Raw genomic sequence first — 72089 nt, 5'->3', positions numbered from 1 at the left:
GCTGGTGACGGGTAGCCGTTTGATACTGATTTGGGGTCATTGCCTGTGAATACCACACAACATGGTCTTGACCGTATGGGCGGCAAACAAGACGGTTTGTTAGGATCTCATAAGGGGATGAAATACTGGATGTCAGCTGAGTGGGGTCTAAGGTATTGTGTGACAATGCCAACTGTGTGCGGTGGCATAATATGAAGACCAGGATGTGATGGAGAACTCTTGGTATTGCTCTGGGGTTTGAGGCTAGTAGCCTGACATAGAACCTCTAGGCTGCACGGTAGGCCTTCAGGGTGTTGTGAGATAGTGAAAGATTAATAAGGCAGGTAGCGTCGTGAAAGTGTTTGAATCCGAGGTTAGCTATGACCAGTGTGGGATAAGAGACATGGTCGGGTCGGTTCCAGGTTCCTGCAAAATAACGAAGCAAAGTTAACGGGTAGTGCGTCGGCCAGATTATTGCTTTTGTCTGGGATGTGGATGCATAGGACGTTAGATTGGTGCTGTGGGGATAGTGGCACCAGCCTGCGCAGGAAGGCCACGATGGCAGGCTACTAGGACCTCCTTTATTCATAATACTGGCTGTGGCTTGGTTGTCTGTGGCGAACGTCACTGTTTGTCCTGCCCAGTTGTTGCACCAGACTTGAGCTGCTGCGACAATGGGGTAGAGGTCGAACAAAGAGGAGGACTAACTGAACCCAGGAATCAAGAGGATTTCTGACGGCCATGGCCCTATGAACCCAATTTGGCCAAAATTGAGGCGAGGACCTGTGGAGGCTGCGGTGACCATGACTACCTGAGATGAAGAGAGATGCTGAGGGAATACACATTGGCATGCCATTCCAATTTGTGAGAAATTCGACTCCCATGGGCAGATCTGCTATAGCTGGCACATCTTAATTTAAGGATTTAGTCAGGGTCTTTGCCTGGAAGAGAAACACTAAAATATGGGAGGTAAAAGATCCCCTTGAGTCTGGCTGCTGCCTTGGCTGAAAATGAGCGGTGATAGTCAAAGGATGGGCACCCTGCGTACTTGTGACCTGCTGCATGCAGATACGGGTCCAATTCTACCCTCCTGTTGGGGTTGCTCTGCCTAGCATGTCTCTGGCTGTCCCCAAGGCCAGCACAAACTCTGACAGTGAGCTTGCGATTAAGTAAAGGGTCTCTGGCCTTCAGGATGACGGAGACATCTCCCCGCGAATATGATTTGTTCTAGGCCAAGTTGTGTACTGCTATGAGGAGGGATGCTAAGTTAACGTCGTTGTCATCCAAGATGTCCTCCTAGATGCCCTGCTAGGACAAGGTGTGCAGGGAAGATGATGGTGCAGAAGTTGGGTGTATCTGTAAGTGAAGGTACGGGAATGACAGTGGTGACTGGAGCTGGTAGGGGCACCGCTGGGCGTACCTCCAGGGCTGTCACTCTGCTTGGACTTCGGTGACTGCTGTTGACAGTGTGGTTACCCAGGAGTGCAGCTGAGTAGTCGCAAAGAAGATAGACTGAAGTGGTGCCTGGAAGGGCTGCCACTGGTGGTGGAAACAGTAGCCTAAAGGCTTGGTTTCCTGGCTGCAGTAGGGTAGGATTTACTCCTGCGACACCGTTCTGCTGAGTTTATTTTATTTATTTTTTTCTATTTTTTTTTGTGTATTTTTTTTTATTGGTCCAAGCTCTTGTGAGACTGTAAACCCGCCGCTTGCTGAGCCCGTAAAGGGTGATGGCAGGGCTGAGGCAAAGTCCTCACTGTCTGCCTGTGACATGGCGTCAACTAAAAGCAAGGGGGGGGGGTGCGTATGTTTGAGGTAAGTTGCAAAGGTAGGAGGGGATAGTTGCGTTGGGTAGATAAGATGAAAGGCGGAAGGAAACAAGAAGAATAGGACAAGGAACGACAGCCATAGTGACAGTTGGTTTGCGCTCGAGCGCTGTTGAGTGTGACTTTAGAAAACTAAAAAGAATGCGTGACAACCGAGGTGAGCCAGGAGGTGACTGGCTAGGTAACCGATAGCTCGGGTGTCAGTCTGTGCTCGGCACAGACTAATGAACCAGAGCGCCCCAGGGCGGACTGGGGTGGGTAGCTGAAGTCTGGTATACTAAGTAGGAATGTTGCGATCTGTAGTTAATTGACGTGGGTTCGGTCTACTAATGCTTGCACTGCCAGCAAGTATGGAGATTAGGCGACCTTGTCTGCGTATTGAAGGCTTGTGCTTCGAAAACAGAGTGAAGTGCACAGAAGTATGTGACAGTTGCTAACGCCTCAGGAGCAGGTCAAATTCTGTATGTGAAGTAAAAATATGTAGTGAAAGAGTGTTTAAGAGAAAGGGGGTATCCCCTTGAACTAAACACCTGACTTTATGCCCTAGTTGTGAAGTCGACTGGTTGGGGTCGAGAACTGAGTTGACTGGGAGCCTGTAGTAAGGTGACATGAGAATTTAGTTTTGACAAGGGGGATTGCAAAGAGCTCTTTGGGGCAAAGCTGGCCCCCTGGTGAAGATGCAAGCCCTCGACAATGTGTTTTTTTTTTTTTTGTTTTTTTTTTGGGAGATACTGTCCAAACCTGGTGCAGGGTGGACTAACTGGTGTTCTAACTGGCCTAAAAAGGGGAAAGCGACAGAGAAAACGATGAGCAGCCGTGTTGCTACAGGAGACGATGAGTGGCAGTTTGAGCCACTTGCTGAAATGCTTGCAGCGATTGCAAGGAAGCGGCCTTATTTGAATTATGAGGTGAGAATGAATGAATGGATGAATGAGGTGAGCAGCTGTGTTGCTACTGAAGATGAGTGGCCGTATTAAGCTATTGCAGAGATGCTTGCAGCGATTTGCAAGAAAGCAGCTTTATTTGAATCTATAAATTAAATTATAAGTGTGTAGGAATGAGGAGAGCAGCCGTGTTGCTACTGGAGATGAGTGGGGGTATTTGAGCCATTGCATTGATGCTTGCAGCGATTGCAAGGAGCTTTGTTGAAAGGCGAAAGAAAAGGTTTATAGAGGAAATGTGATTATGTAGGAATGACCGTGCGCAACACTGAGCAAATTGGTGGAGAGAATTGTGTATGATCATGTATGGATAGACTGAGAAAGTCAAACGTAAGTACTGCTGAATTTGTACAGTCGATGTGACTAGTTTGAACTGGGTTATAGCTATGGAATAGTCTGCGAAAGATTTGACTAATTTGAGTCGGAGATGCAACAGGATTCGGCTTGGTTGTTAGAGTTGCGTTTGGCAAGGACTGGAATCGTTGCGCCGATGCTGCGACTAGACTCGAATCCTCCGTAGATGCGACTGAGAGGCTCATATATGGGATCCGACCGTATCGCTGAGGATATGGCTGGGTTCGGATTGATTGAATTGTGATGGTGGTTGAAGGGGCTGGTGATTGCCAATGATCCGAAACATAGAAGCGAAGTTGCGACTAGATTCGAATCGGCCATAGATGTGAGGTGACTGCGGGGCTCGTATGACAGATCTGACCGTATTGCCGATGATATGGCTGGGTTCGAATCAACTAAATGGTGATGGCGGTTGAAGGGGCTTTGTGATTGTCAAGGATCCAAAACATAGAAGCGAAGTTGCGCCTAGATTCGAATCGGCCGTAGACGCGGGGTGAGTAAGGGGCTTGAGTGTCGGATTTGACCGCATCGCCGTGAAGTGAACGGCTCGAGTAAACGCGCGTTGGGTAGAAAGCATGAAATACATGAAAGATGACATAGAAAGACTTACGGTGGCGTAAGTGCGACTTTTTGCAAAACGAACATGATAACGAACATGATAACGTAACTACTAGAGTTTAGAGGAGCGGTAACAGCAAAGTCCTACCTGCAACAGCGAGTGTGTAGCGGTCCGAGCATGGGACAATCGATGAAGATATACGACGGATCTCGAAGGTACAACTACGTGGACACGCAATGAGTTGGCAGAGTCAGCCTGTGCAATGCATTTGACACGAATCAGCTTAAAAAAAATGTATGAGATGAATCTGATATAAATTGGCAGTAAGGAGTATCTGATACGAATTGGTTGTAGAGTGTATGCCATTCCTTATGCCTCATACACACGAGCGGATTGTATGGCGTACTTAGTCAGTCGAAACACATTTCAGCGGACAATCCGCTCGTGTGTGGGCTTCAGCGGACTTTTTCAGCGTGCAGTCCGGAGTACTAAGAATTTCGTTTTTTTCTAAATTCTGTCCGTCGTACTTTGGTTTCAGCAGACAATACGGTCGTCAGTATGCTAGTTCGACGGACTAAGAATGGCGCATGCCCAGAAAGGATTTACACGGCGGAAGGTTGCTTTGCTGTGTCTTGGACTTCCTATTTCTAGTCCCGTCGTACGTGCTGTACACGTCATCGCTCAAGCTTTCGACGGACTGTTTGTGTATCCGTGTGTGGTCAAGTTCGTTCAGTGGAAACTACGACGGATTGTCCGTCGGATTGTATGACAGACTAAGTACGCCATACAATCCGCTTGTGCGCATTACTGTGAAACCAAACACCTATCAACCACCCATCCCCCCAGGCTAGTCAAGTGCAGGAAAGACATCAGGTGGGTTTAATTACACCCCAATCAGCCACAGAAACCCATACAAACAATACCTGTTTATCTCAAAAAAGGATGAGAACAGTGAATCTTATAACTAGTGAAGCCTATGGCGAGTGATATTGGAGAACGACCGACAGCGACTCGGAGGCTTGGATCTATGAATGAATCGTATGTTTGGTAGAAGGAATTTACGAATGTACTATGCCTGTGCCGAAAGATGTCGGGACATGAGTGTCAACAACTCAGAGGTAGGTTTTGCGAAAGGGGTGCAGGATAGTAAGCATGATAAGCCGCAATTTTGCACACGATATGAAAAGATTCGGATACTACTTATCTGCGACCATGAGCGGGAACCGCCGACGAAGACCACGAATGAAGAAGCCGAAGTGCACCTGCGATTGGACGCACAGATAGTCGACCGTGAGGGAGCTGAGAAGAGTCAACCCCTTGATGTGCAGTACCTTGCACTGGAACCGACACAGACCGTTGTGGGTGGTCTGATTATATACCCTCCAGGCTCCTCCCATAATTACGGGCCACCATACTGGCCCTCTTATATATATATATATATATATATATATGTGTATGTATATATATTATTTTATTCTAATCTGTTCTATTGCTTTGTATAACATCTTCCAAAATTCAAATTTCATATAGAATGAATTTGAATAGAAAATATTAGAAAAGAATAGCATAGAAAAACAATAGTGCAGAATGAAAAAAAAAATAATAAAAAAAAAAATATATATATATATTAGGGATACACCGATATCACTTTTTCGACACAGAGTACGAGTACCGATACTTGACATCATGTACTCGCCGATACCAATTACCGATACCTGATTTTGGTCATGTGTCCATTTTTTTTTAAAATAATAAAAAATTACACATTTTCACCATAATATGAGGAATTGAAACGCAGTCAAAAGACATATGAAAGAAAACATGTTTATTTGCTGGTCACAAAGCTGTTAAAGCGCAAATTGCACAGAACATGTTATATAAAAAAAATAATGTCAGGGCGTGGTCTCGGCATGGAACTGTCCCTATTCTACTCTAGCCAAGCCTATATCTGACTGCAGGCCATTGCTAGTGTACGTTTTCAAATACACTTTCAGGCAGGCAGGCAAGTGATTCCAATAATCCGCAGTGCATTAAATATATATACAGTCTCTAACATATATATATATATATATATATATATATATATATATATATATATATATATATATATATATCCACTGCATTCCAGTCTAGCCAAGCCCATATCTGACTGTAGGCCATTGCTTATGTACGTTTTCAAATACTTTTTCAAATACACTTTCAGGCAGGCAAGTGATTCAGTGATCTGCAGTGCATAAAATATATATACTGTCTCATACATATTGTCAGGTCACCTAGAGCCCAGGTAATAGATGCACACCGTAGGGCTTAGGAGTGCAAAGCAAGGTTGTGGACCCTACGGCTGACTGCTGCAGACAGGGGGACAGATCCCACTAGGGTTAGAGCGTAAGATTCCCTGGGGTACGGAGTCTAATGCCGCGTACACACGTAGCTGACTATCCGATGGACTTAGTCTGGCGGACTTCCCGCCAGACTGTCCGTCTGACTTTTTGAACGAGCTACTTGCCCACACACGGCACTTTTTCAGTGGACTAATACAGCGTACTAAATCCGCCGTACTATCTGCCCTAATTTTGAAATTTTGAGCGGGTCTCCAGGTAGGCGGGGCCCGCGAAGGAGACATTGCTTGCCCTGCCACCTGGTATGGACTTAAAGGGGAACTCCAACGCCGAAAAAAACGGTGCGGGGGTCCCCCCAGGTCCACATCAGACCCTTGTCCGAGCACGCTACCCAGCCGGCCAGGAAAGGGGGGGGGGCGAGTGAGCGCCCCCCCCCCTCCTGAGCCATACCAGGCCACGTGCCCTCAACATGTGGGGTGCCTTGGGGAAGGGGGGACCGCGCGGCCCCCCCACCCCAAAGCACCTTGTCCCCATGTTGATGAGGACAAGGGCCTCTTCCCGACAACCCTGGCCGTTGGTTGTCGGGGTCTGCGGGTGGGGGGCTTATCGCAATCCGGGAGGGGACCCCCGGATACCAGCCCCCCACCCTATGTGAATGAGTATGGGGTACAATGTACCCCTACCCATTCACCTGTAAAATAAAGTACAAAAAAAACACAACACACAAGATAAAATAGTTTATTGCACAGCTCCGGGGGTCTTCCGTCTTTGGGTGTCTTCTTGTCGAACTCCTCCGCTATCTTCTTCTAGCTCTTTTGCTAGCGGAGGAGCCCAGCTTTCTTCCTCGCCGGGGCCTCTTCTTCTGACTTCGGGGGTCTTGTCCCCCTCTTCGGTTCTTCTGTCGCCGCCGCCTTCCGTTCTTCTTCTTCTCCTCCTTCTTCTCCTGGAGATGTTGACTCGACACTCTCTCCGGCCGCAATGCCAGGGACGCGCTGCGCTGCGACTTATATAGGGACAAGGGGCGGGGTCATCGGTTGATGTCACATGGGTTGATGTCACATGGTGACCCCGCCCCCTTACGATGTCACAGCCCCCGATGCTGGGACTGTCGCCATGTGACATCAACCCATGTGACATCAACCCATGTGACATCAACCGATGACCCCGCCCCTTGTCCCTATATAAGTCGCCGCTTAGTGCGTCCATGGCATTGCGGCCGGAGAGAGCGTCGAGTCAACATCTCCAGGAGAAGAAGGAGAAGAAGAAGAAGAACGGAAGGCGGCGGCGACAGAAGACTGGGCCACCACCTGTAAAAGAGCTATAAAAAGGCGCGGTGGCCCAGCAGAAGAACCGAAGAGGGGGACAAGACCCACGAAGTCAGAAGAAGAGGCCGCGGCGAGGAGAAAGCCGAGCTCCTCCGCTAGCAAAAGAGCTAGAAGAAGATAGCGGAGGAGTCCGGCGAGAAGACCCCCGAAGACGGAAGACCCCGGAGCTGTGCAATAAACTATGTTATCTTGTGTGTTGTGTTTTTTTTTGTACTTTATTTTACAGGTGAATTGGTAGGGATACATTGTACCCCATACTCATTCACATGGGGTGAGGGCCGTTATTCGGGGGCCCCCTTATTAAAGGGGGCTCCCGGATTCCGATAAGCCCCCGCCCGCAGACCCCGACAACCAATGGTCAGGGTTGTCGGGAAGAGGCCCTTGTCCTCATCAACATGGGGACAAGGTGCTTTGGGGTGGGGGGGCCGCGTGGCCCCCCTTCCCCAAGGCACCCCCCATGTTGAGGGCACGCGGCCTGGTACGGCTCAGGAGGGGGAGCCGCTCGCTCGCCCCCCTTTCCTGGCTGGCCGGGTAGCGTGCCCGGACAAGGGTCTGATGTGGACCTGGGGGGGACCCCACGCCGATTTTTTTCAGTGTTGGGGTTCCCCTTTAAGTCCATACCAGGTGGCGGGGCTCCTTCGTGGGCCCCGCCTACCTGGAGACCCGCTCGAATGAGCAGACTTTTCTCCAGGCAGGAAAAAGTCCGTTAATTTCAAAAGTACGGCCGACTGGCATACACACATGGCCGGATTGTCCGCCGAAATGCGAGTCCGGCGGGAAGATTGGAGTGCAAAACGACTTTCTAAGTCCGCCGTACTTTCGGGTCAAAAAAGTATGCCGGAGGCTACACACGGGGGGATTGTCCAGCGGACTTGAGTTTGCCGGACTTTTCCACCCGATTGTTTGATCGTGTGTACGCGGCATATGAGCCAGCAGGTGTTCACCAGCGCCTCTGGTGGTGAGGATGGACTTGGCTGCAACTGGCTCCAGGTCGCGACCCCCAGGGTCCCCCAGCTCACACCCACAGTAGGCAACAGGAGGATAGGGATGGTGAGGGACAAAGCCAAGGTCGGGGCCACAAGCAGACAAGAATAGTCGAGTACACACCAAAAGGTCAGGATCACAGGCAAACAGGGATAGTCAAGACACACCAAAGTCGGTAATGGAAAACAGTAGCAGAGCACACGGCAGGAAACAGGAAGCTAACACACAAAGGTTGATCAGCAGGATTGGCTAGCAGTGCACAGGTTAATATAGAGTTGTCTGATAGGAGCTAGGGTGGAGCCATGCCAGAGGATGGATTATAAAAGCAGTCAGGTGAGGGTCGGTTGGTCTCTAGAAATGAACACATGGAGACAGATAAGCAGATGAACTCTATTGCATAACCATGACAGTACCCCCCTCTTACGAGGCCTCCCCCTTCCCCTCCTGGGACCAGGTTTAGAGGGGAACTTCAAATGAAACTTCCTCAACAGACGAGGTGCAAAGACCTCGGAAGCCGAAATCCACGACCTCTCCACAGGACCAAAACCTTTCCAGTGCATGAGGTACTGGAGAATGCCTCTACAGAGTCGGGGATCCAAAATTTGGCTAACCTCGTACCCCTGATCATCCTCAGAGACCAGTGCTATGGTAGAGAGAGGACGAGAGAACTTATTGAGGACTAAAGGCTTCAGAAGGGCAACATGGAAGGAGTTAGATATTTTGAGGCTTTTGGGAATCTGGAGCTTGAAACAAACTGGATTCAGTTTAGAAATTATGGTGTACGGACCAATGAATCTTGGAGCAAATTTGAGGGAAGGAACCCGGAGTTTGATGTTCCTGGTGGAGAGCCAGACTTTGTCTCCTGTCTGAAGAGAAGGTGGCTTACGCCTGCGACGGTCAGCAAAACTCTTGAATTTGTTGGCAGCTTTCTAGAGGGAATCATGAACGTCAGCCCACATGCAATTGAATGATTCCTGAACAGTAGCCAAAGCTGGAATGTCAGAAGAACAAGTCATACGAAGAGGAAGCTGAGGATGTCTTCCAAAAACAGTGACAAAGGGTGTTTTCTGAGAACTGACGTTAACATGAATATTGTGGGAGAACTCAGCCCACGGTAATAGTGATGCCCAATCATCATAATGGGAAGAGACCAAGGTACGGAGAAAGACCTCTAACTCCTGATTAACTCTCTCAGTCTGGCCATTGGATTGGGGATGATAAGAAGAGGTAAAATCCAAGGTAATGTCGAGGGATTTGCAAAAGGCTCCCCAAAAACGAGAAGTAAACTGCACACCCCTGTCCGAAACGACATGAGAAGGAACACCATGAAGGCGTAAAATCTCTCGTACAAAAATGGGAACCAAGGCAGGGGCAGAAGGGAGACCAGGAAGAGGAACAAAATGAGCCATCTTGGAGAACCGATTGATTACTACCCAAATGCCCATATTATTCTCCGACAGTGGAAGATCAGTGATAAAATCCATGGCGATATGAGACCAGGGCTCCTTAGGAATGGGCAAGGGCATGAGAAGACTAGCAGGGGCTTGAGTGGAAGATTTAGACTGAGCACAGACGTGACAAGCCTTAACATAGTCTTTAACATCCGAGCGGAGATTAGGCCACCAATAGTGACGACTGATGAGCAGAAAGGATCGGAGGAACCCAGCATGACCTGCCACCTTGGAATCGGAATCATGTCGACTCCCCAACGAAGGATCTTAGTTCTTAGCTCCGTGGGAACAAAGGTCTTACCAGGAGGAAATTTAGATTCCAGGGTGGTAGAATGGGCAACAATGCATGAGGTAGGAATGATCGGCTCAGGATCAGGGTTGAATTCCGCGTCCAAAGTGTCAAATGACCTAGAGAGCGCATCAGCTCGACCATTGCAGGAATCAGGTTTGTGCGTAATCGTGAATTTAAAACGGGAAAAGAAGAGACTCCACCTGGCCTGTCTGGGGTTCAGACGTTTAGCATTCTGTAGGTACAGTAGATTCTTATGATCAGTAAAGATCGTTATGGAGTGAGGGGAACCTTCCAAGAGATGACGCCACTCCTCCAACGTCAATTTAATTGCGAGAAGTTCCCGATCACTAATGGCATAATTTCTCTCTGCCTGAGAATTTTTTTTGGAGAAGAACGCACATGGTTGACGTTTCTTCTCAAAGTCCTGAAGAAGCACAGCTTCCACCCCCATCGAAGAAGCGTCTACTTCAATAAAAAATGGGTCCTCAGGATTTGGTCTCCTCAAGAGAGGTCCAGAGACAAAGGCCTGTTTCAGATCGTGAAACGCAGAGACAGCCTTGGGAGGGCAGTCTTTGGCATTCGCAACCTTCTTGGTCAAAGCGATAATGGGCGCGGCAATGGAAGAGTAATTCCTTATGAACTGCCTATAATAATTTGTGAAGTCAAGAAAACGCTGTGTGGCCTTGAGGCTAGCGGGAAGGGGCCAGTTGGTAATGGCTGAGACCTTCCCAGGATCCATGCGAAGACCCGCACTAGAAACAAAACATCCCAGAAACAGGACCTCGGAACATTCAAAGGAACATTTCTCCGTCTTGGCATAGAGATTGTTCTCTCTAAGGCGCTGAAGTACGGTGCGTACATGGTTTCTGTGAGCAGGCAGATCTTCGGAAAAGATGAGAATATCATCCAGATAGATGACAACAAACTGGTACAGTAGGTCCCTGAATATTTCATTGACGAAGTTCTGGAACACAGCTGGAGCATTGCACAAACCAAAAGGCATAACCAGGTATTCGTAATGCCCGTCCCTAGTGTTAAACGCGGTCTTCCATTCGTCACCTTCCCGTATTCTAATGAGATTGTATGCACCTCTGAGATCCAACTTAGTGAAAATGGAAGCCCCCTTCAACCTGTCGAACAGCTCAGATATTAGAGGTAAGGGGTATCAGTTTTTAATAGTCACTGCGTTTAAACCTCTATAGTCGATGCAGGGTCTGAGGATACCATCCTTTTTGGCAACGAAAAAGAACCCTGCTCCTGCAGGCGATGAGGATTTCCGGATGAAACCTCTCTCCAGATTCTCGGCGACATGCTCAGACATGGCCTGGGTCTCTGGAATGGACAGAGGGTAGGTACGACCCCTGGGCAGGGTTGCTCCAGGGACAAGGTCAATAGCACAGTCAAAAGATCTATGGGGAGGAAGCACCTCAGCAGACTTCTTACAGAACACATCCCGGAAATCGCTGTATGCCACGGGAAGATCAGATGATACGGATGTGGTAGCAATGGGAAGTTTCCCCTTGGGGCTCACCTTGAGAAGACAGGACGAGAAACACGAAGGGCCCCAAGCCAGGATCCGCCCAGAGACCCAGTCCACATGTGGCGAGTGAAGCTGTAGCCAAGTAAGACCCAATACAATGGGGGTAGAGGCCTTGGGAAGGATGAGGAAGGAGATCCACTCCTGGTGGAGTATCCCTACCGACATCCTAATAGGTAGCGTCTGGAAATGGATAGGACCCCCTGGGAGCACAGTGCCATTAATTGCCGAGACTACCAGTGGCGTAGCGAGGGCAGAAAGGGTAAGCTTCATAGAAGAAGCAGTTCTCCAGTCCATAAAATTGCCGGCAGTTCCGGAGTCCAGATATGCTAGGACCGATTGGGGAGAAGTGCCTACATGTAGCAACACCGGAAGAAGAAAACGAGAATGTGATGTTTCTGGGTCCAATACTCCACCTTCCAAATGTATTACCAGAGCGTTTCCCGGACGAAGCGAGCAGCAGTCACGAAAATGACCCTTGCCACCACAATAAAGACACAAGCCCAGAGTTTTGCGTCTAGCACGTTCCTCGGGGGTTAGTCTCATCCGGCCCAGCTGCATGGGTTCCTCAGCAGACAGAGGATGCTCCACAAGGCGACGGGAAAAAAGTTCAGACTGACTAGAACCTAGGGGGTGCTGGCATCTTTTTTCTAAGGACCTCTCCTGAAAACGAATGTCAATCTGATTGCATAAGGAAATTACATCGTCCAGACCGGCGGGGATAGCTCTTCCTGCTAATTCGTCCTTTACTCGGTCAGAGAGGCCATGTAAAAAGGTTGCAACCAGGGCCTCATTGTTCCAGCTCAATTCCGCTGTAAGGATACGGAACTGAAGTGCATATCGTCCCACAGAACAAGATTATTGACGAAGGCGTAAAAGGGCACTAGCCGCAGAAGAAACCCGAGCTGGCTCCTCAAAGATATTACGAAAGAGCTTCAAGAAGTTGGACAGGCTGGAAACCACCGGATCATTTTTATCCCACAGGGGAGCAGCCCAGGCTAAAGCTTCACCAGAGAGGAGGGAAATGATATAGGCCACCTTTGCCCGATCCGACAGAAAGTTTTGAGGCTGGAGCTCAAAATGAATGGTGCATTGGCTGAGGAAGCCCCTGCAGGCCTTGGAGTCCCCAGAGAAACGGGACGGAGCTGGCAGTAATAATGAATGCGTGGATGCGACTGGTGCGATAGGTGCAGTCGCAGACTGTACTTGAGGCTGCAGGTTCAGGGTTCCCAAGGAAGTCTGTAGCTGCTCAAAATGGGAAGCCAGATCTTGAAGGAATTGCATCACCTGAGTCTGATTAGATTCCTGGGTCTCGAGTCTCCGCACTATGCCCTGCAACGGATCGACTGCAGGGAGCGGCACGTCAGCCGGGTCCATGGCTGATCAAACTGTCAGGTCACCTAGAGCCCAGGTGACAGATGCACACCGTAGGGATCAGGAGAGGAAAGCACGGAGACGAAGGGACGTAGGTGCAGGGCTGGCATGACAGATGCACAGGAAAAAACCCCTATAGGGTTAATAAGAAAGAAGAGAAGCGAAGGAGGGGGCGGAGCTGGAAGCCGAAAAGAGGGGCGGGGCGGTATTTAAGGGAGGGGAGGAGTCAAGAACGGCAAGCGTGGGTCACAGCAGCTGGAAGTTGCTGGACGCGCTGCCGGATTGATCGTTCAGCTGGGCCGGTGTGGTTACACGGGCGGGAGCGGTGAGCTGTGCGGCAGGGTCGGACTATCGAGCGGAAGGTTTTGGTTGCGGTGCTCGGGGACGTGGGGTACTGTTTTTTAGCGGCATGGCGGACATTGCTGAGCTGTTGGAGAGGCTGCGTGCGGCGGCCGCCATGAGGGGGACAGACTGGCTCCAATCCCAGGTCACTGCCATCACGCGGGAGGCGGCGGGGGGGCCTGCTGCGGGGGGGATTCCACGCCACGTGCTCGGCGGTTCAGGCCACCGGAGCGCTTCTCGCTTGGGCCATCTACCAGAGCCCTGCGCCAGCCTAGGAGCCCAATAGCGGACCCGCCGCCCCCCCCAGCTAAACGGTCTTCTGCAGGGGCAAGGGGGGGTCCGGGCGGAATCCTCTTCTTGGGCAGGGCTCGGGGAGTGTGGGTTTGCGGACTGGGGACGCCCCCTCCCCACCGGCACGGGCAGACGGAGGAAGGAGAACGGTTCCCCCGGCCGCAGCAGTGTTGTCGCAGCAGGGGGAGACCCGTCGCAGGAGGAGACCCGTCACAGGAGGGGCAGCGTCACGCCTGCGCGGGAGCTACCAGACGCTGCTGGGAAGGCCGGTTAGGGCAGGAAGTGGAGCCGCACCTGAACACAGAGGAAGGCCTGCGGGGCCCGCTCGGGGACGTGGTGCGGGTGCCTTGCACAGCGGGATGGCGGAAGGTCGGGCCTATGGCGACGGCGGAGCGACAACTAACAACACGGACACGCCCCCGGGCCGCTCGGCGACCGGAGGGCTTTCCACGCCTGTGCTACCTGCGGCAGAAGTGCGCTCTGAAGGTGAACTGTCGGGTTCGGAGGCGGAGGTCCACGATCGTGAGGAGGCGGCTGGAGCATCCGGTGTGACGGCTGGAGGGAGCAGACCCAGGCAGCCAGGTAAGAGTTTGTCTTTATCTTCTTCTACTGTTTTCCAGGGGGCTTTTGGGGCTGGCCTGGAGGGGGGGGGGTTGGGGGTTCCGCGGTGCCGCAGGGGGCGGGTGTGCTTGTTGCGGATGTCAAAAGGGATTTTTTGATGCTTCGCAGGGACTTTCCGGATATGGTGCTGGTCTGGTCCGACATCGTGGCGAGGACTGCCTGGCGTATGGCCAGATCGGTAACCCGGATCAATAAGGCCAGGATTAAAGTAAACAAGGCCCTGGGGAGGTTTATAAAGAGGAATGGTGGGTTAGTGGTGAGGCACACGGAGTTGGAGGTGAATGTGTGCATGTACCTTCGGGGGGATGGGGTGCATCTTACGGCAGTGGGGACTGACCTGTGGGCTCTGGGGGTGCAGGATGGGATTGAGAGTGCCCTGCGGGTGTGGAGGGGCCCTTAAGGCTAAGGGGGTCATCCTTGCGGGCTGTGGCGGTGCCTTTGGTCTTTGACGGGGTAAAGAAACGGAGGTGATGGAAGTGGTGGGGGGGACTCATATGTGGTATGTGCCCCCTTTTTGGTGTATCCCAGCGGAAGGGTAGGCTGGGATACGGGTTTTGGTGGCACTGCGGGAAAGGGGGTTGTCTCCGGGCTGATAAACGGGCGGAGGCCTGGTATGGTAAAATTTGGTCCCGCAGTGTATTGGTGAAACGAAAAGTTAAAAGGAGAACTGAGGTACCGTCAAAGACCAAATGGCTGGGAGTTGTAATTGCTGTTGCAATATAGTATTGTTTTATTAGAGTAATAAAAGTTAATAAAAGTTATTTATTCTATTTATTTTATTTTGGTTGAAGATTGGTTAAAATAAAGGCTGCTGTGGCCATTTTATACTCCAAACTCTAGTGTGGTCTATTTATTGGGGGGTGAAAGAAAGGGAAAGGTAAAGGGAATGGGTAGAAAGTTGGATGGTTTATGGGAAGGGGTGTAATACTGGTTGCATAGGTCATGCACCGCAAGGTTGTGGACCCTACGGCTGACTGCTGCAGACGGGAGACAGATCCCACTGGGGTTAGAGCGTAAGATTCCCTGGGGCGCGGAGTCTAAGAGCCAGCAGGTGTTCACCAGCGCCTCTGGTGGTGAGGATGGACTTGGCTGCAACTGGCTCCAGGTCGCGACCCCCAGGGTCCCCCAGCTCACACCCACAGTAGGCAACAGGAGGATAGAGATGGTGAGGGACAAAGCCAAGGTCAGGCCACAAGCAGACAAGAATAGTCGAGTACACGCCAAAAGGTCAGGATCACAGGCAAACAGGGATAGTCAAGACACGCCAAAGTCGGTAACGGAAAACAATAGAAGAGCACACGGCAGGTAACAGGAAGCTAACACACAAAGGTTGATCAGCAGGATTGGCTTGCAGTGCACAGGTTAATATAGAGTTGTCTGATAGGAGCTAGGGTGGAGCCATGTCAGAGGATGGATTATAAAAGCAGTCAGGTGAGGCTCGGCTGGTCTCTAGAAATGAACACATGGAGACAGGTAAGCAGATGAACTCTATTGCATAACCATGACACATATATATCCACTGCATTCTAGTCTAGCCAAGCCTATATCTGACTGCAGGCCATTGCTGGTGTACGTTTTCAAATACACTTTCAGGCACGCGATTTAGTGATCTGCCGTACATAATATATATACTGTATATACTGTCTCCTACATATATATCCACTGCATTCTAGTCTAGCCAAGCCTATACCTGACTATAGGACATTCCTGGTGTACGTATTCAATGACACTTTCAGGCAGGCAGGCAAGTGATTCAGTGATCTGCAGTGCATTAAATATATATACAGTCTCCAATATATATATATATATATATATATATATATATCCACTGCATTCTAGTCTAGCCAAGCCTATATCTGACTGTAGGCCATTGCTGGTGTACGTTTTCAAATACACTTTCGGGGAAGCGATTCAGTGATCTGCAGTACATAATATATATACTGTATATGCTGTCTCCTACATATATATCCACTGCATTCTAGTCTAGCCAAGCCTATACCTGACTATAGGCCATTCCTGGTGTACGTATTCAATGACACTTTCAGGCAGGCAGGCCAGGCAGGTGATTCAGTGATCTGCAGTGCATAATGATATATATAAAGTCTCCTATATATCTATCCCCTGCATTGTAGTCTAGCCAAGCCTATACCTGATTACAGGCCATTCCTGGTGTACGTTTTCAATGACATTTTCAGGCAGGCGATTCAGTGATCTGCAGTGCATAAAGATATATATATACACAGTCTCCTACATATATATCAACTGCATTCTAGTCTAGCCAAGCCTATACGTGACTGCAGGCCATTCCTGGTGACATTTTTCTAGTAAACTTCAGGCGGTGTTTTGACAATTACTCAGTCATGTAACACTGTACCCAAATGAAATTTTTGTCCTCTTTTCCCCACAAATAGAGCTTTCTTTTGGTGGTATTTGATCACCTCTGTGTTTTTTATTTTTTGCGCTATAAATGAAAAAAGACCGAAAATTTTGAAAAAAAAACGCTTTTTTCTTAGTTTCTGTGATAACATTTTCAAATTATTAATTTTTCTTCATAAATTTTGGCCACAATTTATACTGCTACATATCTTTGGTAAAAATAACCCAAATTAGTGGATATTATTTGGTCTTTGTGAAAGTTAGAGAGTCCACAAGCTGTGGTGCGAATCGCACAAAATTGATCACATCTGATGTACTGGTGGCCGATCTCATTTCTTGTGACCCGAACAAGCCAGGAAAGTACAAATATCCCCCAAATGACCCCTTTTCTCGAAAGTAGACATTCCAAGGTATTTAGTAAGAGGCATAGTGCGCTTTTTGATGTTGTCATTTTTTCCCACAATTCTTTGCAAAATGAAGATTTTTTATTTTATTTAAATTCTTTCCACAAAACTGTCAATGTAATAGGTTATTTCTCTCACGTGGCATGTGTATACCACAAATAATGCCCCAAAATAAATTCTGCTACTCCTCCTGAGTACTACAGTACCACATGTGTGGGACTTTTCCACAGTCTGGCCACTTAGAGAGGCCCAACATGCAGGGAGCACCATCACGTGTTCTAGGAGCATAAATTACACATCTAACTTGTTGACTACCTATTACTCTTTTGAAAGCCCCGGAGCACCAGGACAATGACACGTGACACTGATGACAGATGGCACTGATACGTGGCACTGATACATGGCACTGATGACACATGACACTGATAGATGGCACTAATATGTGGCACTGATGACAGATGGCACTTATACGTGGCACTGACACGTGGCACTAATACGTGGCACTGATGACAGATGGCATTAATACGTGGCACTGATGACAGATGGTACTGATACCTGGCATTGATGACACGTGACACTGATAACAGATGGCACGTGACACTGACAGGTGGCACTGATGACAGATGTCACTGATATGTGGCACTGATGACAGATGGCACTAATATGTGGCACTGATGACACGTGACACTGATATGGCACTGATGACAGATGGCACTGATGACAGGTGGAACTTATACGTGGCACTGGGGACAGATGGCACTGGGGACAGGTGGCACTGATGGCAGATGGCACTGATGACAGGTGGCAGTGGGGGCAGATGGCACTGACAGGTGGCACTGATGACAGGTGGCAGTGGGGGCAGATAACAGTGGGGGCAGTGGGGACAGGTGGCAGTGGGGACAGATGGGCTCTTTATTTTCCTTTTTTTATTTATTTATTTTTTTACACTAACCGCTGTGAGATCTCACAGCGGTTCATCTCTCCCTCCTCACACGCTGTCTGTGTGAGGAGCGAGAGCGGCGATGAGAGATGATCTGATATGTTTACATATCAGATCATCTCTCATTGGGCACGCCGATCACGCTGTAAACGGCCGCTGTGATTGGCCGTTTACAGCGATCTGTGACTGGCTGTGTCCGGGGGACACGGCCAGCACAGAACTTCCCCGATGTGTGCGCACAGCGGCACGCAGAAGGGAAGGTAAACAGGAGGACGTCCAGGGACGGCCTCCCGGCAGTTAGCGTCCGCTCTGTAGCCGTCTTTCAGCTATAGGGCGGGCGCGAAGTGCTTAAAGGGTTAAAAAGTTACCTTTTTGAAAATAAGTTTGGTTGAATCAATGAGGGTATTGATGCTTTACTTTTATATTAGTAGTGCATCTAACTATATGAAACAGCGCTGAAAGAAAAAAACAGTCAAGTGTGGTTCAATAGGGCCAAACAAAGTCGCGGACCAATCCCGGCCAATAGACCTAAAAAAATATATATAGGAGGGAAAAATCTAATCTAATTCCCTATTTATTGTTATTGTTATTATTATTATTTATTATTATTATTATTTTGGTGGGTAGTATAAATGTATATATACACTGTATATGTCATTGTTATTTTACATCTGCAGAAGCCAGTTTCCTGGCTGTCATCTTTATCCTCTTCCTTCACTACTATGTGTCCCGTGCCCTGAACAAGTAAAGAGATAAAGATTTCTGACTTTCTACAGATAAGCAGACTTGTTCCGGCTTAGTGATTGGTGGACAGATTGGACAACTTGGAGGGGGGAGGGGGGGGGTGCACATATACTGATAACACCTATCACCCCAAATGGCCAATAAGCACTAAGCCCTGATGCCATGTGACTTATTCATGACATACAGTATGGCCGCCCTAACACACAATGATAAGATTTTGAGAAGGCAGTTCATTACAATCACTAATAAAGCTAAAAATGCGCTAAAACATCTACAAATCCATTCCATACATTATATCGGGAGTCCTTCTTCTTCTTCTGTGGTGCGCTGGTCCTCATTGCCTGGTGGAGATAATAAGTTCTCCCTAAATATATTTTGTATGATCTCGCCAATAGACTGTCTCAGCTTCTGCTTCATATCTCTCCCCATGAAGACGTAGAGTATTGGGTTGATGCAACTATTGAAGGTGGCCAGAGACAGTGAGAGAACGGCCAGGATGTCCAGTACATCATTGTGAGTGAATAGCAGGATTACTCCGATGATGTGGAAGGGGGTCCAGGTGATGAAAAACACGACAATAACACTTATTGACATCTTGATGGTTTTTCTACCTACTTCAGAAAATCTGATATTTTTTACTGCAAAAGCCAGATGAATGTAACAGATACAAATGATAATAAGAGGGATCAGAAATCCAAACGTTACACATGTGAGATAGAAGGGCTCTATTATGTGAGGTTCTGAATAGCAGACGGTGATGTTAAGAAAGGTGACATATGTATTGTTGATGGCGACAGGCAGACACATCACGAAGGACAACATCCAAATAGCCAAGCATATCATCCACGCCATTTTGATTCTTCGGTGATTTCGGGCCCACACGGGATGGACAACCAGAATCCATCGGTCAATGCTGATGGCCACCAGGGTGAAGACACTGGTGAACATGTTAAGGATGAGGATGAAAAATAACATCTTGCAGAGGGCAAGTCCATACAGCCATGAGGAGTAGAAGGACTGCACTACAAATAATGGAAGACACAAGCAGCACATGACATCGGCCAGAGCAAGGTTCCCAAACCAAACAGTGGTCACGGTCCGCTCCATCTTCACTCCAGTAACCCAAAGCACCAGAGCATTGCCGGGGACACCCACAAGAGTAGTGAGAGATAAAACCAAGATGGGGAACATGAGCACAGGGCTGTAAACCGCGGTTGGTTCCATTTCACTGCTGACATTGAACATCTTGTTTACCTGTAAAGACATCAAGAGTTACTTCATCTGATAATTAATCAATTCAGGGCTTTTTGTCTGCCATTCCGGCACCTATGGAAGCCCTCTTCACCCGGACAGTGCGGGTTTTGAATGGGGTTTCCAGTGCAGGCGTCTCCCTCCCCTGCCTGCGCTGTTCAGCGCTCTGCCCGAGTCCCCGGCGCTGTGTGAGTTTTGCGGTGCGGTGTTGTATAAAGCACACAGTGTGCTGTGAGGCGGGGATGGGGGTGGCGAAGCGCACCAGTGTCTGCTCAGTGCAGAGTCTGCAGACACACAGCCCCGGCCTCTTCCCCTCTGCAAGCCGAGTATACATACCTCCCAACATTTTGAGATGGGAATGAGGGACACCTACTACCAAACTTATGTAGGCATAGGACACGCCCCCACTGCTACACCCCTTTAAAGGAGAATTAACCCCAAAACACAAAATACAAAAACATAGTTGGGGGAGGGGCACACCCTAAAATGTGTTTATATTCAAGATGGTGCTGATACAAGACCAACAAACGGTACAAAACAGATTATAGCGCACACATTCAAGAATGACATTTATCCTGCAAGGCTAGTTAACCACTTTCAGACCCGGACCATTTTGCTGGCTTAAGGCCAGGGCACTTTTTGTGGTTCGGCACTGCGTCGTCTTAACTGACAATTGTGCGGTCGTGTGACGTGGCTCCCAAACAAAATGGACATTCTTTTTTTTCCCACAAATAGAGCTTTCTTTTGGTGGTATTTGATCACCCCTGCGGCTTTTATTTTTTGCGCTATAAACAAAAAAAGAACGTAAATTTTGAAAAAAAATCCATTTTTTTTACATTTTGCTATAATAAATATCCCCCAAAAATTTATAAAAAAAATGTTTTTCCCTCAGTTTAGGCCCATATGTATTCTACATATTTTTGGAAAAAAAATCACAATAAGCTATTATTGATTGGTTTTCACAAAAGTTATAACGTTTACAAAATAGGGGATCGTTTTATAGCATTTTTATTAATAATTTTTTTTTTTACTAGTAATGGCGGCGATCAGCAATTTTTATTGTGACTGCGACATTATGGCGGACACATCGGACACTTTTGACACATTTTTGGGACCTTTGTCATTTATACAGCAATCAGTGCTATACAAATGCAGCGATTCCTGTGTAAATGACACTGGCAGTGAAGGGGTTAACCACTAGGTGGCAGTGTAAGGGTTATATGTGTCCTTGGGGCATGTTGCTATCTGCGGGGAGTGTGGCTGTGTTGTACACATCACTGATCTCTGCGCCAATCACAGGGAGCAGAGATCAATGTCACTGTTGCTAGGCAGAACGTGGAGATGCTTGTTTACTTTAGCATCTCCCCGTTCTTCCTCCCCGTGAGACAATCGCGGGTATCCCTGTGGCGATCGAGTCCACGGGACCGACGATCGGACTCACAGATGTCCCGGCCGGCGCGCACATGATGGCACGGCAGCAAATTTAAAGGGATGTACCTGTACGCCCATTTCCCTGTCCGTGCCATTCTGCCGACGTAAATGTGTGTGCGCCGGTCGGGAAGTGGTTACAAACACCTGAACATATAAAAAAAAAATACGGGGGTTTGGTCACACTATACGGTCATATAGTGCTAAGCCCACTTACTGTGACAAAGTCCCCCGAATTAGTGGGTACCCCAAAAAAGGTTACTCCAATCCACAAGGGCTTATTTTTACCACCACTATTCCTTTATATTGGCTTTTAAAATTTACAAATGCTGCAAATTTAGAATTTGGATGAAAGGTTTAGCTCTGGGAAACAGTTTTTGAAAGATAAAAAGTGCATTTTATATACAACTATATGGCTCAGACCAACATGAGGGACAAATGAGGGGGAAAGAGGGACAGAGGGATATTGCTAAAAATCCAGCACAGTCCCTCCAAATCAGGGACAGTTGGGATCTATGGAGTATGTGGCCTGTCCGGAGTGCGGTTTGCACAGACAGAGCCAAGGGACACGACCGCTGGGTGGGTGCAGAGCTGAGGGTCCTTCCTTTCCTCGGCATTGCTTTACATGCCTCAAGTTTTCCGGTGTGGGACTTGTCATGCTGGTCTTTCCAGGGACATTGAAGATCGCAGTCTTGTACCCTCTGCAGTCCCATCCTGGCATATTTACTATATTGTCCTGTGCTCACTCAGTAACCTTTATCTGATATTTTCTTATCTTCTTATTATTCTTATCAAAGCAATCCACAGGAACCTTTTTTGGTAATTAAAAGGAGCATGAAAGTGTTGTAGAATGCACAATGCGGCTTTGTGAGCAGTGTGGATGGGGTTGGGTTCAGTAGAGCTGATTCAGGTTTTTGGATGGAGGTATACTGCTTTACTGACACCCTCCTCTGCTCTATTGGCACCATCCACTGCCCTACTGACACCCTCCTCTGCCCTACTGACACCATCCACTGCCCTACTGACACCCTCCTCTGCCCTACTGACACCCTCCTCTGCCCTACTGACACCGTCCACTGCCCTACTGACACCCTCCACTGCCCTACTGACACCATCCACTGCTCTACTGACACCATCCACTGCCCTACTGACACCCTCCTCTGCCCTACTGACACCGTCCACTGCCCTACTGACACCATCCACTGCCCTACTGACACCATCCACTGCTCTACTGACACCATCCACTGCCCTACTGACACCCTCCTCTGCCCTACTGACACTGTCCACTGCCCTACTGACACCATCCACTGCCCTACTGACACTGTCCTCTGCCCTACTGACACCATCCACTGCTCTACTGACACCGCCCACTGCTCTACTGACACCGTCCACTGCCCTACTGACACCACCCACTGCCATACTGACACCATCCACTGCTCTACTGACACCATCCACTGCACTACTGACACCATCCACTGTCCAACTGATGCTGATCCACTGCCCTACTGTCATGTCCACTGCTCTACTGGCACCACCCACTGCCCTACTGACACCACCCACTGCCCTACTGACACCATCCACTGCCCTACTGGCACCATCCACTGTCCAACTGATGCCGATCCACTGCCCTACTGTCATGTCCACTGCTCTACTGGCACCTTCCACTGCCCTATTGTCGCATTCACTGCTCTACTGGCACCATTCACTGCCCTATTGTCACATTCACTGCTCTACTGACACTGTTCACTGCTCTACTGACACCGTCCACTGCTCTACTGACACCATTCTCTGCCCTGCTGTCACGTCCACTGCCCTAATGTTACGTTACACCATATTCTTCTCTACTGACACCCTCCTCTGCCCTACTGACACCGTTCTCTGCCCTACTGACACTGTCCTCTGCCCTACTGACACCATCCACTGCTCTACTGACACCATCCTCTGCCCTACTGACACAATTTATCGAGAGAGGAGAACTGGGAAGGGGGGAGCTTTGTACAGAGGTAAGAGCTGCAGAGGGCAGAAGGCAGGGCTCAAGTCCTACGGGAACGCATGGGAACGGAGTACTTTTTCCACAACAGGAACTCAGTTCCCGTTAGCAGCCGCGTCCTGCAAGACTTTGAAGTATGTGAACTGTGTGGCAGGTGCCGCCGACACAGCTCGCAATAATAAGTGCCGCACACCAGGGGTGTACTGAACATTCAAGCATTGCCAGTAGGGGGCCCCATGACAGCTTCCTCTTCGATCTACCTGTCAATCACAGCTAGCTGACGGGTAGATCAGGTCCCTGCTGCTAAGAGATTGTATTTAGTCAGACCTCTCATGATGCTCCTCCCCACCGTCCCCTCCTGATTTACTGTCTCTCCCCCCCTCAGTCTCCTGTATACTTGCTCTCTGTGTCCCGCTGAATCCCCCCCTTCTCTATCTTCAGTGCCATATGATGAGAGACCCCAGAGGAGGAGCACAGCTATTCTGCTCACAGGACATGCAGGGAGAGAGGTGAGCTGAGGGAGGAACATCAGTTTGGGGTGGTAAGCTGAGCACAATACCTGGCAAAGTTTAATGCCAGGAGGGAAGTTTATGTGGAAATATGTGAAGGGTTGGAATAGCAGCGAGTGTGTGTTGGAGCCCCTGCAGAGTTTGCAGCCCCCCCCCAAGGTAACATACATCTCCTAAGCAGGAACACATCACTATCCCCCCAAGCATTCTGTCCAGATAAATGCAGTTCATTTATGACCTTTCCGTTTAACCCTGTGTTATCCAAACTCTGTTCAATGAAAAGTGTAAACTCACCACATAAACACTCTATATACAAAATAACATTCCCCAATAAAGATCAGAACATTTATTATTAACAGATTATTCAGAGAATTACCGTATTTATCTTTATTGAGGATTTTTTTTTTATGTACTAACAGCTAATCTGCATACACACAATACAAAAATTGGATGAAAAATACCACTTTTGAAGCGTTCCTGCATGAGCATATCATTTTTTTTTTTTTGTTGTGGGGGAGGGGATTTTGGGTGGGAGTTCCCACACTTTTTTCCCCAGGACTTGACCCCTGGAAGAAGGCAAGTTATGCAAAGTGAGAGCTGTTTGGGGTGGGGGGGGGGGGGCAGAGGTGAGAGCTGTAGGGGAAGCTGGGGATGTAGAGGTGAAACATGGGCGGGGGGGGGGTGGCAAAGCTGAGAGCTGTGGATTAGGCTGAGCTTTCGATGGGTGTGCAGAAGGGTAGCAGAGATAATTTGGAGGGGGGTGCAGAGGTGAGGTGTGGACTGGGGGTCTATTCTGTAGCTAGAGAGGTGCAGAGGTGAGATGTTGATGGGGGGGCAAAAGGTGAGTTGTGGTTAGGGGTGCAGAGTGGAGCTGTGGACAGGGGAAAGAAGAGGTGAGCTGTGGATGAGGGTTGCAGAGGTGAGGTGTGGACTGGGGGTGTATTCTGTAGCTAGAGAGGTGCAGAGGTGAGATGTTGATGGGGGGAGGGCAAAATGTGAGTTGTGGATAGGGGATAGAAGAGGTGAGTTGTGGACAGGGGATAGAAGAGGTGAGCTGTGGACAGGGGAAAGAGGTGAGCTGTGAATGAGGGTTGCAGAGGTCAGGTATGGATGGGGGCCACAGAGGTAAACAAAGACATAAGCAGAAGTGAGGATTTGGTGGTTACTTTTGAGGGGATACTTGAGGGGGAAATTTGCTGGGGGGACAGTAAAGGATACAGAGTTAGTCACCAAGAGTACGTAAGGTATGGCGCAGCGTGAGGGGTCCAGTGGTGGGAATTTTGTAACACCTTGTACATTACATACTCAGAACTGCTATACTCTGTGCTGCATGTTACATATTAAAGGCCTCTGGATGGTACTCCTCATTAATGCTGTACTCTGCACAATGGGTTTTGCATTACATACTCCTGAGCCCTGCACTCTGTATGCTGCATATTACATACACTTTACCACTGCTCTCTGTGTGCTGGGCTCTAAGTTACATATTCCCGACCCCTGCACTCTGTACACAGGGCTTTATGCTCCATATTTCTGAGAACAAGGGACGCTTTGCATTAAATGGAAGGACTATCTTGTTTGCTGATTTATTTATTTTTTGTGCTCTGTGTGATATGTACAGCTCACAACTGCACAATACACACTCCTGAGCCCTGTGTGCTATGAAGTCCTGAGTCCTGTACTTTGTGTGTTACCATAGGTGTGCGCACAGGGTGTGCTGGGTGTGCTTGGGCACACCCTAATGCACAGGCACATCCAACACACCCCAGGACTTTTTTGCCAGCAGAATGTGCAGGATCTCTATTTTGGCGCCTCTGGTAATGAACAATGGCAGTGCTGCTACTCTGCTATTAGTGGGACTAATATTTAGTTGGCTGTGTAACTCATGTGAGTGCAGCCACTGATCGTGGATTGAGTAGGCAAGTGGTCGCATTTTCCGCTGCTACTTCTATAGTTCCGGCTACAGCATCCCTGACAGCTGAATATCACTCCGCTGCCTGCTTTCAGGGATGCTGTAGCCGGAACTATAGAAGTAACATCAGGGCTGGAATAACCACACTGATTTTGTCATCAAGTCCTGCCACCGCCACCGCAGGGCTTCCGCAGCCCACCACTGCCCTTTGTCCGCCACCGAGAAAACCATTGGTTGCCAGGACCGTCCCTGGTAGAGGAGGAGGATGTAACTTTCTCCTCCCTGCTCTGCCCCCCTGGTGCCCCACCTCCTGGCTTCCGCCCTGCAGTGAGTGCCGACAATGGAATAAACTGAAGTGAAGGAGACCCTCTGGGACTTGGGATTCGGGAGTAGGGATGAGCTTCATGTTTGAGTCGAACCCATGTTGGACTCGAACATTGTCTGTTCGCCCGTTTGGTGAATTCCAAGCACTATGGGCCGTTCCCGCCAAATCCGAGTGGCGCGTCACGGACCATAATTCACTCCAAAGCCTTCAAAAGTGTAATAGGTAGTCAAGAAGTTAGATGTGTAATTTATGCTCCTAGAACACCTGATGGCGCTCCCTGCATGTTGCGCCTCTCTATGTGGCCAGGCTGTGGAAAAGTCCCACTCAGGAGGAGTAGCAGAATTTATTTTGGGGCATTATTTGTGGTATACACATGCCACGTGAGAGAAATAACCTATTACAATGATAATTTTGTGGAAAAAATGAAAATAAAATAAAAAATCTCCATTTTGCAAAGAATTGTGGCGAAAAATGACAACATCAAAAAGCTCACCATTCCTCTTACTAAATACCTTGGAATGTCTACTGTCAAAAAAGGGGTCATTGGGGGGTATTTGTACTTTCCTGGCTTGTTTGGGCCACAAGAAATGAGATAGGCCACCAATACATCAGATGTGATCAATTTTGTGCGATTCGCACCACAGCTTGTAGACTCTCTAACTTTCACAAAGACCAAATAATATCCACTAATTTGGGTTATTTTTACCAAAGATATGTAGCAGTATAAATTGTGGCCAAAATTTATGAAGAAAAATTAATAATTTGCATAATTTTGTCATAGAAACAAAGAAAAATGTGTTTTTTTTTCAAAATTTTCGTTATTTTTTCATTTATAGCGCAAAAAATCAAAAACCCAAAGGTGATCAAATACCACCAAAAGAAAGCTGGGGAAAAAAAGGACAAAAAATGTATTTGGGTACAGTGTTGCATGACTGAGTAATTGTCATTCAATTTCACCATTGTGTGAGAGCACCGAAAGCTGAAACTTGGTCTGGGCAGGAGGGGTGTTTAAGTGGCCAGTAGGCAAGTGGTTAAAGCTACCCCAATTTGCTGGTGTTCTGCTGATCCTATACCGCAGGAAGCTGCATTAATTACAGTCGGTGTATTGTGTAATCTGCACAGTGTGCACCTAAAGCTACCCCAATTGCTGGTGTTTTGCTGATCCTATTCCACAGGCAGGCAACTGCAGTAATTACAGTCAGTGTATTGTGCCATCTGCACAGTGTGCACCCAAAGATACCCCAATTGCTGGTGTTCTGCTGATTTTATACCGCAGGCAGGCAGCTGCAGCAATTACAGTCAGTGTACTGTGTCATCTGCACAGTGTGCACTTAAAGCTACCCCAACTGCTGGTGTTCTGCTGATCCTATCCGCAGGCAGCTTCAGCAATTACAGTCGGTGTATTGTGCCATCTGCACAGTGTATGCCTAAAGCTACCCCTAAAGCTACCCCAATTGCTGGTGTTCTCATAGTAATAATACTACAGACAGACAGTTGATTCTGCTAGCTGCAGTAGAATCAGTATATACATCCCAGCTTTGTGCAGCTACATCTCCTTGCAGGCCATTAGTATGTCTGGAAGGCCAACAAGGAGAGGCAGACAGTCACAAGCCAATAAAAGAGGGCAAGCAGACTCTGGGTCTTGAGGCAACAATGTTGGTCGTGGACACGGTGCATCCTCATCAGCACGTGGCCATGGGACATTTTATTTTTATTTTCAGCAGCTGGATGTGTTGAGCCACAACATGCCGAAGACTTGGTAGAGTGGATGACGAAGCCCTCCTCATCCTCTCTAACCCAAGCTCAGTTTACTGGCAAAGCAGCTACAAACACGGCCTCTTTCCTTGTCTCAATGGCATCAGTCACTCCTTCCCTAGCCCCACCATGTCCTCCTGAGGAGTCCCCCGAACTGTTTGAGCACAGCATTGGGTACATGCTCCAGGAGGATGCCCAGCGTTTTGAAGGCTCCGATGATGATAGCCAACTAGAGGAAGGCAGTAACGTGAGCCCCCGAGAGAGGGGAGGCCCAAGGACAGCAATCTGGCAGTCATGTTCCCCCAGCTGCAGCTGTTAGGATCCTCAGGTGGTGAGTCTGACTTAGTGGAAGGGGACCGCTCTTACGGCTCTGGTTCTGGTCTCTCTGAAATGGGAACAGGGAGACCGGAGCACAGCGGGGTAGGAGAGTCCAGCCAGGTGCAGCAGCAGGTACCGGATAGGAGAGGATCCTCAGGAGCAGGAACTCGCAGTGGCAGGCAGGCAGCTGGGAGAAGACTGCAGGCAGGATGGCGGGCTCTTCAGGATGCAAGGTACAGATGCAGGAGCAAGCAGGAACTGGCAGAGGTGTCAGGTGCAAGCAGGGGTTCGGCAACAGGTAGACAGTCCAAGAGAGGTCAAACAAGCCGGGGTCAGAGCAGGAGAGATCAGCAGAGTCAGACGGAGCCAGGTCAGGTATCAGGTAGGTAGCAGATGAATCAACAGGTTTCTTCAGGCACAAGCTGCAGACGAACAGCACAGAATGACTGCAGCTGCTCCTTTAAAAAGGGCCACTGGCGCCAATAGCGCTAACGCGCACTCGTGCGTGCGTATGCCGCGCGCACATCCGAACGACGTTCACCCGCTCGTGCTTGGAGACGCGCGTGCCCACGACGACCCGAGGGACGAACGCGCGTGCGCGAACGGACACCCGATCGTGCAGAACGGGCGGATTCCTGACATTGCCCCCCCCACAAGGGGCAACCTCCGGGTGCCCCTAACGACTCTCATCTCAGAGTGTGCAGTAAAAAAGGCCTGAATTAGTCTATCTGCATGTAAGTTGGCAGCAGGTTCCCAGGAGTTATTCTCTGGACCGTAACCCTTCCATTTAATTAAAAACTGACCTTGTCCATGACGTCTTCTAAAATCCAGAATGGCCTCCACCTCATATTCCTCATTGCCGTCGATCAACACAGGATCAGGAGGACCTGTTCCTCTACCGGGAAAAGGATCAGGTACGGCAGGCTTAAGCAGAGCTACATGGAAGACCGGGTGAATTTTCATGGAAACAGGCAAAGACAGTTCATAGGAAACTTCATTGATCCTCCTTTTAACTGGAAACGGACCCAGAAATTTGGGTGCCAACTTTTTAGAAGGGCAGGCTAATTTTAAATTAGAAGTGGAAAGCCATACCTGGTCCCCGACTTGAAGAATCAGTTCTCCCCTTCTTCCCCGATCGAAATTCCTCTTGCTATCCGCCTGAGCCTTGGCTATGGTCTCTTGGAGGATTTGGTTGTTCCGCTGCAGAAAAGATACAGTGTCCTGTACCGCTGGAACGTGGGATTCTGAAAGAATATCAGGGAGAAAGGACAGGTTAAAACCAAAATTAGCGAAAAACGGGGATTGGCCGGTGGTAGCATGGCTGGCATTGTTATAGGCGAACTCCGCCAAAGGTAAGAGGGAAACCCAATCGTCCTGGACAAAGGATGAAAAGCACCTAATGTATTGTTCAAGGGTTTGATTGGTGCGTTCCGTCTGTCCGTTGGTCTGCGGGTGGTAGGCAGAGGACAAGGCCAATTCTATTTTTAGGGCTTCACATAAGGCTCTCCAGAAACGAGAGGTGAATTGCACCCCTCTATCAGAAACAATATTGGAAGGTACCCCGTGAAGCCTGACTATCTCCTTGATGAAGATATGAGCCGTCTCCGATGCGGTGGGTGTTCCCTTCAAGGGTAGGAAATGGGCCATTTTAGACAAACGGTCACAGATCACAAAGATGGCTGTACAGTTCTCAGAAGGGGGAAGTTCCACAATGAAGTCCATCGTAATCATCCGCCAGGGGCGGTCGGGCACGGGAAGTGGTTTAAGCAGACCCCAGGCCCGGTTCCTGGGGACCTTGTTCCGGCTGCACACAGGGCAGGAATTCACATATTTCTTGCAGTACTCCCTCATGCCTGGCCACCAGAAGGAGCGCTGTACCAGCTCCAGAGTCTTGCGGACATCGAAGTGCCCGGCGAGAGGATGATCGTGGAGGAGGCCCAAGACCTTTATTCGGACGTCCTCCGGGACAAAGATTAGATTGTCCTTCCAAAGCAGACCTTCTCTGGAAATAAGCGTAACTCCTGGAGGACTGGAGGACACGAGGGAAGCTCTCTTTAACAGAGACAGGAGGTCCGGCTGGACAAGCAGAAAGGTGTTGGCTGGGAGGATGGTATCAGGGGGTGCGATGTCCTTGGAGCTATCGAACATGCGGGAAAGCGCATCTGGCTTTATGTTTCTTGACCCGGGGCGGTAGGTAATATGAAAGCTGAACCGGGAGAAGAAGAGGGCCCAACGGGCCTGCCGAGGTTTCAGACGTTTGGCGGTACGGAGGTACTCAAGGTTCTTATGGTCTGTGTAGATAAGTATGGGGTGTACCGCCCCTTCCAGTAGGTATCTCCACTCCTCCAACGCAGACTTGATGGCGAGTAGCTCTCGGTCCCCCACATCATAATTCCTCTCTGCCGGAGAAAGTTTACGGGAAAAGAACCCCACGGGGTACATCAGGTCATCTTTACCTTGACGTTGGGACACCACCGCCCCTACTGCTACCTCAGACGCATCCACCTCCAGGATAAAGGGTCTTGACGGATCCGGGTGCCTGAGAACGGGAGCAGAGGTGAACAGACTCTTGAGTCTCTGGAAGGCGGCCTGCGCTTCGGGTCCCCAATGAAAGCGTGTATTCTGTTTGGTGAGCTGAGTAATGGGAGCGATGATGGCCGAGAACCCCTTTATGAATCTCCTATAAAAATTAGCGAAACCCACAAAGCGCTGGATTTCCTTCTTATCAGTGGGAGCTGGCCATTTGAGAACAGCAGAAACCTTTTGCGGGTCCATCTTGATGCCTGCTGGAGAGATTTCTAGGCCGAGAAATTGGATACACTGCTGCTCAAATTTACATTTCTCGGCCTTAGCGTAAAGTCCGTGTTGCCGGAGCCGGAGTAACACTCTGCTGACATGCCCACGATGCTGTTCTAGGGACCCGGAAAAGATGAGAATATCGTCCAGGTACACAATGACGAAGATGTCCAGAAAGTCTCGGAAAACATCATTGATCAGGTGCTGGAAAGTGGCCGGGGCATTGCAAAGTCCAAAGGGCATTACTAAGTACTCGTAATGCCCAAAACGAGTCCGAAACGCAGTTTTCCACTCGTCGCCTGCTCGTATTCTGACCAGATTGTAAGCTCCCCGCAAGTCCAACTTAGTAAAAATAGAAGCTGACCTTAATTTTTGAAAAAGCTCCGGTATCAGTGGTAAGGGATAACGGTTCTTAATCGTGATCCGATTTAACTCCCGGTAGTCCACACAGGGCTGAAGGGTCTGATCCTTTTTTGTAACAAAGAATATTCCGGCACCGGCAGGAGATGTGGAATGAAGGATGAACCCCTTCTTAAGGTTTTCGGTGATGTAGACCTTTAGGGCCTCCTGCTCTTTCTCGGACAAGGGGAAGACACGTCCGAATGGGATCTCTGCCCCAGGAAGGAGCTCGATGGGACAATCGTAGGGGCGATGTGGGGGAAGAGAATCAGCCCCCCGTTTACTGAAAACATCCAGAAACTCTTGGTAGGATTCTGGAACTAACTGACACAAGTCCTGGTCTGGATCCAGACAGAGGAGCGTTCTGGGTTGTACCGGAGCTCCGGGCAAACAGTGATCTTGGCAGTAAGAGGAGAGGAAACTCACCTCCCCGGAAGACCAGTCGATGGAGGGGTTATGTGCCTGAAGCCACGGAATACCCAAGATCACAGGAAAAAGTGGTGATGAGATAACGTCCAGGGTTAGTAGTTCAGTATGTTGGCAGGAAGTGGTAGTGGGTAGCGGAAGAGTCTCCTGGGTAACTCGGCCAGACTTAATTTGCGAACCATCAGCCAGGAAGATGGAAAGTTCATGGGGTTTCTTCCGAAGGGGGATGGAGTGCAGACTGGTGAATGCAGTGTCGATGAAGCAGCCGCAGGCCCCTGAGTCAAGGATAGCGCTGACGTGAATCATTCTTCCCTGCAGCTGGAATGAGAGCAGAAGAGCGACATGGAACGAGTTGGAAGGCAGGGTTACAGGGTTGTGAGATACAGAAGAAAGGCACTTACGTGTCTTAACAGGGCAGTTGATCACGTAATGTCCTGGGCCACCGCAGTATAGGCATAAGTTCATCTGCCGGCGGCGGGCTCGCTCTTCAGGTGACAGGGTAGGCCGGAGTAACCCGCATGGGTTCTTCAGATGCTTGGGCGGCACTGGCAGGTCTCCCTTGAGAGGATGGTATGAAGAAGGGTGCTGAAGAAGGGGTCCTGGCGGACATCCAAGCTGGTCTTTGGGATTGGGTGGAGCGTTCTGCCCTACGCTCACGGAGCCTCCTATCAATCCGAATGGCCGAAGTGATTAAATCCTCCAAGGAATCCGGGGTTCCAACACGGGCCAACTCATCTTTAAGGCCCTCGGACAGGCCCAAGCGGAATTGGTGTCTTAGGGCCGACTCGTTCCACTGGGTATCTGCGCTCCAGCGTCTAAAGTCTGATACATAGTCTTCTGCCGACCTCCGGCCCTGCTGGAGCGCAGTTAATGCAGATTCTGCGGTAGCGGACCGCTGGGGGTCCTCGTAGAGCTGGGCCATTCCCTCAAGAAAGGTAGCAAGGGTCTGGGTGAGAGGACTGTCATTTTCCAGGAGGTGATGGGTCCAGGACTGGGGCTCTCCTTGCAGAAGGGAGATAACGAATCCCACTTTAGTAGCCTCCAGAGAAAAAGTCCTAGGCTGTAGAGCAAAGTAAAGTTGGCAGGCGTTACGGAAGGCCCGGAACTTGGAGCGGTCCCCAGAAAACCTCTCAGGAATGGGGACCCTAGGTTCAGGTGGAAGCGTCATCACGGCTGGTTGAATGGCAGGCTGAACAGGAGGAGGCTGAGGAGCGGTGATAGGAGGACCGGAGGTAGATAGCTGTTGCACACGTTCCTCCAGCCTGGAGTAACCATCCTGAAGGGACTTCACTGCTTGAGTCAGGGCCGCAAGATGCGAGCAGATCTCCTTCATGGCGGAGGCCCCTTCCGCAGACTCAGACATTTTGGCTGTTCGTACTGTTAGGATCCTCAGGTGGTGAGTCTGACTTAGTGGAAGGGGACCGCTCTTACGGCTCTGGTTCTGGTCTCTCTGAAATGGGAACAGGGAGACCGGAGCACAGCGGGGTAGGAGAGTCCAGCCAGGTGCAGCAGCAGGTACCGGATAGGAGAGGATCCTCAGGAGCAGGAACTCGCAGTGGCAGGCAGGCAGCTGGGAGAAGACTGCAGGCAGGATGGTGGGCTCTTCAGGATGCAAGGTACAGATGCAGGAGCAAGCAGGAACTGGCAGAGGTGTCAGGTGCAAGCAGGGGTTCGGCAACAGGTAGACAGTCCAAGAGAGGTCAAACAAGCCGGGGTCAGAGCAGGAGAGATCAGCAGAGTCAGACGGAGCCAGGTCAGGTATCAGGTAGGTAGCAGATGAATCAACAGGTTTATTCAGGCACAAGCTGCAGACGAACAGCACAGAATGACTGCAGCTGCTCCTTTAAAAAGGGCCACTGGCGCCAATAGCGCTAACGCGCACTCGTGCGTGCGTATGCTGCGCGCACATCCGAACGATGTGTACCCGCTCCTGCTTGGAGACGCGCGTACCCACGACGACCCGCGGGACGAACGCGCGTGCGCGAACGGACACCCGATCGTGCAGAACGGGCGGATTCCTGACAGCAGCATACTGCCAGGTTTGCTCCAGTGATAAGGAGGGAGGGGATGATGAGGTCACGCACTCCATGTGGGTGCCTGATAGGAGAGAGGAGGAGGAGGAGGAGGTGGGCCTTTTTTGAGACGAGTATATTAGATCGCACTGCTGCTATTTGCAACATATGTCTCAAGCGTATCTCGCGTGGCCAAAACATCAGCCGCTTTGGCACCACATGCTTGACCAGACATATGCCGACCTGCCATGCAGTTCATTGGCAAGCGTACCTAAAAGACCCATACCAAAGAACAATGCGGACCTCTCCTTGCTCCTCATTAGCTGGGATTTCCAACCCCTCTATACCTTCAGTCCCCTCTGAAACCTGCACTGAGAGGAATGAAGGTGTAGAATTAGGTGTGTCACAGCCAAGTGCTATCGGTACACCGATGTCCGATTGTACCAAGCAAATTTCCCTGCCCCGAAAGAAGTTCACTCCCAGCCATCCACATGCCCAGCGGTTGAATGCTAGCTTGGCTAAATTGATAGCCCTTCAACTGCTGCCTTTTCAGTTGGTAGACTCTGCCCCCTTTCCGTGAGTTTGTGGAATGTGCAGTTCCTCAGTGGCAGGTTCCCACCACCACTTTTTCTCACGGAAGGCGTTTTCGGCTCTCTACCAGCATGGGGAAGGCAATGTCTTGGCATCGATGGACAGGGCAGTCAGCGGTAAGGTGCATATTACCGCTGACTCATGGTCCAGCAGGCATGGACAGGGACGTTACCTATCTTTCACAGCGCATTGGGTGACTCTGCTGGCAGCTGGGAAGGATGCAGGACAAGGTGCAGTAGTGTTGGAGGTTGTTCCGCCACCACGCCTCCAAAATGCTACTACTGGTGATTCTGACACACCTCTGTCCTCTACCCCTCTTCTTCTTCCACCATGGCCTCTTCCTGTGCTTTGTCCTCAGAACCAGAGGTGCTCCGTAGATGTTTAAGGGGCTATGCAAGTATGCAGGCAAAAATATGCCATGCCGTGCTTGCGCTGGGGTGCTTGGGGGACAGGAGCCACACTGGGGCAGAGATTCTGTCAGCTCTGCAGGGGCAGGTTGAGATGTGGTTGACGCCATGCCAGCTTAAGTCAGGAATGGTGGTTTTCAACAATGGCACCAACCTCCTCTCCGCCCTCTGACAGGGACAACTGACCCATGTGCCCTGTCTGGCTCACGTCCTTAACTTGTGGTGCAATGGTTCTTGGGCAGGTACCCGGGATTACAGGGTGTCCTGAGGCAGGCCAGGAAAGTCTGTGTGCATTTCCAACGGTCATATAATGGCAGTGCTTGGCTGGCTGCCCTCCAAATGGAATTGAATCTGCCCAAGAACCGACTGATCTGTGACATGCCCACCAGGTGGAACTGAACATTGGCCATGCTGCAGAGGCTGCACACAAAGCAGCGGGCCATCAATGAGTCCCTGTGCAACCACGGCACCAGGACAGGGTCAAGGGAGCTTGTTTTTTTTCCCCACGCCAGTGGGACAAGATCAGGGATGCATGCACGATCCTGTTACCATTTGAGACCACGAGGATGGTGAGCAGTGACAGTGCATGCATCAGTGACACTGTCCCTCTTGTCCACCTGTTGGAGCCCACGCTGCGTGGAATAATGGACAGGGCACTTGAGGCAGAACAGAGGAGGAGGCCATTAAGCCAGACAGTGTTCCTGCTGTCCCGCCAATCACACAGGAAGAGGCGGAGGAGGAGGATTGTGTCAGCATGGAGGTGGAGCCTGACACTCAGCATCAGCAGCAGTCTTTTAGGGATGATTTACAGTCCCAAGAAACCCGTGGACTTGTACGTGGATGGGAGGAGGTGGCTGCGGATCATGTTGTCCTTAGTGACCCAAAGGACTCCGGACCGAATGCCTCAGCTAACCTACGCTGCATGGCCTCCCTGATCCTCCAAAGCCTGCAGAAGGATCCTTGTATTCATCGGATCAAGGAGAGGGATCATTACTGGCTGGCAACTCTCCTTGATCCACGTTACAAGGGTAACCTTATCTTGCCATAGCAGAGGGAGCAAAGACCTCTTCGGGAGGCTATGCAGAAAGGTCTGTCCAACGCGTTTCCAGAGACTGGGAGGTTACAAATTCCTGGTCCTGGACAACATGTTGCTGAGGCTTCAGTCAGTCACAGAAGGAGCGGTGGCGAAGGTGTCTGTCTGGCCGATGCGTTCAGACAATTTTTTGGTCCGCAGCCTCAAGGTATGATAGGTTCCAGCAACCATCGCCAGCATCTGATTTACATGGTGCAGGAATACCTAAGGACAAGATCAGACTTGGACACCTTTCCCACCGAAAATCCTCTGGGTTACTGGGTCTTGAGGATGGATCACTGGCCAGAGCTTGCACAGTATGCAATTGAGCTACTGGCCTCTCCTGCATCCAGCGTTCTTTCGGAGCGCACATTCAATGTTGCTGGAGGCTTTGTAACCACAGGGTGCGCCTGTCCACCAACTCGGTTGATCGACTGACCTTCACAAAAATGAATCAGTCTTGGATCACCACCAGCTACCAAGCACCTGATGCTGATGTAACCGAATAATTTTTTTTGAAATGTCAGATCCCTTCAAGACTGCCTATGCTTATGCTGAGTGACTATCCTGTTATGCTGAGTGACTATCCTCTTCCTCCTCAATGATCATGCTGATAGCTTGTAAGAAAATTTTTGGTTCTGGGAGCCGCCACCAGTGGCTAAGGCCCAATTTTTCAGTCCCTGTTTAACACGGGCGTGTAATTAATATTTTTGATGCAATATTTTGCAGGAGGGTTTGTTGCTGCGCTCAACTATAATATTTGTGAGTGGTTGCAGTGTTGTGGCACCAGCACCAGTGCCTAAGGCCCAATTTTTCAGCCCCTATTTAACAGGGGCATGTAATTACAATTTTTGATGCAATACTTTGCAGCAGGGCTCATTCCTGCTCTCCAACTAGAGTATCTGTGAGGGTTGCAGTGTCATGGCACCAGCACCAGTGCCTAAGACCCAATTTTTCAACCCCTTTTTAACAGGGTTGTGTAATTACAATTTTTAATGCAATATTTTGCAGGAGGGTTCGTTGCTGCACTCAACTACAATATTTGTGAGTGGTTGCAGTGTTGTGGAACCAGCACCAGTGCCTAAGGCCCGATTTTTCAGCCCCTGTTAAACAGGGGCATTTAATTACAATTTTTGATCCAATACTTTGCAGCAGGGCTCATTCCTGCTTTCCAACTAGAGTTTGTTTGAGGTGTTGCAGTGTTGTGGCACCAGTGCCTAAGGCCCAATTTTTATGCCCCTGTTCAACAGGTGCATGTAATTACAATTCTTGATATAATATTTCACAGGAGGGCCCGTTCCAGTGCCCACCAAGAGTAACTGTGAGGACTTACCGTGTTATGGCACCTGCACCACCACCAAAAGCCCAATTTTTCTATCGCTCTTCAACAATGGAATGTAATTACAATTCTTGTTATAATATATATAGTTCACAGCAGGGCGTTCCAGCGCTCACTAAGAGTCACTTTGAGGGCTTACCTTGTTGTGGCAACACCAACACCTTAGGCCCAAATTTCTGCAGAGCATATAGGGCAGGCCCCTACTTTCAAACATCCAACTTACAAACATCTCCTACTTGCAAACGCAAGGAGACAACAGGAAGTGAGAGGACCTTTTCTGTCGGAATTTCCGACCGCGTGTACAGGTGCTAAGAGTTGATATGGGAAAAACGTGTCTCCTCTCCACTGATGCTTTATCCCAATCTTTGTTTTACTAAAAAACCCACATTTTCAAAAAACATTTGTCATTGCGACAGAAAGTGAGGTGAAATCTTCTGAAGAGGTGCACAGACAGCAAAACAAATGTTACAGGGGTGTTAAGCCTTCTCCATGTTTTCCCAAAAGCTTAAAAATAGATTTTTTGACTGGAGCTACACTTTAAAAATGTACCAGTTCAAAATTACAAAAATATTCTTCTTAACAACAAACCTACACAGTCCCTGTCTTGTTTGTACCGCCTGTAGGCTGCTGTTCTGAGCATATAGGGCCTGGGGGCCCCACGCCTTTCCTTTTTTAAATTTGGGTATGGGGTTCCCCTTAATATCCGCACAAGACCCAAAGGGGCTGGTAATGGGCTGGGGGGGGGGGTACCCATGCCATTTTTCTAAATGATTTTCATCCATATTGCCGGGACCAGACATTACATTAAAATCCGGGCATGGGACATGGGAAACATGGGAAACACGTGGCATTTCACAGGCCTACTATAGACACCCCCAGGCATGATATTTAAAGGAATATTTCACTTTTTTGTCACTTTAAGCATCATTTAAATCACTGCTCCCGAAAAAACAGCCGTTTTTAAAACTTTTTTTTGCATTGATACATGTGCCCTGGGGCAGGAGCCGGGTCCCCAAACCCTTTTTTAGGACAATAACTTGCAATTTTAGCCTTTAAAATTAGCAATTTTGATTTTGAACGTTCGAGTCCCATAGACTTTAACAGGGTTCTAAAATTTTCGCAAATTTTCTGTCCATTCGCAGGCTCTGGTGCAAACCGAACCGGGGGGTGTTTGGCTCATCCCTACTTGACACCTGTTTAATTAATAATTCAGCTCTCCTGTAGTTGAATTCTTGTTAATTAGGATTTTGTTGGCTAATAATAAAAAGTATTTTAAAAAAAAATTTTAAGAAAAAAAGAAAACATTTTATATATATATATATATATATATATATATATATATATATATATATATATATATGCAGTAGCAATGAGAAAGGTGCCACACCAATCATTATAAATGTTTTTTTTTATGCCAATAACATAACTTTCCATTAATTTATTGTTTTTTTAATGTAACATTTTCTAATAATGCAGGGCCCAGCTCTTGTCCTGATCCCCTATTTTGCACGGCCATCGTACTGCACTTTTTAGATGCTAATGTAACCTCATCACAAATGTAGTGGAAGTAATCTGCGTTGTTAACACAGTTTTGAGGCATTGTGACTTCTGAGAAAAAACATCACACAACTGTTCCTTGGAAATGTTAGGCAATGACACTTTCACAAGTTACCAGAAGTAACTGTATGACGCGTAGATCTGACCAAAACAAATGCAGCTTGCAATAAAAAAAAAATAATAATTAGTTAGGTAATAATATTTGGTCTCAAAGTGAAGATAAATTTATATAATTCCATGTGGTACCATTTCCATTGATCTACCGTACTTTGTGGAGAAGTTACGAGACATCATGACACCCCCCTCCCATGTAGGAAAATATACCCCCCCCCCCCGTGTGTATAAATCATTATTGTGAAATATCGTGAAAACTTTAGCCAACCAGAACCTTTATCACCTGTTTTCTAATTCATCTAATCAAATAATGTAAGAATTAGCACATTTTATCTCGGAGGTCGATAATTTCTCAAAATGTGTAGACCAAGACCAGTGTAGTTAATTAAAAACGTATATTGGTGCAGCCTTCAGACACCCACGGCCGCCGACATCTTGAAGACCTGAGGCCTCCCGACAATCCACAGCCATCCTCCGCTGTGGATTGCTTACACGGCTGCAGAAATCACCCATCCGCTCTGCGGGGCTCTCCTCTATGGTTCGGAGCGACTTTGGCCGCCTTCCACAGCCCGCGGACGGCACGATCCGGCCCTCCGCGGAACCCGTCGGCGGGCCGCCGGCCACCATCTTGCGGCCTACTTGGCCTACGGAACCACCTTGCTCGCCTCCCGGGACGGCCCGGAACCACTGGATCGGCGGCGGACGGCCATCGGGAGAGGTCCCTCTACTCGTTGAACCTCCCAGACCGGAGCCGCCTCTCGGCCATCAGAAACAGACTTCCCTTGGCCTGGTGAGTCCCCTGGGAGGTTACTCTTAGCCTTCCCTGCTACTCTCTCCCTATCGGGTGGGTGCTGTCTCCCTGGGCAGTGAGGAGGCCGAGGCTAGAGGTGGCCCTGTTAACTGCCCCTGAATTTACACCAATACCAGCCTGCTGCAGCCCTTCTTCCCAGGAAAGGCCCTGGCTCCAGCCTACACTGGATGACGGCAGCCATCTTGCTACACCCAACACCCAAAAAAACTCTTCTTACTACAGCCTGCTGGTGTGAGGGGAGAATGTAATTACTTGGCTTTATCGGAAATCACTATATACCAAGGGCGCTTGTGAGCTAAGAGCCAGGATGGCCGCAAGCTAATGGAGCTTCTCCACCACCGACCACACCAGCTGTGATATAACCACTCCTGCACATTAATCTGGGCTCGCTATATCCCGGCATCGAGACTGACATTATGGGGCGCAAATCAGGCACAGCGCGGAGCACCACAAAGAGACAGGCTGTGCGAGCTAGCCTTGAGGCCTTTCCACCGGACGGCCTGCTGAACTCACAGGCCTCAGACATGAACTTCACCCCTCTGTTGCTCACTGGTGAGCCCGAAGCCTGCTCAGATGCAGAAAGCATACCAGGAGTCCAGCAACCCTATTTAGTGCCTTCATTGCGAGATGCAGACCTGCTGTCTCGCTTTAAAACCATGCTGCAGGGGGAACTGTCAGCAGCCACCTCCAAACTGGCCACGCATCTCACAAAGGAAATCCGTGAGCTGGGTAACTGTACAAATGCGCTGGAAGATAGAATGGAGACTGCAGCAACGGTCATTGATCACCATGAGCAGGACTTGCAGGACATCCGCAGGGAGCTGGATGCAGCCCTCCTAAAATTAGAGGACTATGAGAACAGGTCTAGATGCGGGAACCTCCGGCTTAGGGGACTCCCTGAAACTATTGAGGACTTAACCTCCACTGCCACGGCCTTATTCCAGGAACTGGTCCCAGGCATCCCCATTGATCGCATGGAATTTGACCGGATCCACCAGGCCCTGGGGCCGAAGAAGGAGGGGGGCCCCCGCAGGACATTATCATCAAGTTCACATACTAACGCTCCTTAAGGCAGCACGGGGCAAGCCTGAACTCTGTTTCCAAGGCCACAAGTACCAGCTCTTTACTGATTTGGCCCCCTCCACAGTGCAAAAGAGACGACAACTGAAACCTTATACTTCAGCTCTGATGGAACGCCACATCAAATACACATGGGGCTTTCCTTTTCGTCTCGCTTTCACCTACCAGGGCCGGGGCTACACTGTACGCACCGTGGAGGAAGCCCAGGCGACTTTTGAAGCACTACATTTCTTCCCCTCTTCGGATGACCCCAGCCTCTGTGAGAGGGCTTCAGGTCCTAGGCCCCCCCCTGGGCGCTAGGGCCGTGTGTGGGAACCAGTCAGCAACCAGAAACGGCCCTCCCCTGATGCCCAGCCGCATGCCGGATCCCCCTATTCAGATCCAGGATGACGACCACACGGGTGTGCCTGTCCATAATCCCTTGCTTTCTGCTCGGTTGCCTTCCCCAGACCTTTGAAGCACTGTTTGTTTCTGCCTGGTGCTGGTTCTTGACTCATACCAGACGATGTGACCATGCTCTCCTGGCCCATGCAACAGCCCCCCCCCCCTGTTTTTATTTTATAAATTTATAGTTACTTTATGTTTTTACTTAATATAAAGGCCTTATGCGCCTTCACCTTAGACTTTAGGCTTTTGTCGGTGATCCAGCTCTACTAAGACTGCCTAGTTTTGCCCAAACCCCCCAGCTAATCTGGGGGCCTTCTCTCGGGACATAATATTTTTTTATTATTATTTTTATTTTTATTTTAAGGGAGGAAAGGAAAGTGGGACCATACTCCTGGTGGGATAGGGGCAGTCTGGGGGCCGATTCCGGGGCTTAATGTATATAAAGTCTAATTTTCTATGTGTACTGGTTGGTTTCTGGACCCCAGGAACTATAAAGGGCTCTAATCCTTTAATCTTTCCATCTTTTACCCTGCCTTACCTCCTTCTCCCCACTCCCTCCTCTCCTCATCCATGCTCCCTCCCCGTTTCCCTTCCATTCCCCTGCTCCCCACACCCTGCACCTTTCTTCCCCCCTTCCTGCCATTCCCTCCTCCCACCTGCTCCCCCTATTACTTCCCCATCCCCCTCCTCTTAATTCCCTTCCCTTACCACTCCCTCCCTCCTATAAAAAATAGTTTGTTTGTTTTTTTCCTTTTTTTCTTTCTTTCCCTGGTCCCCCCACTTCCTTCCTATCCTCCCTTCCTTGCTCGGGTCAAGTCATGGTTTATTTCAGGTCTACCCCCCCTTAAGGGGGCGGGTCATAATCAGCACTGGTGGCCTCCCGCCTAGGCCTTACGGGGTCCCCTCTTATTGTTGGACTCCTGGGGGCCTGACGGCGCTTCGGCGCGGGGGTCACGTTCGGGGACTGAGGTTCTGTTCTCCCCTCGGGCGCTCCCTGCGGGGCGGCGCCGGCTGGGGAGAACCTTTAATCCCATTGTTAGTTTTATCCACTGCTACCCGGTAGCAGTACTACGAGATGGGCTTAGCTTGTCTCGCCTGTTTTTGTTCTAGTTTTAATTGCCCTGTGCAGGGGCGGTAATAAGGTAATAATGTAGTAATATTCTAGTAATATTGTAGTATTATTGCTGTTATTGCTGTCATGTTTTGCTATTTGCTAGCCTTGTGGTTGGTGGTAGAGCCACCTCTTTTAGTGTCCTGTAGCAGGATGCAATGCCCACCAATTGTGGCGTTTATGTGTTTCACTTGTCTACTCTGTGTTTCCTTTTCTCTCTCTTTCTCTTTCTCCTTGTGTTTCCCTCCCTCCCACTCCCCTATTCGGGTTCGGATTGCCTCGCCATGGGACCAGGGTAAGTACGTACCTTGTTGGCCGCTCTATAATACTATGGACCTTCCTTTACCCCCCAGATGGCTCAGAATGTGCTGAAAATATTCTCGCAGAACATCCATGGGTTTAATTCCCCCATTAAGAGGTCAAAGGTTTTCCGTCATCTAAAATCTCAATCTATTGATGTGGTATGTCAGAAGGAAACCAGGTTCTCCCTATCCTCATCCCCCAAATATTTGTCCTCCCATTATCCAGTGTTTTATACGGCTTCCGCTTCTGAGAAGCAAAGAGGGGTGCTGATGGCCTTTAGGCGTAACCTCCAATTCACCTGTTCTAAGGAAATCGCGGACCCTACGGGTAGATATTTGATCTTGCAGGGCACCCTGTGGGACCAGGAGGTCACTTTGGTTGGATACTATGCTCCTAACTAATTTCAACAGAGGTTTTTCTCCCATTTGCTTCAGGTGTTCACTAGGCACCAAAAAGGCCTCCTGATTATGATGGGAGACTCCAACTCTGTTTTTAACTCCGCTTTGGACAGGCGTAGTCTCAGGGAAGTGCCTCCGTCCCGTGATGCCTCCCAAGAACAAATATTGCATGATCTCTTCCAGTCATATGGCATGGTGGATGTGTGGCGCGAGCAACATCCGTTGTCACAGGAATTTACCTTTTTCTCTAACCCCCACCATAGTTTTTGTAGAATAGATCACGTGTTTCTGCAACTTAGCTCCCTGCCGTTGGTACATAAGATCATTATCGCCACTTCTCCATGGTCTGATCATGATCCCCTGATCCTCGGAATCTCCTTGGTGGGATTCTCCCGCCCGGCCTTTTTCTGGCGGATTAATGAATCCCTCCTGAGTACGCAAGCAACATCATCAGATAGAAACACATATCCAAACCTATTTTGCAGAAAATGTAGACTCAGTTGATTCTCCAGTTGCCTTGTGGGAAGCCCACAAGTCGGCGGTCAGGGGACATCTAATCCAGATCGCTTCCCGTACAAAGCGGGCCAGGGAGCAGCGGATGCGGGAGTTGACTTCCTTGTTAGAAGCGGCAGATGCGACGTGGAAGGTGCGTCCTACAGTAGCCCATAGGCGTACACGTGACAACTTGGCCACTGAGTTGGACCTGCTCGCCTCTGCTCAGGCGGAGAAAGCCCTGCGCTGGTCCAAGTATAAATTCTACAGTTGCTCGAACAAACCTGGTCCTATATTAGCTAGGAAACTTAATTCAGCGGGATGTTCAGGCAGGCCGGTTCAATTACAGGTGACAGGTGGGGGATTCACGTCAAATCCATCCAAGGTAGCGGCTGGCTTTGCCTCCTTCCTCTCCTCCCTCTATAGTGGGCCAGCTGCCTTCGACCGAGACAAGGCCGAGAGATTCTTCCAATCGATTAGTCTCCCTTCATTGTCCTCTGCGGCACAGGCCAATTTGAATGCTCCTATAACGGAAATGGAGGTCGCCCAAGCCCTAAAGTCCCTTAAGCCATCCAAAGCCCCGGGCCCAGATGGCTTTACCGGTCTATACTATAGGACATTTGCGTCCCTGCTCACGCCCCATCTAACGTCTTATTTCAACGCCTAGCAGGAAGGTGCAAGACCCTCGCTAGACTCGCTGAAAGCCCATATCTCTATGATCCCTAAGTCACCCGAGGAAGCCACAGACCCGCAGTCCTTTCGTCCCATATCCCTGTTGAATGTTGACCTGAAGGTTCTGGGAAAGGTTCTGAGCACAAGGGTCAACAGATATCTTCAGGCCCTCATTCACAGGGATCAGGTGGGCTTTGTGCCCGGTCGCCAGGCGGGGGACAATGTCCGCAAGGTGGTCCATCTCCTTCATATACTTCATCAGCGTAAAATACCTGGACTTTTGCTCTCTCTAGATATTTATAAAGTGTTTGATTCGCTCTCCTGGGACTACCTTTACTTTGTTCTAACCAAATGGGGATTTGGACCACATTTTCTGCAATGGATCCAGGCCCTCTATTCCGCACCGTCGGCGTCGGCTAAATATGCGGGCTTTCTTTCTGACCCTTTCCCGATACTCCGGGGGACTAGACAGGGATTCCCCCTGTCCCCGGCACTATTTATCCTGGCATTGGAGCCGCTGGCGGCGGCGATCAGGGCCAATAGCGATATCTCTGGAATCCCTTACGCGGGCACTCAATACAAAGTGAACCTCTTTGCAGACGACGCCCTTTTGACCATATCAAACCCGCTTATCTCCCTGCCCAACCTGCAACTAGTATTAGACCGATTTTCAGCCTTCTTGGGTCTTCAAATTAACCCCGCCAAGACCACAGCGCTGAACGTTACCGTCCCTCTGGAACTGGTGTAGCGTCTCCAGGACCATTTTCCATACCGTTGGGCATCCCACTCGATTGATTATTTAGGTGTCAAATTAACGCCGTCTTATTCTTCCCTTTTCTCGACCAATTATTATCCCCTGTTGCGAACGGTGTCCACCCTTATGCAAGCCTGGCAATTCTCCACTCTCTCTTGGGTAGGCAAGATCTCGGCGGGGAAGATGACGATTCTTCCTAAAGTCCTTTATTATTTTCGTACTTTGCCTGTCCGGGTAGCCACTTTTTTCCTTAGACCCTTGCAGAATAAAATCCTCCAATTTTATGGGCGCGCAAACGCCCCAGGGTACCTAGAGCGACCCTTTATACCCATAGGCTCCGGGGAGGCTTGGGGGTCCCCAATATCTCTACATATTACACAGCAGCCCAGATCTCTCTGTTGACTATGCTCCATGCAACCGCGGATGTCCCTCTGTGGGTGCTCCTGGAGGTGCCTGGCTGTGACCCTTGTGCACTTCAGACACTCCTATGGCTCCGCAGGAATCTGCGCCCTCCCTCCCTAAGCCCCATGCTGCTACATGGTCTGCGGGTGTGGGACTCAGTTCGCTTTTCCAGTAATCTGATGTCCCCCTTTCTACCCCTTCTCTCCATCACTCATAACCCTCTTTTCCCCCCGGATCTGGAGGAGCCCCAGGCATTCTCCTGGTGGTCCTCATATGGCTACCCATGAGTCCAAAATTTTCTTTCCTCACGCTTACTCCCCTCCTGGGAGCGTATCCGGGAAACACAAGGGGCGCCGGCTAACGAGCATTATCACTTTATCCAATTAAAGCACTGGATTGCAACGTTGCGCCGCATGACCACCTACCCCTTCCAAAAATACTTTTTTTGAACATTCATGCCAGCATGCCCCAGGGTCCCCAGGTCTTATTTCGGCCATTTATGCCTCTCTGAATGGTCGCCCGCCATCAGCACCCCTCTCTTATATGACTCAATGGGAAAAGGACCTTCAGGCCCCAGTAGACCCAGAGGACTGGAGCAGGGCCTGGAAAACGGTCGCCAAATGCTCGTTCAACACAAATACCCTAGAGGCTGCATATAAAGTAATGTTCCGATGGTATTGGGCACCTGCCCGCACAGCTCGGGCTTTACCTGGGAGTACTGACAGATGCTTTCGCAACTGTGGACAGCAAGGTGATGTTCTGCACACATGGTGGGCTTGCCCAAGGCTGGTGGGATTCTGGTCTAGGATTTTTGGTTTGCTGCAGACACTCTTCCACCTTACGATCCGAAGGGACGCTAATCTAGCTCTTCTACATTGCCTGGTACCTGGTTTGCGAGGCCCTCAACAGAAGCTGGCTACTTATTTATTTATAGCGGCCAAGCGGACCATTGCCCAAGCCTGGAAGTCCCAATGGGTAGATTTTCAAGGGGTTAAAACCCGCATGACTGCTATGTTACTTCAGGAACATATGTCCAGTATTGTCCATAATTCTCATGCTATGTTTCTAAAAATCTGGGAGCCGTGGATCTCCTATGAGTTGCCCGGGCTCCAAGCTGCATGCCTGGGCTTGGTCTAACTCCTCTTGGCGAGGCGTCCACACCCGAACTTTCCCCCTCCTTTCTTCCCCCTCTATTCTCCCTACCTTTCCTTCTTCTGTTCCTTATCTCTTTTCACTCTTCTTTGTAATCTCTCTCATTGCTAACAAATACTGCTGCCCCCCGTAGAAGGGGGTAGTGGGAGAAGGGCTTGCCCTCCGGAAACGATAAAGGAACGAGTTGCTTGATGCTGGAGCCAGTCTCGATACCATTCCCTACACTTTTTCCTTCCTTTCTTGTGTTTTTATAAGTATAATGTGATGGTTTGCCCTTCGGTTTCATATTCATGCTTTGTAGCCCCTGCGAGGGCGCACAAGGAGCAGATTGTAGTCTCTTGTTTATTCCTGTTTATTCAAAATTTTCAATAAACATATTGAAACAGAAAAACGTATATTGGGATAGGAGAAGGGTACAAAGTTCAGTAGTATTTTGAGGACACCGATCTTCCTCCTAGAGATACTGAGCACAGTCCAAGCAAATAATGGACTGAACGTGGCCGGGACACCATGAACAATGTCTATGGGGTAGTAGCAGCACACTCACTGATGTCCTTGGATAGTTGGATTCCTCCTTCCAATATCTTCCAGACACAACTCCAGTGAATTCTCTAGACCAGATCCCCAAAATGAAGTCTTTCAGTCACCTCAAGCAAAGCTCAGTAGAATAGACCCCCCAGCTAGTAAAGCTGGGACCTTGATGAGCAGTAGGAAAGGACAGCTGGACTACCCAGAAGGGCAGATAAGACCCTAAAGGAGGATAGGAACCCAAAATAGAACCAATGTGTTGTCAGCAGAGGTGCCCATTAAATAAAAAAAACACCTGTTGATCACACATTGGTTCCATTTTGCATGGTTATAGTACAATCCCTTCACTTCTAATGGCTGTTTGGGATAATAAATAACCTTGTATCACCTGTCTCTGACTTCCTATATCTGGGCTCCAACTTTTGTTGCGGCATTCCAGAATAGGGAAGACTTATCCTGGGGGATTCATAACTCTGTGAGGAGTCTAAAAGACCTTGTTGTATGACTGTGTAGAGCTCTCACACTCTAATGCCGCGTACACACGATCGAACATTCCGACAACAAAATCCATGTTTTTTCTCTGACGGATGTTGGCTCAAACTTGTCTTGCACACACACACAGTCACACATCATCAAGAACACAGTGATGTACAACACATATGACAAGCCGAGAAAAATTAAGTTCTGCTTAAATTCCGAGCATGCGTGGAACTTTGTGCATCGGAATTGACGACACACAATCAGAATTTATGACAATGGATTTTGTTGTCGGAAAATTTGAGATGCAGATCTCAAATCTTGTTTGTCAGAAATTCCAAAGGAAAATGTCCGATGGAGCCTACGCACGGTTGGAATTTCCGAAAAATAGCTCCCATCGAACATTTCCCGTCTGAAAATCGGACCGCGTGTACGACAGCGGCATTAATGTTATTTCTTGTAGTAGAAAATACAGAGGGTGCACCAAGCTTGTGTAGCCAGTTAGGTATTTCCCACTGTCATACGCCCCCTCCCCCCACACTCTCCTGCACAAACTGTCCACTGCCATACCCCCCCACTTCTCTCCTGCACCCACTGTCCATGGGCATATTCTCTATACTCCTCTCCTGCACTATCTGACCACTTTCATACTCTCCACACTCCTCTCCTTTATATACTGCTCAATGTTGTACCCTCCACACTCCTCTCCTCTCCTGTACATACTGCCCACTGTCATACCCTCCACAATACTCACCTGTACATACTGCCCACTGTCATAACCTCCACAATACTCACGTGTACATAATGCCCACTGTCATACCCTCCACAGTTCTCCCATGTACATACTGCCCACTGTCATACCCTCCACACTTCTCCCATGTACATACTGCCCACTGTCATACCCTCCACACTCCTCTCCTGCACACACTGTGATACCCTCCACACTCCTCTCCTGTACACACTGCCCACTGTCAGACCCTCCACACTCCTCTCCTGTACACACTGCCCACTGTCAGACCCTCCATAATACTCTCCTGTACATACTGCCCACTGTCATACCCTCCACACTCCTCTATATATATATGCAGTAGCAATGAGAAAGGTGCCACACCAATCATAATAAAAAAAAAAATTTTATGCCAATAACATAACTTTCCATTAATTTATTGTTTTTTTTAATGTAACATTTTCATGTTCCCTCCACACCATTGGGACTGTGAAAGGCATGGACTTTTTCTTCTAAAGCCCCGTACACACTATCAGATTGTCTGCTGAGTTTTTCCTTCAGATTTACCAAAACCATATAATAGGAGGTCAAACCTTAGGAGTTTCAATGTGTATGCATTCAGGCAGGCCCTTCTACTACATGCTTTTGGTAAATCTGAAGGAAAAACTCAGCAGACAATCTGATAGTGTGTACGGGGCTTTATTTAGCCAATGACGCAGATAAGTTGCACATGTAATGCAACAATAATGAGGGGCCCAACTCTTGTCCTGATCCCCTATTTTGCACGGCCGTCATACTGCACTTTTGAGATGCAAATGTAACCTCACCACAAATGTAGTAGAAGTTATCTGCGTTGTTTACACAGTTTTGAGGAATTGTGACTTCTAAGAAAAAACATCACACAACTGTTCCTTGGAAATATTAGGCAATGACACTTTCACAAGTCACCAGAAGTAACTGTATGAGGCGTAGATCTGACCAAGACAAATGCAGCTTGCATTAAAAAAAAGAATAAAATAGTTAGGTAATAATATTTGGTCTCAAAGTGAAGATAAATTTATATACTTCTATGTGGTGCCATTTCCATTGATCTACCGTACTTTGTGGAGAAGTTACGAGACATCATGGTCATCAGACACCCCCTCCCTTGTAGGCAAATCAAGGGCGTAACTAGAAATCACAGGGCCCCATAGCAAAATGTTGTATGGGCCCCCCCCCATCAAAAAAAAAAAAAAAAAATGAACTAATGCCATTGAACAACAGACTACCACACCCATGTGGCACAGTACCCAGGCAACAGCTTATATTAATTTTGAACAACAAAGTATGCAGTATACTGTATGCAGCCCCTGAAGGGAACACATTACAGACCTCCAGGCCTTCTAACCAATTTCTGTTCTGTTATATAAAATGAAATAGTTCAACTCACCATAATGCAAAATCAGTGGGATCCCTGAGCGTGTCACTTGCCATCATCGCCTGCCACCAGATGCAGATTGTAACTTGTCACACGTTGCGGAATGTCACCTACCACATGTTGCAGATTGTCCACTTGCCACATCCCAGATTGTCACTTGCCAAGATAGATAAGTCACACATTATGCCACACATTATGGATTGTCACTTGCCACGTCCTGGATTGTCACTTGCCACGTCACTTGCTAAACATTATGGATTGTCACTTGCCACGTCCTGGATTGTCACTTGCCACGTCACTTGCTAAACATTATGGATTGTCACTTGCCACGTCCTGGATTGTCACTTGCCACATCACTTGCCACACATTATGGATTGTCACTTGCCACGTCCTGGATTGTCACTTGCCACATCACTTGCCACACATTATGGATTGTCACTTGCCACGTCCTGGATTGTCACTTGCCACATCACTTGCCACACATTATGGATTGTCACTTGCCACGTCCTGGATTGTCACTTGCCACGTCACTTGCCACACATTATGGATTGTCACTTGCCACGTCCTGGATTGTCACTTGCCACATCACTTGCCACACATTATGGATTGTCACTTGCCACGTCCTGGATTGTCACTTGCCACATCACTTGCCACACATTATGGATTGTCACTTGCCACGTCCTGGATTGTCACTTGCCACACATTAAGGATTGTCACTTGTCACATCACCTGCTACATGTTGCGGATTGTCCACTTGCCACATCGCCTGCCACCAGATGCAGATTGTCACTTGTCACACGTTGCAGAATGTCACCTGCCACATGTTGTGGATTGTCCACTTGCCACATCCCGGATTGTCACTTGCCACGTTACCTGCCACACATTACGGATTGTCACTTGCCACGTCCTAGATTGTCACTTGCCACGTCCCGGGTTGTCACTTGCCACGTCACCTGCCACACATTACGGATTGTCACTTGCCACATCACCTGCCACACATTACGGAATGTCACTTGCCACGTCACGGATTTTCACTTGCTACGTCCCCTGCCACATGTTACGGATTGTCACTTGCCACATCCAGGTTGTCACTTGCCACGTCACCTGCCACACATTACGGATTGTCACTTGCCACGTCATTACAGATTGTCACTTGCCACATCCTAGATTGTCACTTGCCATACATTATGGATTGTCACTTGCACGTCCCGGGTTGTCACTTGCCACGTCACCTGCCACACATTACGGATTGACACTTGTCACGTCACGGATTTTCACTTGCCACGTCACCTGCCACATGTTATGGATTGTCACTTGCCACATCCAGGTTGTCACTTGCCATGTCACCTGCCACACGTTATGGATTGTCACTTGCCACGTCCCGGGTTGTCACTTGCCACGTCGCCTGCCACAGATTATGGATTGTCATTTGCCACGTCATGGATTTTCACTTGCCACGTCACCTGCCACACGTTACGTATTGTCACTTGCCACGTCGCCTGCCACACATTATGGATTGTCACTTGCTCTGCCACTTTCCTGCTGTGTCACTGAGTCAGGCAGCAGATTATCAGTCAGACAGCAGAGAGATAATGTCAGCTCTCTGCTTCCTGGCTGCCTGCCCAGTCAGGGGGGAACTGCACTGCAGGGATGCAGGGCGGCCAGAGATGATGTCATCTCTATGCTCCCCGCCTGTCAGCTCCCTGATTGGCCAGCCCACTCTCTCACCAGTGAACTGGCCACTCTCATCCGCCTCCCACGGATCCTCTGACCGCCCGCTCTCACTCACTGAGCCGCCTGTGGACCACCCGCGGAGCCGCGGACTACCCGCGGAGCCGCCCGCGGAGCCGCGGACTACCCGCGGAGCCGCCCACGGACTACCCGCGGAGCCGCCCGCGGACCACCCGCGGAGCCGCGGACTACCCGCGGAGCCGCCCGCGGAGCCGCGGACTACCCGCGGACCTCCCGCGGAGCCGCCGGCTATCTCCTGCGGAGCCGTGGCGCCTGTCCTCACCGGGCCCCACTTGACTGCGTGCCCCATAGCGCCCGCATGTGTTGCTATGGCGGTAGTTCCGCCACTGAGGCAAATATACCCCCCCCCCGTGTGTATAAATCATTATTGTGAAATATCGTGAAAACTTTAGCCAACCAGAACCTTTATCACCTGTTTTCTAATTCATCTAATCAAATAATGTAAGAATTAGCACATTTTATCTCGGAGGTCGATAATTTCTCAAAATGTGTAGACCAAGACCAGTGTAGTTAATTAAAAACGTATATTGGGATAGGAGAAGGGTACAAAGTTCTGTAGTATTTTGAGGACACCTATCTTCCTCCTAGAGATACTGAGCACAGTCCAAGCAAATAATGGACTGAACGTGGCCAGGACACCATGAACAATGTCTATGGGGTAGTAGCAGCACACTCACTGATGTCCTTGGATAGTTGGATTCCTCCTTCCAATATCTTCCAGACACAACTCCAGTGAATTCTCTAGACCAGATCCCCAAAATGAAGTCTTTCAGTCACCTCAAGCAAAGCTCAGTAGAATAGACCCCCCAGCTAGTAAAGCTGGGACCTTGATGAGCAGTAGGAAAGGACAGCTGGACTACCCAGAAGGGCAGATAAGACCCTAAAGGGGGATAGGACCCCAAAATAGAACCAATGTGTTGTCAGCAGAGGTGCCCATTAAATAAAAAAAAAACACCTGATGATCACACATTGGTTCCATTTTGCATGGTTATAGTACAATCCCTTCACTTCTAATGGCTGTTTGGGATAAAAAATAACCTTGTATCACCTGTCTCTGACTTCCTATATCTGGGCTCCAACTTTTGTTGCGGCATTCCAGAATAGGGAAGACTTATCCTGGTGGATTCATAACTCTGTGACAAGTCTAAAAGACCTTGTTGTATGACTGTGTAGAGCTCTCACACCCTAATGCCGCGTACACACGATCGAACATTCCGACAACAAAATCCATGTTTTTTCTCTGACGGATGTTGGCTCAAACTTGTCTTGCACACACACACAGTCACACATCATCAAGAACACAGTGATGTACAACACATATGACAAGCCGAGAAAAATTAAGTTCTGCTTAAATTCCGAGCATGCGTGGAACTTTGTGCATCGGAATTGACGACACACAATCAGAATTTACGACAATGGATTTTGTTGTCGGAAAATTTGAGATGCAGATCTCAAATTTTGTTTGTAGGAAATTCCAAAGGAAAATGTCCGATGGAGCCTACGCACGGTTGGAATTCCCGAAAAATAGCTCCCATCGAACATTTCCCGTCTGAAAATCCGACCGCGTGTACGACAGCGGCATTAATGTTATTTCTTGTAGTAGAAAATACAGAGGGTGCACCAAGCTTGTGTAGCACAGTTAGGTATTTCCCACTGTCATACCCCCTCCCCCAACACTATCCTCCTGTACAAACTGTCCACTGCCATACCCCCCCACCCCACTTCTCTCCTGCACCCACTGTCCATGGGCATATTCTCTATACTCCTCTCCTGCACTATCTGACCACTGTCATACTCTCCACACTCCTCTCCTCTATATACTACACACTGTCATACCCTCCACACTCCTCTCCTGTATATACTGCCCACTGTCATACCCTCCACACTCCTCTCCTGTATATACTGCACACTGTCATACCCTCCACACTTCTCTCCTGTACATACTGCGCACTGTCATACCCATCAGACTCCTCTCCTGTATATACTGCACACTGTCATACACTCCACACTCCTTTCCTGCACCCACTGTCCATTTTCATACCATCCACGCCCTCTCCTGCAACTACTGTCATACCCTCCACACTCCTCTCCTGTACATACTGTCCACTGTGATACCCTCCACACTCCTCTCCTGTACATGCTGTTCACTGTGATACCCTCCATACTCCTCTTCTATACATACTGCCCACTGTCATACCCATCAGACTCCTCTCCTGTATATACTGCACACTGTCATACCCTCCACACTCCTCTCCTCTATATACTGCCCACTGTCATATCCTCCACACTCTTGCATCCACTGTCCATGGTCATACCATCCACTGCCCCCTCTCCTGCACCTACTGCCATACTCCCCACACTCCTCACCAGTGCATACTGTCCTCAATATACATCTTTGTGTCTCTCCTGCACCCACTGCCCACTCTCATACTCTCTACACTCCTTTCCTGCATGGAATGTACATGGTCATTTTATTTATTTTTATTTTTTTTGCATTTTCTCTGCACTTTATCAAAATAGTAATTTTTTAAGAGACTATTTTTAGTTACTTACCTTTTGTTCACTTGATTCTTATTTATTTGGATTCTATCACCTCTGTGGTGTGTTTATTTTATTTTATTTAATGTAGCACTTTGCACTTTTTGATATTATTCAGTAAACATTTATATATATATTTTTATATTACACTATTGATTTATGTAATTAGGCATTATACTTATCACCCTCGGAGGGTTATTTAATATAGGGGCAGCGCAATACCAACATATCTTTAGTTTCATATTAAGTGGATACGGCGTGATCCATTCCGGTAGTAGCAGCAGCCCCTGACATTTGATAGATCACCAGTGGTAGCGCAGGAATAAAACACTATCAAATGACCATGGTCATAACCACCACAGCCCTCTCTAACACCCACTTTTCATTACATGCCCCAAATTCCTCTTTTGCACCCACCCTCTTTGTCATTCCCTCCAGGGTCCTCTCACCTTTCATACTTTTATGTCATCTTCTTATATCTCTTGCCTCTTCTTCTCTTTGCCTGTCTACCTTTATATCTAACCCCATTTATTCTCCTTTTGTCTTCCTCATTCTCCTTCCTCCTCTTTCCCATTTCAATTTCACTTTTTTCCTCTCACTCTTCCATCTCCCATCCGTGGTGCAATGACTTTCCAATGACCGGTCTTACCTCTACTAGTCTGCAGCAGATAGAGAGAAGAACCTTCCACCTCCTCGGAAAACTTCAGAGTAACAAATGATTAAAATGTATTCTTACCTTACACAACTATTATGGTGACTTCCTTCCTGTGGGTTTTTTGAGAAATAGTTTTTTAAGTATATAAGAAGCCGTCCCCAAACTAAAATGCCACCAGTGGGTATTTGTTCTTTCAAGTTGTCTTTATTTTTGTTTTTTATCCTCGCTAGGGATGAGCCGAACACCCCCCCGGTTCGGTTGGTATCCAGAAAATGCGCAAACTTTCGAGTACCGTTAAAGTCTATGGGACTCTATGGGACTTGAACGTGAGAAATCAAAAGTGCAAATTTTAAAGACTAATATGCAAGTTATTGTATTAAAAAGTGTTTGGGGACCCGGGTCCTGCCCCAGGGGACATGTATCAATGCAAAAAAAAGTTTTAAAAACTGACGTTTTTTCGGGAGCAATGATGCTTAAAGTGAAAAAATAAAAGTGAAATATTCCTTTAAAGCGGGGTTCCACCCTAAAGTGGAACTGCCGCTCATCGGAACCCTAAGACAGGTATTTGCACCCACTCCAGGGCATAGACTCCCACGGGAGTCTATGCCTCTTCCTGTCCCTGCACGTTGTCTGCTGGGAAACACACGGGTCCCAGAGACAGCGCGGACCATTCCTATTGCGCTGCGCGTCTCGCGCATGCGCAGTAGGGAACTGGGAAGTGAAGCCGCAATGCTTCACTTCCTGATTCACTCACCCAGAATGGCGACGGCAGCAGCCGAGAGCCGAGCGATCGATCGGCCTCGGCTGCCGACATCGCTGGATCCTGGGACAGGTGAGTGTCCATTTATTAAAAGTCAGCAGCTGCAATATTTGTAGCTCCGGCTTTTAATAATTTTTTTACAGAGAGCTTTAAATAATGTACCTGGGGGGTGTCTATAGTATGCTTGTAAAGTGGCACATGTTTCCTGTTTTTAGAACAGTCCCTGCACAAAATGACATTTCTAAAGGAATAAAAGTCATTTAAAACTGCTTGCGGCTGTAATGTAATATCGGTCCCGGCAATATGGATGAAAATTATTGAGAAAAACGGCATGGGTAGCCCCCCAGCCCATTACCAGCCCCTTTGGGTCTTGTATGGATATTAAGGGGAACCCTGCACCCAAATTAAAAAAAGAAAAGGCGTGGGGCCCCCAGGCCCTATATACACTGAACAGCAGTATACAGGTGGTCCCAAGAAAGACAGGGACTGTAGGTTTGATCTTAATTGAATCTGTTTGTAATTTGAAACAGGTACATTTTATAAGTGTAGCACAGCCAAAAAGCGATTTTAAGCTTTTTGGAAAACATAGGGAGGGGTTATCACCCCTGTAACATTTGTTTTACTGTCCATGCCCCTCTTCAGAAGATTTCACCTCACTTTCTGTCCCAATGACAATTGGATTTTTTTTAGGGAAACAAGGATTGGTGATAAAGCATCAGTGGAGGAGACACCTTTTTCCCATATTAACTCTTACAGGAGAGAATTTCCCTTCCTAGGGGTAGATTTCATCTCACTTCCTGTTGTCTCCCTCCGTTTGTAAGTCGGATGTTTTAAAGTAGGGGCCTTCCCTATATGTTCTGCAGAAATTTGGGCCTGGAACGGGCCTTGCTGTGAAATATTATATCAAAGTTATAGAACCCCCAGAAAGCGAATCCCAGGATTACTGTGACAAACTGTCAGATTTTTTCATCGATAAAGTCAAAACCATCAGGGAAACAATTTGTCAGAAGAAAACATCCGACCTCAGCCAGCAAATACATAAAGAGGATGTCCGCACCAACATACCGCAACCGCCAAAATTTTCACTATCCCCAATTACCGTAGACACCGCAAAAAACATCATTAATAAACTGCGTGACAGTACCTCACCTATTGACATCATCCCCACAAAACTACTGAAAGAATGCTCCGACATCGTGGCTCCAACCATAACCCACCTCATAAACCGATCATTCCACGAAGGGATTGTTCCCAGCATCCTCAAACAAGGCATCGTCAAACCTCTACTCAAGAAACCAAACCTGGACCCTCAGGATCCAAACAACCGTAGGCCAATTACAAGCCTCAACACCATTTCTAAGATCATGGAGAAAGCTGTAGTACATCAGCTACAACTTCACCTGGATACTCACAAACTCCTGGACCCGCTGCAATCAGGCTTCCGCCCGGGTCATGGAACAGAAACAGCTCTCCTCAAGATTTGGGATGACGCCCTCGAAGCGGCAGATGACGGAGAGCCGTGTCTCCTCGTACTGCTAGACCTAAGTGCAGCGTTTGATACAGTAGATCACAATACTCTACTCGTCCGCCTCACAGAAGTAGCCGGAGTCCAAGACATAGATCTCCATTGGTTCGCGTCCTTCCTAGGAAATCGGTCACAGACAGTGAAACTAGGAAAATTCCTCTCCGAAACTCGGGCAGTCACCTGCGGAGTCCCTCAAGGCTCTCCGTTGTCACCCGTTCTCTTCAACATTTACATTCGCCCACTCCTTCAAATCATCAGATGCTCAGATCTCTGCTTCCACTCTTACGCTGACGACACGCAACTTTATTTCCGGATCAATGGGAAAAAAGATCACCAACAACAACTTGAAAACTGCCTCAAATCAATAGAGGACTGGATGACCACCAACTCCCTCCAGCTGAACCAATCAAAGACAGAGCTTCTTATCTTACACCCAAATCATAAGCCCGCAACCAAAACCTCCTGGTCTCCACCAACCGTCTTTGGGCAGACTATCTCCCCAAAGACCAAAGGCAAGAGTCTCGGGGTTATTTTAGACGCACAAATGTCAATGGATGCGCAAATAGGAGCAGTAGTCAGTCGATCTCACCATCTGCTGCGCATGCTTCGCAGACTCATCCCTTTTATCCCAAAGAATGACAAAGCAGTGGTAGTTGGAACAATCATTAATTCACGACTGGACTACGCAAACTCGCTTTACATAGGATTACCACAATATCAACTTGCGCGATTACAACTGATCCAAAACACGGCGGCAAGGCTGATAACAGGGAAAAAACCCTGGGAATCCATTTCTCCTTCACTGAGGAGCTTACATTGGCTAACCGTAAAAAATCGGATCACGTTCAAGACCCTTTCCCTCACCCACAAATGCGTGCATAGAGAAGCTCCGCAATACCTAATGGAGAAAATAAATCATTACACACCAAACCGCAGTCTTCCATCAGCCAACAAAAACCTCCTCCTCGTGCCCAAAGCCCGGTATAAATCCAAGGGGGATCGGAGATTCGCTGTCCAAGGGCCTCGGCTATGGAATGCTCTACCAATAAACATCCGCCTGGAAGAAAATCACCTGGCTTTTAGGAAAAAACTCAAGACCTTCCTCTTTTAGCAGATGATCAAAGCTCGCCACAGCGCCTAGAGGCGATTCAGTTCGCATTGTGCGCTATATAAGTATTTCATTCATTCATTCATCAAGAATTGTAATTACATGCTCCCGTTTACCAGGGTCAGAAAAATTGGGCCTTTGGTGGTGGTGTGGTGGTGTTGCAACAACACTGTAAGCCCTCACAGTTACACTTGAGCCCCATACACACTATCAGATTTTCTGCTGACTTTTTCCTTCAGATTTATCAAAACCATGTAGTAGAAGGGCCTGCCTGATTGCATACAAATTGAAATTCCTAAGGTTTGACCTCATATTATATAGTTTTGGTAAATCTGAAGGAAAAACTCAGCAGAAAAACTGATAGTGTGTAGGGGGCTTTAGTGGGCGCAGGAATGGGCCCTGCTGTGAAATATTATATCAAAAATTGTAATTACACACCCCTGTTGAACAGGGACAGACAAATTGGGTCTTAGGTAGTGGTGGTGGTGCCACAACACTGTAACCCCTCACAGATTCTGGTGTTGAGCACAGGAACGAGCCCTGCTGTGAAATATTAGATCAAAATTTTAATTACACGCCCCTGTTAAACAGGAGCAGAGAAATTGGGCCTTAGGTGGCACTGTTGCTGACACAACACTGCTAGAGCTTCACAGATGCTCTTGTTGAGTGCAGGAATGGGCCCTGCTGCGAAAAATTACAGCAAAAATTTTAACTACACGTCCCTGTTAAACAGGGGCAGAAAAATTGGGCTTTAGGCAGTGGTGCTGGTGTCACAACACTGCAACCACTCACAGATACTCCAGTTGAGCGCAGGAACGTGCCCTTCTGTGAAATATTACAGCAAAAATTGTAATTACACGTCCCTGTTAAACACGGGCAGAAAAATTGGGCTTTAGGCACTGGTGTTCTTAGAAGCTATCAACATGAACATTGAGGAGGAATAGGATAGTCACTTAGCATAACAGGATAGTCACTCAGCATCAGCATAGGCAGTCTTCAAAGGATCTCACATTAATAAAAAATGAATCGGTTACATCAGCATCAGGTGCTTGGTAGCCGATGATCCAAGACTGATTCATTTTTATGAAGGTGAGCCAATCAACCGAGTCTGTGGACAGGCGCAGTCTGTGATCGGTTACAAAACTTCCAGCAGCACTGAATGTGCGTTCAGATAGAAGGCTGGATGCAGGACAGGCCAGTAGCTCAAGTGCATACTGTGCAAGCTCTGTCCAGTGATCCATCCTCAACACCAAGTAACCCAGTGGATTTTTGGTTGGAAAGGTCTCCAAGTCTGATCTTGCCCCAATGTATTCCTGCACCATGTAAATCAGATGCTGACGATGGTTGCTGGAACTGATCAGACCTTGGGGCAGCAGACCAAAAATTTGTCTGAACGCATCGGTCAGACGGCCACCTTCTCCACCGCTCCTTCTGTGAATGACTGAAGCCTCAGCAACACATTCTCCAGGAGGACCAGGAAATTGCAACCTCCCGGGCTCTGGAAATGCATTGTACAGACCTTTCTGCAAGGCCTCCCGAAGATTTTTCATCCTCTGCTCCCTCTGCAAAAGCTGGATAAATGCCACAACCTTACTCTTGTAACATGGATCAAGAAGGGTTGCCAGCCAGTACTGATCTTTCTCTTTGATACTACGAATCCAAGGGTCCTTTTGCAGGCTTTGCCGGATCAGGGAGGCCAAGCAGCATAGGTTTGCTGAGGCATTCGGTCCGGAGTCCTCTGGGTCACTAAGAACGACATGATCAGCAGCCACCTCCTCCCAGCCAAGTACAAGTCCATGGGTTTCTGATGACTGAAAACAATCTCCTGAAGACTGCTGCTGATGCTGAGTGCCAGGCTCCACCTCCATGCTGACACAATCCTCCTCCACCTCCTCCGCCTCTACCTCCTCCTCCTCTTTCTGTGTGATAGGCGGGCCTGCAGGAATATTGTCTGGATAAAGGGGGCCTTGAGAGATATGGAAGTCCTCCTCTTCCTCCCTCTGTTCTGTCTTAAGTGCCCTGTCCATTATTGCACGCAGTGCGTGCTCCAACAGCAAGACAAGAGGGACAGTATCACTGATGCATGCACTGTCACTGCTCACCAGCATCCTGGGCTCCTCAAATGGTGACAGGACAGTGCATGCATCCTTGATCATTAGCCACTACTGGCGTGGCGAAAAAAAGCCAAGCTCCCCTGACCCTGTCCTTGTGCCATACTTGCACAGGTACTCATTGATGGCCCTCTTCTGCTTGTGCAGCCACTGCAGCATTGCCAATGTTGAGTTTCACCTGGTGGGCATGTTACAGATGAAGCGGATCTTGGGCAGGTTGCATTCCTTCTGAAGGTCAGCCAGCCGAGCACTGGCATTGTATGACCGGCGGAAATGCCCACAGACTTTCCTGGCCTGCTTCTGGAGATCCTGTAAGCCATGTACCTGCACAAGAACTTCTGCACCACCAAATTAAGGACATGAGCTAAACAGGGATAATGGGTCAAGTGTCCCTGTCGGAGGGCGGAGAGGAGGTTGGTGCCATTGTCAAAAACCACCATTCCTGAGCTGGCATGGCATCAACCACCTCTGAACCTGCCCCTGCAGAACTGCCAGAATCTTTGTCTCAGTGTAGCTCCTGTCCCCTAAGCAGACCAACTCAAGCACCATGTGGCATCTTTTTGCCTGAGTGCTTGCATAGTCCCTAGAATGCCTACGGAGCCCCGCTAGTTCCGAGGTCAAATTTGCAAGAGACCATAGAGGAAGAAGAGGAGGGGGTGGAGGAGAGAGGTGTGACAGAATCACCAGCACTATCAGCATTTTGGAGGAGTGGTGGTGGAACAAGCTCCAACGTTACTGTCCTGGCCTGCATCCTTCCCAGCTGGCAGCAGGGTTATCCAGTGTGCTGTGAAAGAAAGGTAACATCCCTGTCCATGCCTGCTGGACCATGAGTCAGCAGTAATATGCACCTTGCCGCTGACCTCCCTGTCCAACGAGGCCAAGACATTGCCTTTCACATGCTGGTAGAGAGCCGTAATGGCCTTCCAAAAAAAATGGCGTTTGGGAACCTGCCACTGACGTACTGCACATTCCACAAATTCTCGAAAGGGGGCAGAGTGTACCAGCTGAAAAAGCAGCAGTTGGAGTGCTAGCAATTTAGCCAAACTAGCATTCAGCTGCTGAGCTTGTGGATGGCTGGGACCGAATTTCTTTCAATGGTTTAGCAACTGGGGTAGGGAAATTTGCCTGCTACAATCGAATGTTGGTGTACCGCTATCAGATTTCCCGGAAGTGCTTTGGACACCTAATTCTACACCTTCATTCCTCTCGGTGCAGGTCTCTGAGAGGACTAAAGGTGTAGTGGGGTTGGAGATCCCAGCTAATGAGGAGCAAGGAGAGGTCCGCCTTGTTCTTTGGTGTGGCTCTTTTAAGTACTGTTGCCAACAGACTGCATGGGAGCTTGTTATATTCTTAATATATAAAATTTTATTTGGCTTTATTATACTTTATTTAGAATATGAATTCTCCATAATTGTGTGAAAGATAACTCTGAATCAATAAAATCTCCAGATGGTGTCATGCTGAAGCTGAAAAAGTAAATATTTAAAACCTGTCAGGATTTTAATGGATATTGTAAATCTTATATATGCTTTTAAAGACATTTTACTATGTAACTGATATTTTGTTTAATGTCTAAGATTCTCTTCCCCCATTTCCTGTCATTAGGAGAGTAGTCTGTATGTCTGAAGAATACCAGATGTTGAAAAGCTTAGGTGTCCACTCCTTAGTAGGGATGAGCTTCGTGTTCGAGTCAAACATACGTTCGACTTGAACATCGGCTGTTCGCCCGTTCGGCGAATTACGAAGGTTATGGGCCGTTCGCGCCAAATTCGTGTGGCGCTCACAGCCCACAATGCACTGCGATGGCGCAGTGCATTGCTGGCTCATGATTGGCCAAGCATGCACTGTGACCCCGCATGCTTGGCCAATCACAGCGCCAGCAGCGAGGAGAGCCATGATTAGCCACAGGCAGGTTGCCTGTGGCCAATCATAGCTCAGGCTGTGTAGTACACGCCCCACACTATATAAGGCCGCCAGCGCGGCGGCCTTGTGTAGTGTGTTGGCGTCTGAAGCAGTTAGTGGGTGTTCTGTGTACCTTCAACACAGTATACACCGATCGTTATCGGCCGATTTTTCGATCTTGCTCTTCTGTAGTGGTTGTTGTCTGCGTGCCCTGACCGCAGTATACACCACTATATTCACCTCACCTATATAGCTAGCGATATATCTATCTTTTATAATAGAGCTTGCAGTCAGTGTTAGGAGCTTGTGCGTGCTGTCTGCGTGCTCTGTACCCAGTACACACCGCTATATCCACCTACATAGCTCTTCTCTATTTGAGCCATCTGCCATCTGCAGGAGTTATTGGAAGTTGTGTGTGCCTCCAGCACAGCACTGTATACATCTGTATTTACCCTTTATTGCTGGTGTTCTATAATAAAGGCATCTGCAGGAGTTAGTGGGTGTTGTGTGCCTCCACCTGTATCTACCCTTTATTGCTGTTCTCTAATAGAGCCATCTGCAGGGCTTAGTGGGTGTTGTGTGCCTCCAGTACAGTATACCCCTTTATCTACCCTTTATTGCTGGTGTTCTATAATAAAGGCATCTGCAGGAGTTAGTGGGTGTTGTGTGCCTCCAGCACAATATACACTACCCAATTGCTGTTTTCCAACTCCCTTCAGGCCATTACCATGTCTGGAAGGCCAGCAAGGAGAGGCAGACAGGCGCGAGCCGATAAAAGAGGGCAAGCAGGCTCTGTGTCTAGAGACAACAGTGCTGGTCGTGGACGCGGTGCATCGTCATCATCAGCACGTGCCCATGGGACACGCTTGTCCTTCTTTTCAGCAGCTGGACATGTTGAGCGACAACATGCCAACAACTTGGTAGAGTGGATGACCAAGCCCTCTTCATCCTCCTCATCCTCTCTCACCCAGGCTCAGGGTACTAGCAAAGCAGCTGCCAACGCATCGTCTTCCCTCGTCTCAATGTCATCATCAGTGACTCCTTCCCTAGACCCACCACGTCCTCCTGAGGAGTCTCCTGAACTCTTTGAGCACAGTGTTGGGTACATGCTCCAGGAGGATGCCCAGTGTTTTGTAGGCTCTGATGCTGATACTCAGCTAGAGGAAGGCAGTAGCATGAATGCAGAGAGAGGGGATGCTCAAGAAGGACAGCAATCTGGCAGTCATATTCCACAAGCTGCAGCATACTGCCAGGTTTGCTACAGTGATGAAGAGGGAGGGGATGATGAGGGCACTGACTCCACGTGGGTGCCTGGTAGGAGAGAGGAGGAGGAGGAGGAGGCACATGTCCAACGAGGCAAGATGCCCTCCGGGGGCCAGCTTAGGGGCAGCACACCGACTGAATCACACCGCAGAGCTCCGCCTGTGCAGGGCGTTGCCTCTGCGCGTTATTCTAAAAGTTCTTTGGTGTGGGCCTTTTTTGAGACGAGTGCATCAGATCGCACTGCTGCTATTTGCAACATATGTCTCAAGCGTATCTCGCGTGGCCAAAACATCAGCCGCTTGGGCACCACATGCTTGACTAGACATATCTTGACCTGCCATGCAGCTCGTTGGCAAGCGTACCTCAAAGACCCACACCAAAGAACAAAGCGGACCTCTCCTTGCTCCTCATCAGCTGGCATCTCCAACCCCACTAGACCTTCAGTCCTCTCTGAAACCTGCTCTGAGAGGAATGAAGGTGTAGAATTAGGTGTGTCAAAGCCAAGTGCTTCCGGGCACTCTGCTAGCAGTACACCCACGTCCGATTATAGCAGGCAAATGTCCCTGCCCCAGCTGCTGGACCGGCGAAAGAAGTTCACTCCCAGCCATCCACATGCCCAGCGGTTGAATGCTAGCTTGGCTAAATTTCTAGCACTTCAACTGCTGCCTTTTCAGTTGGTAGACTCGGCCCCCTTCCGTGAGTTTGTACAATGTGCGGTTCCTCAGTGGCAGGTCCCCAAATGCCACTTTTTCTCACGGAAGGCGATTCCGGCTCTCTACCGGCATGTGGAAGGCAATGTCCTTGCCTTGCTGGACAGGGCGGTCAGCGGTAAGGTGCATATTACCGCTGACTCATGGTCCAGCAGGCATGGACAGGGACGTTACCTGTCTTTCACGGCCCATTGGGTCACTCTTCTGGCAGCTGGGAAGGATGCAGGACAAGGTTCAGTAGTGTTGGAGGTTGTTCCGCCACCACGTCTCTAAAATGCTACTATTGGTTGTGACACACGTCTCTCCTCCACCCCCTCCTCTTCTTCCTCCATGGCCTCTTCCAGTGCTCTGTCCTCAGAACCAGCGGTGCTCCATAGGTATTCCAGGGGCTATGCAAGTATGCAGGCAAAACAATGCCATGCCATGCTTGCGCTGGTTTGTTTGGGGGACAGGAGCCACACTGGGGGGATGTTTTGTCAGCTCTGCAGGGGCAGGCCGAGAGGTGGTTGACGCCACACCAGCTTAAGCCAGGAATGGTGGTTTGCGACAATGGCACCAACCTCCTCTCCGCCTTCCAACAGGGACAACTGACCCATGTGCACTGTGTAGCTTAACCTGGTGGTGCAGCGGTTCTTGGGCAGGTACCTGGGCTTACAGGATGTCCTGAAGCAGGCCAGGAAAGTCTGTGTGCATTTCTGCCGATAATTTAATGCCTGTGTTCAGCAGGCTGAGCTCCAAAAGGAGTTGAACCTGCCCAAGAACCGCCTTGTATGTGACATGCCCACCAGGTGGAACGCAACGTTGGCGATGCTGCAGCGGCTGCACACGCAGCAGAGGGCCATCAATGAGTACCTGTGCGACTACGGCACCAGGACAGGGTCAGGGGAGCTCGGTTTTTTCTCACCACGCCAGTGGGGCATGATCAGGGATGCATACACTGTCCTGTCACCGTTTGAGGAGGCCACAAGGATGGTGAGCAGTGACTGTGCATGCATCACTGACACTGTACCTCTTGTCCACCTCTTGGAGCATACGCTGCGTGGAATAATGGACAGGGCACTTGAGGCAGAAAAGAAGCAAGAAGAGGAGGACTTCCTTGCCTCTCAAGGCCCCCTTAATCCAGACAGTGTTCCTGCTGTGCCACCCATCACACAGGAAGAGGATGAGGAGGAGGAAGAGGAGGAGGAGGATGATTGTGTCAGCATGGAGGTGGAGGCTGGCACTCAGCATCAGCAGCAGTCTTGTAGGGATGATTTACAGTCCCAAGAAACCCGTGGACTTGTACGTGGCTGGAAGGAGGTAGCTGCGGATCATGTTGTCCTTAGTGACCCAGAGGACTCCGGACCGAATGCCTCAGCTATCCTACGCTGCATGGCCTCCCTGATCCTGCAAAGCCTGCGGAAGGATCCTCGTATTCTTCGGATCAAGGAGAGGGACCATTACTGGCTGGCCACTCTCCTTGATCCACGGTACAAGGGTAAGGTTGCCGACCTTATCTTGCCATCTCAGAGGGAGCAGAGGATGAGACATCTCCGGGAGGCCTTGCAGACAACGCGTTCCCACAGACTGGGAGCTGGACAACGTGTTGCTGAGGCATCGGTCAGAAGGAGCGGTGGAGAAGGTGGCCGTCTGACTGATGCTTTCAGACAATTTTTTAGTCCGCAGCCCCAAGGTATGATCAGTTCCAGCAACCATCGCCAGCGTCTGATTTACATGGTGCAGGAATACCTAGGGGCAAGGTCAGACTTGGACACCTTTCCCAACGAAAATCCTCTGGCTTACTGGGTCTTGAGGATGGATCACTGGCCAGAGCTTGCACAGTATGCAATTGAGCTACTGACCTGTCCTGCATCCAGCGTTCTTTCAGAACGCACCTTCAGTGCTGCTGGTGGCTTTGTTACCGATCACAGGGTGGGCCTGTCCACCGAATCAGTTGATCGGCTGACCTTCATCAAGGTGAATCAGTCTTGGATAACCCACAGCTACCAAGCACCTGAAGCTGATGTAACCAAATAATTTTTTTTGAAATCTCACATCCCTTCAAGACTGCCTATGCTGATGCTGAGTGACTGTCCTGTTATGTTGATTGTCTATCCTCTTCCTCCTTCGCTGATATGTTGGAAGAACATTTCTGGTTCTGGGTAATACCATCAGCCCAATTTTTCTGCCCCTGTTTAACAGGGGCATTTAATTATAATTTTTGATGCAATGCTTTGAAGCAGGGCTAATTCCATCAAAAAAACAAGAGTATATGGGAGAGGTTGCAGTGTCGTGGCACCAGCACAAGTGCCTAAGGCCCAATTTTTCTGCCTCTTTTTAACAGGGGCATTTAACTACAATTTTTAATGCAATGCTTTGCAGCAGGGCTAATTCCTGCAATAAGACTAGAGTATATGGAAGAGGTTGCAGTGTCGTGGCACCAGCACCAGTGCCTAAGGCCCAATTTTTCTGCCCCTGTTTAACAGGGGTGTTTAATTACAATTTTTGATGCAATGCTTTGCAGCAGGGCTAATTCCTGCAATAAAACTAGAGTATATGGGAGTGGTTGCAGTGTCGTGGCACCAGTACCAGTGCCTAAGGCCCAATTTTTCTGCTCCTGTTTAACAGGGGCGTTTAATTACAATTTTTGATGCAATGCTTTGCAGCAGGGCTAATTCCTGCAATAAAACTAGAGTATATGGAAGAGGTTGCAGTGTCGTGGCACCAGCACCAGTGCCTAAGGCCCAATTTTTCTGCCCCTGTTTAACAGGGGCGTTTAATTACAATTTTTGATGCAATGCTTTGCAGCAGGGCTAATTCCTGCAATAAAACTAGAGTATATGGGAGAGGTTGCAGTGTCGTGGCACCAGCACCAGTGCCTAAGGCCCAATTTTTCTGCCCCTGTTTAACAGGGGCGTTTAATTACATTTTTTGATGCAATGCTTTGCAGCAGGGCTCATTCCTGCAATAAAACTAGAGTATATGGGAGAGGTTGCAGTGTCGGGGCACAATTTTTTTGCCCCTGTTTAACAGAGACATGTAATTACAATTCTTGATATAATATTTCACAGGAGGGCCCGATCCTGTGCCCACCCAGAGTAACTGTGAGGACTTATAGTGTTGTGGCACCAGCACCACAACCACCAAAGGTCAATTTTTCTACCACTGTTCAACAATGGCATGTAATTACAATTCTTGATATAATCGTTCACAGCAGGGCGCTCCAGCGCCCACCAAGAGTCACTTTCAGGGCTTACAATGTTGTGGCAACACCAATACCTTAGGCGCCCATTTCTGCAGGGTATATAGGGCAGGCCCCTACTGTCAAACATCCAACTTACAAACATCTCCTACTTGCAAACGGAAGGAGACAACAGCAAGTGAGATGAAAAAAGATGGACGACAAAACAAATTATACAGTTGAAAATTACAAACAGATTCAACTTAACACAACAAACCTACACAGTCCCTGTCTTGTTTGCACCACCTGTATACTGCTGTTCTGAGTATATAGGGCCTGGGGGCCACACGCATTTCCTTTTTTTAATATGGGTACGGGGTTCCTCTTAATATGCGTACAAGACCCAAAGGGGCTGGTAATGGGCAGGGAGGGCTACCCATGCCATTTTTCTGAATGATTTTCAACCACATTGCAGGAACCAGATATAACATTAAAACCGCAAGCAGTTTTAAATTGTTATTTCTGTTTAATGTCATTTTGTGCAGGGACTGTTCTAAACACGGGAAACACGTGGCACTTCACAGGCATACTACAGACACCCCCCAGGCACCATATTTAAAGGAATATTTCACCTTTTTTTCACTTTAATCGTCATTAAAATCAGTGCTCCCGCCAAAACAGCCATTTTTAAAAACATTTTAGGCATTGACCCATGTCCCCTGGGGCAGGAGCCAGGTCCCCAAACCCTTTTTAGGACAGCATTTTGCATATTAGCCGTTACAATTAGCACTTTTAATTTTGAACGTTTGAGTCCCATAGACTTCAATGGGGTTCTAAAGTTCGTACGAATTTGGGGTCCGTTCGAAAATTCTGGTGCGAACCGAACCGGGGGGTGTTCGGCTCATCCCTACTCCTTAGCCCTCACCCTTGTGAGAAACAAAAGGGAGGTGATATTAATAGGATAAGGGGTGTGTATATTTCTTTTGGCGCAAATTTACAAGCTTTGAGTTAATATAACCTAAAAGTTTCCTTGAAGAAGGTCTCTTTTTTCATCCAGCCTGCTCGAGGCACAACATACATCTCAGCACACAGACTTTCTTCAGCTACTCTTCAGCATACAAAGGGTTATTCGGCCATTTCTAAAAGCTAAGACAATAGATCACATGGTCTAACTTGTAAGAACTCTTTTCATACCTTTTGAAACGAATGAACAATACTAGAATTTTAATCATTTATGAATCAACACATTCTTTTGTATCATTGTACTATTTTTGTAAGTATTATTTTTCTACTTTGGTGTGTACAATAAAACACACATTTTGATTTACGCTGACTCAGAACTAATTAAGGAAATTCATCTCACAATCGTAAGTTTGTCTTATTACAATATAAGACATAATTTATTACATTGGCTCAGCCAGACAGTCAATCATACATCGGAAGTTTTTTTTTCAACTTCCTTTCTTTGATCAGAGGGGAAAGAAGTGATGAACAGAAATTAACTTCACAAAGATTCAAAAGAACCTAGAGAAAATTATGATATTGATGATTGTGAAAGACCGGAGAATTTCAGATATACAAAAGTCTTGACAGACGGTTGAATTCGAGTCCAGCGGGAAAACAGAAAAGTTTTATATTTGGTGAGTAGAAAATGAATATGGAATTTGTAGATGTTTTAGCTGATGAAAGTACATTGGAATTTAAAGGTTTATCGAAACAGGTCTCTGATGCTGTTTTATGGAAATCAATGTATAATCAATGCTTTCAGGCAAATACTGACATTGAGAAGGATAGATTCTCATTAGTTAAAACAAAGAAAAAATTACGTAATGTAATGAAGCAGTTTTTAATACTATGGTGTTTGATATGCCAGGAAAACAAATGCAAAGTGTAACAGAAATTGCACAAATGCAGGAGAAGTTATATATTGAACAATTATTGACTGAAAAAGTTAAATTGGAATATAAAATGAATGCATTATTGCAATTGTTTAACCACTTCAGGACCGCCGTATTGCCAATGTACGTCAACACAATGGCACAGGCAGGCACAATCACGTAGATGTACATGCTCGCCTTCCAGCGGGTGGGGGGTCCGATCGGACCCCCTCCCGCTGGATACGGCGGTCCGGTTCGCTCCAGGAGCGCTCCGTGATGAGGGGATGGCCGTTGGTTTTCGGCCACCCCCTCTGGATCGCTCCTGGCCAATGAGAAGCTTCCTCCCACTGTGTATTGTTTACACAGGAAGGAGGAAGTGATGTCATTCTCCTCGGGGCGGTCTTTTTGACCGGACTACGAGGAGAAGACTAATAGTAAGTGTGAAAGAAGGAGAATAGATGTGGCGCTATACCTTATTAAACTCACTAAAAAATATAAAATATAATATAATATAAAATAAAATTGTACAAATTTTCCAGCTTGCTGGCTAGTATTTTTTTAAAACCAGCGAGAAACCTTAATGGACTGTATAGTAAAATCAATAGTAAAATCCCCTTGTATAGTAAAATCAATAGTAAATTCCCCTTGTGTCCATTCATTTGGTTGTGCTACAATCACAGTCACAAGCAACTTTAGTAGTTTTCACTATTGAGTATTGATTGATTCATGATAGTTTTACTATTTATTTATTTATTCACCTTTACCTAATTTGAGTGGACCGTACAGTTTTATTGCATTTACTGACCAGCAGGCTGGAAAATTTATATTCACTTTGCATTCACTATTTAATAAGGATTAACCCCCAGCACTTTATTATTTATTGATTTTACTATACAGTCCATTAAGGTTTCTCGCTGGTTTTAAAAAATACTAGCCAGCAAGCTGGAAAATTTGTACAATTTTATTTTATATTATATTATATTTTATATTTTTTAGTGAGTTGAATAAGGTATAGCGCCACATCTATTCTCCTTCTTTCACCCATTTTACTGTTCCATCCATCTGGATGGAAACATAATAGAGGCTGCTCTTACCTATATTACACTACATACTCTCTGTATAACAGATTCCATAGCGCACCCTATCCCTCTGTTTTAACTAATAGTAAGTGTGCACCAACACTACACTGACATGTAGGTACACACAGGCACACAAACCCCCCCCCGATCCCCCCCCCCCCGATCGCCCCCCAATCCCCCCCGCCCCCCCTCCCCCCCAGTCACAGTGTCACTGATTGCATTGATCATTTCTTTACTGATCAATGCATTCAGTGTCAGTTGTGACAGTAAAAACTGTCAGGACAGTTAGTGTTAGGTCCAGGGTAGCCCTCTATCACCCCCCCCAATAAAGATTTAACCCCCTGATTGCCCCTAGAGTTAACCCTTTCACCCCCTTTTGCCAGTGTCACTAAGCGATCATTTTTCTGATCGCTGCATGTGTCGCTATTGTCGCTAGGTAGCTAGTTATTTTTTTAGGTTCACCGCCAGGTTTTTATATCGCTAGGCACCCCAATATACTACCCAATAATGGTTTTAACCCCCTGATTGCCGCTAGTTAACCCTTTCACCCCCTTTTGCCAGTGTCACTAAGCGATCGTTTTTCTGATCGCTGCATTAGTGTCGCTACAGTCGCTAGGTAGCTAGTTATTTTTTTAGGTTCACCGCCAGGTTTTTATAGCGCTAGGTACCCCGATATACTACCCAATAATGGTTTTAACCCCCTAATTGCTGCTAGTTAACCCTTTCACCCCCTTTCACCAGCGATCACAGTATAAGTGTCCCTGGTGACGCTGGTTAGCCAGTTAGTTATTTAGGTTCCCCGTCAGGTTTTTATATAGCGCCAGGGACCCCCATATACTACCTAATAAAAATTTGAACCCCCTGATTGCCCCTAGTTAACCCTTTCACCACTGATCACCGTATAAGTGTTACGGGTGACTCTGGTTAGTTTGTTTTTTATAGCATCAGGGCACCCACCATTTATTACCCAATAAAGGTTTAACCCCCTGATCACCCGGCGGGTGATATCAATTAGGTTTTAGGGTCAGGGTCTGCGTCGCCCCAGGCAGCGCTAGGTTAGTGCCAGTACCGCTAACACCCACACGCAAAGCATACACCTCCCGTAGTGCTATAGAATCTGAACAGATCAATATCTGATCTGATCAGATCTATACTAGCGTCCCCAGCAGTTTAGGGTTCCAAAAAAAACGCATTGTTAGCGGGATCAGCCCAGATACCTGCTAGCACCTGCGTTTTGCCCCTCTGCCCAGCCCACCCAAGTGCAGTATCGATCGATCACTGTCACTTACAAAACACTAAACACATAACTGCAGCGATCGCAGAGTCAGGCCTGATCCCTGCCATCGCTAACAGGTTTTTTGGTAGCATTTTATATTTAAATCCGGAAGGCAGTGCTTGGTTTTCGGGGTCCCGTACGTGGCTAGGCTCCCAAAAAGTCCCCCACATGTGGTATCCCCGTACTCGGGAGAAGCAGCAGAATTTATTTTGGGGTGTAATTTGACTTCTGCCCATAGCATGTGTGAGCAATATATCATTTAGTGACAACTTTGTGCAAAAAAAAAAAAAGTTTGTAATATTCCTGCAACTTTTGGCAAAATATAAAATATTCCATGGACTCAACATGCATCTCAGTAAATAGCTTGGGGTGTCTACTTTCCAAAATGGGGTCATTTGGGGGGGTTTTGTGCTATTTTGGCATTTTATGGCCTTCGAAACTGTGATAGGTAGTGAGGAGTTAAATCAAAAATTTGCACCCTTAGAAATCCTGAAGGTGGTGATTGGTTTTTGGGGTGCTGTGCGCGACTAGACTCCCAAAAAGTCCCACACATGTGGTATCCCCGTACTCAGGAGATCCAGCAGAATGTATTTTGGGGTGTCATTTCACATATGCCCATAGCATGTGTGAGCAATATATCATTTAGTGACAACTTTGTGCAAAAAAAAAAAGTTTGTAATATTCCCGCAACTTGTGGCAAAATATAAAATATTCCATGGACTCAACATGCCTCTCAGTAAATAGCTTGGGGTGTCTACTTTCCAAAATGGGGTCATTTTGGGGGG

General features: G+C 48.3%; 1 pseudogene across 1 annotated transcript; it reads right to left on the bottom strand.

Annotated features, from left to right (window-relative positions):
- Positions 1 to 17051: 17051 nt before the first annotated feature.
- Positions 17052 to 54578, bottom strand: LOC143930983 (C3a anaphylatoxin chemotactic receptor pseudogene; annotated as a pseudogene). The gene is made up of 2 exons (XR_013262865.1): positions 54528 to 54578; positions 17052 to 19930 (listed from the first exon to the last, which is right to left on the bottom strand). The product of XR_013262865.1 is annotated as a C3a anaphylatoxin chemotactic receptor pseudogene (transcript).
- Between the last annotated feature and the right edge of the window lie 17511 nt (positions 54579 to 72089).

The sequence above is a fragment of the Lithobates pipiens genome, unplaced genomic scaffold (genome assembly GCF_037356315.1).
Source record: "Lithobates pipiens isolate NorthernLeopardFrog02 unplaced genomic scaffold, aLitPip1_a1.2 Scaffold_25, whole genome shotgun sequence".
NCBI classification, from domain to species: domain Eukaryota; kingdom Metazoa; phylum Chordata; class Amphibia; order Anura; family Ranidae; genus Lithobates; species Lithobates pipiens.
Note: the sequence above shows the minus strand (reverse complement) of the source record. Positions and strands in the feature narration are given on the sequence as shown.